A 72,089-nucleotide genomic window follows, 5' to 3' on the forward strand; every position below is an offset into this window, starting at 1 on the left:
CATATCGCATGTGCGACGGGGGCGGGTGCTATTGAGCTCGACATCGCTAGCAATTGCTAGCGATGTCGCAGCGTGTAAAGCCCGCCTTAGAGTCTAAGAGGTAATATTTCTCCTTGTGGAAAGTGACATGCCTGCATGCCAGTATAAGGAGACATATAAACCATGCAATGCTTCTCTGGGGTATTACAGTAAATATGCAAATTGCCTCTCCAGAGAGGAAGAAGACTTGAACTCCAGTGCCACCAATTGGAAGAAGCAATCCTAAAAGTCAATATCGACCCTTTAACGAGCCTTGCCATATGACTTATAATAAAAGCCAAACCAGAATTTAAATTTGCAGACACATGATTTTGGGCTGTATGTGGACGGAGACCTGAACTGCTAATCAGTGACTACCATTGGGGTTCGTGTCAAGACCAAACCAATGGAGGTTCGGTTCAGCTGCACCCGCCGAACTTCCATGGGTTTGCTTATCTCTGCTTACAAATTTCATGGACATTTTCCCCCTCACGTCACCACACTGCTGCAAGGCAACAATGCTAACCACCGGGATACTCTGCTGCTTATAATACACTAGAAGGTGGCCCAATTCTACGCATCGGGTATTCTAGAATTTACGTATTGTGTAGTTCATGTATGATTTTTGTTATATATATATATATATATATATATATATATATATATATATATATATATATATATATATATATATATATATATATATATATATATATATATATATATATATAGATGTTGTTGTGTGTAGTTACCAAGTGTTTGTGTAGGGCGCTGTACATGTTCTGGGTGTTGTCTGGGTGTGACGGGGGGTGAGAGCGGTGTTGTATGTGTGTTGCGTGAGTTGCGTTGTTTGTGGAGCACTGTGTGTCTGTAGCGTTGTGTGTGTGTGTGTTGCGCGGTTTGTGTGTGTGTGGTGTGTTTTGGGGGGAGGTATGTTTTGTGCCATGTGTGTGTTGTGCGGTATGTGCGTATATTTGTGTGTGCCGCGGTGTTTGTGTGTTGGGTGTTGTGTGTGACAGATAGACAGACAGACAGACAGACAGACAGAATAAGGCAATTATATATATAGATACCTGAGTTAGGTAATATGTCATATTCTGATACAGTATATGGAGAGTTTCTGCTTTTCATATATTCCCCTTACATAGTCACTGGTGTGCATACCTTCTCTCCATATAGTGTAGATTTTTTAGGTTTTTGCACCCAGTTCAGACTCAGAATGGAGTTCCAGACGTTATTTCTTGATTGATTTGTAGTTTTTCGTTTGTGAACCCGGCCCCACTCACACCTGTTGCCAGTCAACATTATACGCATATATAGCCTGGGTCTCAGCTTCCCATACACGGTAAGTTTTTTAACTGCATGAGAGGACACACACTAGCTAGGGACCCCAACGTAGAGAAATACTTTGGCGTAGTGTTGGGGCTCTATTGCATTGATCAATTCAATAGCTAAATTTCTCTTTATTCATATGTTCATGGCAGTAATGCAGATTCCATTTTTCATTCTTACATATAGCTATTGGATTTTTCATGTCAGTATTCACACAGGAGTTTCTGATTTTCATATATTCCCCTTACATAGTCACTGGTGTGCATACCTTATCTCCATATAGTGTAGATTTTTTAGGTTTTTGCACCCAGTTCAGACTCAGAATGGAGTTCCAGACATTATTTCTTGATTGATTTTCTGATACAGCACTGTCTTTCAGACCCGCAACACACATCCGTTTAATTTGTACGTGTGCGGTACGTATTTGCACGTACCGGAGACATGTGCACACGGAGACCCATGTTATTCAATGGTAGATGGCACACACACACATAAAATCACACGGAACGTGTGACCGTGTGGTAAGTACGTGTGTGCGCTTTTCTACACGAACGACATGTCCGTTTATGGCCGGCAGCACGGACCCGCTTTAGTCTATGGGTCTGTGCCTGCACGTACCGCACATGGAGTATGTCCGTGTTCAGCACGTTTCGTGCGTGTGCGTTTTTACACTCTAGCGATCTTTTCTTTTGTTTTTTTTAAATTAAAGTCAGTATATTTACCTTTTTTTCTGCTGTTCTCAGTCATACTTACATTGGCGCTCGGTTTTTTTCTTCCCCCGGCTCATACCGCTCCCCGATCACCAGCGCGGCGAGGAACAGCTGTGCAGAGAATACGCGGCAACAATTACTTTGAATATGCCAGCCGCTCATTAATCAATCTCGTATTCCCTGCTTTCCCCACCCACAGACGCCTGTGATTGTTTGCAGTCAGACACGCCCCCCACACTAAGTGACAGCTGTCTCACTGCACCCAATCACAGCAGCTGGTGGGCGTGTCTATACTGTGCAGTAAAATAAATAAATAAATAATTAAAAAAAACGGCGTGCGGTCCCCCCCAATTTTAATACCAGCCAGATAAAGCCATACGGCTGAAGGCTGGTATTCTCAGGATGGGGAGCCCCACATTATGGGGAGCCCCCCAGCCTAACAATATCAGTCAGCAGCCGCCCAGAATTGCCACATACATTATATGCGACAGTTCTGGGACTGTACCCGGCTCTTCCCGATTTGCCCTGGTGCGTTGGCAAATCGGGGTAATAAGGAGTTTTTGGCAGCCCATAGCTGCCAATAAGTCCTAGATTAATCATGTCAGGCGTCTCCCTGAGATACCTTCCATGATTAATCTGTAAATTACAGTAAATAAACACACACAGCTGAACAATCGTTTATTAGAAAAAAAAACACTAACAAATTGCCTTGTTCACCAATTTAATAATGGCGAGGAACAGCTGTGCAGAGAATACGCAGCAACAATTACTTTAAATATGCCGGCTGCTCATTAATCAATCTCGTATTCCCTGCTTTCCCCACCCACAGACGCCTGTGATTGATTGCAGTCAGACACGCCCCCCATGCTGAGTGACAGCTGTCTCACTGCACCCAATCACAGTTACCAGCTGCTGTGATTGGGTGCAGTGAGACAGCTGTCACTCAGCATGGGGGGCGTGTCTGACTGCAACCAATCACAGGCGTCTGTGGGTGGGGAAAGCAGGGAATACGAGATTGATTAATGAGCGGCCGGCATATTTAAAGTAATTGTTGCCGCGTATTCTCTGCACAGCTGTTCCTCGCCGCGCTGGTGATCGGGGAGCGGTAAGTATGAGGGAGGGCTGCTCACTTCAGTCACTCTGGGGATTAGAGGTCACTGGTGAATCCTTCACAGGTGACCGCTAATCAGTACGCGGCACACAGACAGAGCCGCGGCATGACAATGAAGTCGGGTGAAGTTCACCCGAGTTCATTCTCATCGCGCAACTCTGTCTGCTGTCAGCAGACATGTGTCAACGACATTGTGCAACACACAAACGGACATTCTACACGGGCATTCCACGTACACATACACGGGCATTTTACACACAAACACGGACATTTTACATGTACATACGGCTCGCATACGCCATCACACGGATGTCATACGTACCGGAGAAACGCCCCAAAAAACCGGAACACGGACCCGTAAAACGGACCGTGTCACACGGACGTTTTTTTTGCGGAAGTGTGTTTTAGGCCTCAATAGGTATTCCTATCTTAGAATGCATAGCACGGTGGTCACAGGGGGTACAATTTCAGATGCAATCTCTTCCCGTAGTGGTAAACCTTTGAGTCCAAGTGTGTATTACTAAAAGTAGTCATACTATTCCTTTATTATTGGCTTCAATAAATAGACAGAAAATATTTTCAGTTTAGAAGCCAACATTTTTCCTGTATTTTCTGACCCTACATGCCCCGTTATTCTATTTCTACTACATAGCTACTGATCACAAACACAAACAAAAGTTCTTTCCCTGGAAACCAAGTCTAAAGAATATAATATTTCAAGTGGGTGATTGCAATTTACTGCTTGTGGTGGATAAACTCTTTCAGCGATGTTCTTTAAGGTTCCACCAAACAGCCAAGTTCAATAGTAATTTTGGAATTACAGCTATTCAGAATTTCCGTGAATAAATATTCCATTTATTTATCAATAGTAGCTCCATGCTGTCTTAATGCTGTGTCTATGTTCTTTGCTTAGCTTTTTGGGAAATTATGTGCAGCTTCCTTACAGCTATTTTAGGAATCAGAATGGTACCAGACATCTACAAAACGGAAAATGGACCAGTGGTTTGGCACATGGTAGTACCAAGACCAACCCTCACAGATCCTCCGTTGTGATTAAGTCATTAATGTATTGCTTTTGCAGAGAACAAGACAGAGAGCTAATTATAATTTATTATTTCAGAAGTTGACATATACTGTAGAGGCATATTTGAAGTTTTGATTGGTAGGATCCAGGTGAAGGATGGTATGGATGCCAAGTCGTGGGGGCTACACAATCCTTCACCAGAGAGAGTCAGTGTGTATGTATTTCTTCGGGTGGGGTGTGTGACACTTACTATTTTTTTGGGTTGGTGTCCATCACCCCACAGCCGGTCATTGTTGTAGACACAGTGGACAAACATGTGACACTAGACTTCTCTTGGCAAACCAAACTTGAACAGTTTATTTTCCTTTTCCCGGCTATGACAGACATGACCTCGCTCCTACGGTTCTGCTGCTGTTTTCTCTTGGGTACTCTCTTATGTCCTATCCCCTCTGCATTGGAACTAGTCCAAAAGCTGCCAGGCACCTGTACCTCCATTCCTCAACTCTTATTCTCACTGCTGTCCGCTCCTGGGCCCCAACAGCTGACTAGTCACACGACTTCCCTGGGCCCATTGTGGTGAGCCGTAGGCCATCTGTCACTCCTCCTCCTACCTTACCTAACATCAAATCTAACGCTGCTCTTACCCGGCCAATGGGTGGCGCTGGCTGCTACCTGGTCCCTGCTCCGCTACAATGGGGACCCGTACTTCACTAGTAGCAGTAGTAATTTTATTTCATTCATTAACAACATGATTGTTATTATTATTATTATTTTTTATTGTAGTGCCATTTATTCCATGGCGCTTTACATGTGAAAGGGGTATACAAAATAGGGACAAGTACAATAATCATAAACAATACAAGGCACAGACAGGAAGATAGAGGACCCTGCCCGCGAGGGCTCACAGTCTACAGGGGATGGATGAGGATACAGTAGGTGAGGGTAGAGCTGGTCATGCGGCGCTGTATCAGACATAAAACTCATTACTTTTACAACACAGGCAATTGACATACAGCAGACCTAGGCAATTAGCACAAACAGTGGGGGATGGGGAGGCGCAACCAGCTCCTACACAAGTGCTAACACCCCACTGATTGCTAAAATGAAGGAACGGAACTGCCTACCCAAGGGTGGCTCTACTCTGAGACTGAAAATGAGTCCAGTAGAAAATCTACGGAATCTATTTTCAAGGTTGAAGGAGATCTTCTACTCTATCCTTTTATTTACCAGTGGAGGTCTTTGAATTTGGACTCCAACAAAAATATCATGAAATGTCTCTATACTTTGAATTAAATACAGTTAGGTCCAGAAATATTTGGACAGTGACACAATTTTCGCGAGTTGGGCTCTGCATGCCACCACATTGGATTTGAAATGAAACCTCTACAACAGAATTCAAGTGCAGATTGTAACGTTTAATTTGAAGGTTTGAACAAAAATATCTGATAGAAATTGTAGGAATTGTACACATTTCTTTACAAACACTCCACATTTTAGGAGGTCAAAAGTAATTGGACAAATAAACCAAACCCAAACAAAATATTTTTATTTTCAATATTTTGTTGCGAATCCTTTGTAGGCAATCACTGCCTTAAGTCTGGAACCCATGGACATCACCAAACGCTGGGTTTCCTCCTTCTTAATGTTTTGCCAGGCCTTTACAGCCGCAGCCTTCAGGTCTTGCTTGTTTGTGGGTCTTTCCGTCTTAAGTCTGGATTTGAGCAAGTGAAATACATGCTCAATTGGGTTAAGATCTGGTGATTGACTTGGCCATTGCAGAATGTTCCACTTTTTTGCACTCATGAACTCCTGGGTAGCTTTGGCTGTATGCTTGGGGTCATTGTCCATCTGTACTATGAAGCGCCGTCCGATCAACTTTGCGGCATTTGGCTGAATCTGGGCTGAAAGTCATCCGGCTACTCTTGTCTGCTGTTATGTCATCAATAAACACAAGTGACCCAGTGCCATTGAAATCCATGCATGCCCATGCCATCACGTTGCCTCCACCATGTTTTACAGAGGATGTGGTGTGCCTTGGATCATGTGCCGTTCCCTTTCTTCTCCAAACTTTTTTCTTCCCATCATTCTGGTACAGGTTGATCTTGGTCTCATCTGTCCATAGAATACTTTTCCAGAACTGAGCTGGCTTCATGAGGTGTTTTTCAGCAAATTTAACTCTGGCCTGTCTATTTTTGGAATTGATGAATGGTTTGAATCTAGATGTGAACCCTTTGTATTTACTTTCATGGAGTCTTCTCTTTACTGTTGACTTAGAGACAGATACACCTACTTCACTGAGAGTGTTCTGGACTTCAGTTGATGTTGTGAACGGGTTCTTCTTCACCAAAGAAAGTATGCGGCGATCATCCACCACTGTTGTCATCCGTGGACGCCCAGGCCTTTTTGAGTTCCCAAGCTCACCAGTCAATTCCTTTTTTCTCAGAATGTACCCGGCTGTTGATTTTGCTACTCCAAGCATGTCTGCTATCTCTCTGATGGATTTTTTCTTTTTTTTCAGCCTCAGGATGTTCTGCTTCACCTCAATTGAGAGTTCCTTAGACCGCATGTTGTCTGGTCACAGCAACAGCTTCCAAATGCAAAACCACACACCTGTAATCAACCCCAGACCTTTTAACTACTTCATTGATTACAGGTTAACGAGGGAGACGCCTTCAGAGTTAATTGCAGCCCTTAGAGTCCCTTGTCCAATTACTTTTGGTCCCTTGAAAAAGAGGAGGCTATGCATTAGCATATGAGAGCTATGATTCCTAAACCCTTTCTCCGATTTGGATGTGAAAACTCTCATATTGCAGATGGGAGTGTGCACTTTCAGCCCATATTATATATATATAATTGTATTTCTGAACATGTTTTTGTAAACAGCTAAAATAACAAAACTTGTGTCACTGTCCAAATATTTCTGGACCTAACTGTATGTTATAAATATCTGAAAAATAGAACACAATCCTCATCAAGTCCAACCATATGATGCAGGCCTGCAGTTTGGATTTTAAAGTCTGTAGCATGTTATGGTGCAGTATATCTCATTTTAAAGTATAGGTGTAAAATACCTGTTACACTTGTGGGTTTTGCAGCGGATTACCCCAGATTTGAAGCGAAATCTGCACATTGATTTTCCAGTCCTATGTAGATATATCATGTTCTAAGACTATATGCTGTGAGCAGATAGAAGAGTTTGTGCATTTGGCAATCACAAAAAAGAAAGGGGAGCCAGCACGATCTGAGAGTGGCATGCATCATATAAAAAGTCCAAATTCACAGATTTATTCCAACTGTACTATAATACAAAATGAGATTTTTAGCAAATAATTGATCAATTCTTTGAGCCACCCCTGCCACGTCACGGCAAATCTCAATAGGGGGGTCCTACTCTATGTTATGTATTTCATGTGCCATGCAGCCTCCTAGATAAATAAGTTAAAAGCAAAACCATATTGAAGCACACATACCTGTAACCTATATATTGCTGCTTCCATGTCACAAAAAGAGGCAACTGCGGATAAGAGGCAGCCCAGGTCCCAGCATATGCAGCAGATGCCACACATGGCAGGACAATGTTAGAATGATCTTTACAGTGCCAGACCAGCAACCATAAAAAAAGGTGGATCAGATACAAGTATGGTGCTTAATTAGCATTGTCTGTGGAAAAAGGATGAGGCAGCTCCATAATCCATGAATTTGCACTTTCTATATGATGCATGCCACTCTCAGATTGTATTGGCTCCCCTTTCTCTGTTATGGTTGTAGTTATGCTACATTGGTCTGGTGGCTGACCACCACCATGCGATGCACGCCTGACTTTGGTTTGCAATATATTCCTCATGTGATACATGCCACTCTCAAATCGTGCTAGCTTTGCTTTGTCAATCACAAAAAAGGCAGCACAATGGCTCAGTGGTTAGCACTGTAGCCTTGCAGTGCTGAGGTTCTCGTTTCATACTCCACCAAGATAACATCTACAAGGAGTTGAATGTTTTCCCACTGTTTGTGTGGGTTTCCTCCATAGTCTCTGGTTTTCTCCCACACTCCAAAGACATACCGATAAGGAATTTAGATTGTCAGCTCCAATTGGGACAAAGCACTCTAAAAATTAATGGCGCTAAGTAAGTAAAATTAATACATTAAAAGTCTCATAATGAGTTAGCATCTTGTCCAAATCTTCTGTTAGGTGTATTTATAGATATCCCTGTTCTACAGGCAAATTGGTTCAGAGACGAAAACAGTTGAACACAACTAATTTTGTAGTGCTGAAAATGAATATTTATTTATTTTCCTCACATATAGTGCTGTTAATTACACAGATTAACAGATGTGACTATCACTGCCTCCATTGGGACTCACAATCTAAATTCCCTATCATTGTGATGCCAAACACCCAGGTAAAATGAGACACTACACCACTAGGTGTCGCCAGACACACTAGTGGAGGATATCTGCAGGGGCTGTACACTAGGTGTTGCTAGACACACTAGTGAGGGATAGTTGAACAAGTCAGGAGTCAGAGGCTGGGAGGTAACGACAGTGACGGAGGGAGAAAGACAAGCCGAACTTAAAGTGAGGTCCGGGAGTCTGTAAACCAGAAAGTCACGTCAAGAACCAGGAAGAAAGTGGAGCTGGAGTCAGGGAATGAGCCAAGGTTGGTAAGCCAAGAGGACAAGAGTACACAGGAGCGAGAGGAGCCAGGGTCAGGAAACTAGCCAAAGGTCAGGGAGACAGGGAGTCAGGTCAAAGTAGGGCATGAGGTATGAGGAACTAGGTAGCGGGACATGATCAGGTCAGTCACTTACGTGAACCAGAGACATACACTGCCGAACAGGAACTATCACTGGCAGCGTTCCGGATGAAACAACTCCCAAATAAAGCAGAGTAATCACCCGGAACGAGGCTCCAACGAATGGGCCCCTCCTACACAACACAGGACTAGACCGGGAATCGGAGGAAAATATGAGGCCCAGCATAGGTTCTGCAGAATAACAGAGTACTGCTAACCAGAATTCATATTGCTATATGTTTGTTTCAGATATGCCGCTTTCTTGCATTAACAAACCAGATAGTTTTGCTACATGTGCAGAGAAGTCCCTTTTGAGTCACAAAGGTGAAACTTGACTTTCATTATTGAATTTAGAAGATCAAAATCATTAAAAAATGGCTCGTTTCATAATTTGACCTGAAAACTTTTGAACATGTATAGAACTATGTATTCAGTCACATATAATGCCCCTTACCCAGCCACGTTTAAATCCACTTTATGGCTGGAGTCACATGAGGGTAAAAAAAAATCAGTCTCATTCTCAGCCAGAGACGTGACCCGATTTTTTTTTTTCACTTGTCATTTACTTTTATTGTTATTATTTATTATTATAGCGCCATTTATTCCATGGTGCTTTACATGTGAAAAGGGGGTACACATAGTAGGGACAAGTACAATAATCATAAACAATACAAGGCACAGACTGGTACAAGAGGAAAGAGGACCCTGCCCGCGAGGGCTCACAGTCTACAAGGGATGGGTGAGGATACAGTAGGTGAGGGTAGAGATGGTCGTGTGGCGCTATATCAGAGGGTTATGGCAGGTTGTAAGCTTGTCGGATAGAATTTGGTCTTCAGGTTTCTTTTGAAGCTTGTCAAAGTAGGGGAGAGTCTGATATGTTGTGGCAGAGCATTCCAGAGTATGGGGGATGCACGGGAGAAATCTTGGATGCGATGGTGGGAAGAGGAGATGAGAGGGGAGTAAAGAAGGAGATCTTGTGAGGATCGAAGGTTACGTGCAGGTAAGTACCAGGAGACTAGGTCACAGATGTAGGGGGGAGTCAGGTTGTGGATGGCTTTGTATGTCATGGTTAGTGTTTTGAACTGGAGTCGTTGTGCAATGGGAAGCCAGTGAAGGGATTGGCAGAGAGGAGAGGTTGGGGAATAGTGGGGTGACAGGTGGATTAGTGGGGCAGCATAGTTTAGAATAGATTGTAGGGGTGCCAGACTGTTAGTAGGGAGGCCACAGAGCAGGAGGTTCCAATAGTCCAGTCCATTTAGTTGTACATGTACTGTCCGTATGCAATCTATTTATTCAGCAGCTATTAATCTTTTACAGGATCATTTACATTTTCCGATCTTACAGAATTGTAACGTATCTGTAAATATTGGATATTATACTGATGGTCTGTATGGCATCCTATTTTTTTTTTTTCACACAGATTTATTAGTCGAATAGCAGCAGCCAGCAATTTTTTTCCCATGCTGAATATAGCTGAGAAAAAAGTGCAGATCTGCTCTACATCATTGAATATCATTGTTCTGATTGCAAACCCTATTTTTGTTGGATTGTACTTGTCCGATTTATACACTCATGTAGGCGAGTCCTATAGGAAAGGACATTCTGGTAGGAGTTCCAGAAATTACAAGCAAACGGTATGTCAACATATACCGGCTAGAGTTGGTGTGAAGTGATACTCATATCCATTTCCATTGGCTATAACTTTGGTCTGTAGTCGCTGGATGGGAAATTGAGTACAGCTTCTTACCTGCCAACACCCACAGTTCTTTTTTTGACTTGTCAGCCTGGTGAAGCACCCTTGTAATAATGCGCCAGGTCAGCTAATCAAAATAAAAGCCACTAATACCACTAGGTAAGAGGTGGCGCTCCCTTTAGGGTTCAGCAGCCACAGAAAACTGTCGAGGCGAATGGAATGGGTTGTGCAAATAAATTCATACCAACCCTAATAGCAGCCTGACAGATTTCAAAAGTACACTGTTTTGGACTTTGTAGATACATTTGGCCTATTGGGAATTTAAATTCATTTTTTCAACTAGTAATCCTTTTTTTTATTCCATTATATGGTATGGCAGATACATTGATGACTTCATTTGGGGGACCTCCTCATTTGGGGGGGCGATGTATATGCCATACCAAGTTTCATGAAATACATGAATACATGAACAGTAATAATTTCAATTTGTTATTCACACATGTAATTGACCCCGTTCAAATTTCATTTTTGGATCCTTCACTTAGGGGTTTTGAGAATGAATATATCATGACATTTAACATACTCGGTTTTAACATAAAACCAAGATCAGGGAATACAATACTGTATGCCCGAAGTAGTCATCCGAAGCATGCTATACAGGTTATTTCTGTAGGTGAATATGCATGAATAAAGCACAATTGCAGCACAACACAGAATTTTGCGGCTGAAATTGAGAGATCCAGAAGCAAATTACATCATAGGGGATTTTCCCAGGGAACCCTTAGCAGAGCTGCTTATATTGTTGCAAATAAAAACCAGACAGATCTAATCAATGTGAATGACAAAGTGGAAAAAAGTCATAGAAATCCTAAACCAATCATTACTTTGCAATATAGTCCACAATTTAGAAAGACCAGGTGACTAATATATAAATCATTACCTATTTTATATGATTATGAAATTCTTTTCAAGATCCTTGATTCAGTCTCTTCTGTGATGCCAAAAAGAGCAAAAACCATAGGTAATTTTGTCTTTCCTAGTTTTTATTCAGCTCGAGCTTCCAAATAGACCTGGCAATCCAATAAAGGATTTTTAAGTGTGGAACCAGTAAATGTAAAACTTGCAAATACGGATGTAACGGATGTATAACTACACTATATCAGATTATAACAATAGTATTGAACACAATATCGGACAATACATTAATTGTAACACCAAAAACGTAGTCTATCTTATCGATTGCACCTAATGTAACCTTAAATACGTGAGATCTTCTATACAATCTGTAAAAAAATTCTGTTGCTCATGGCCATCAAAGAAAAATTTAGCCTCAGGGGACCACATAATGTTTTATATTTTGGATTTTAGCCTAAGTTGTTTTCAATAAAGTCATTGATTTTATTCCCAATTTTGGAGCTGGAACTTCTTTTTCTTTGTTGGATTGAATACAACACCGATCAGGGTGCTGGTCCATGCTCCATACAAGGGAATAGCCCAAACACAGGTGAGCTGGCTTGTTTTTGTCGTTTTGTGAAAACATATCACTGAAGGCAAGGGTCGTTCTGGACTTGTGGGTGATTTGTGCTTTCCATGCGACCAATGTACCTTCTCCTCCCTAATGTTTACAAATTAATCTATGTAAAGTTCCAAAAAATGTTGCATGGGAAAAAAAAAGCAGACTTTCCGATCAAAGTCATTTTAAAGCAAATATTCATCTGATCAATGACAATCTCATAAACCAAGTCTTAAAGAAAATCAAACGCGGCGATGGTATGCGAGGTGAAATTAGGACAAACAGAAACTTTCCTGAAACCTCTCTCATCACCTTATATGTGTAATGGTATGTCGTATTTATAGACATTGCTAAACAGAGAAACCATCAGATATTCTGTGCTACATTCATGTCAAAAGTCAGAAACTTAACAAGCCGACAGGAAGACTAGAGGTTAAGACTGGGGAACGGGGAAAGGGAAATGTAATGACAAGTGACACATGACGTTTCCTGTGTCTGTGCTACAAGTGCAATAGAAAAAAGAACAAAAATATTCTGGAAACACTGTGCAGAATTTCCATTGATAGTATCTGGTTTTGTTTTTGTATGTGAGATTTTTTTGGGGGGGAGGAGGGGGGATGGTGGAGATTGTTTATATTGTAAAATAGTGGTGATACAGTTAAATCTGTGTAATATCAGTTGTTGGTAAAAGAGCTAATCCATTACAGTATACTCTCCATACAGAAGCGGAATTGTGCTAAGGCTCTGTTCAAACAGGCCATTGCAAGACGAAATAGCATCGGATGCAGTCCTATTCTTGCTGTTAGGCTGGAATCACACTTGTGAGAGACTCGCGCGAGTCTTGCATCGCATCACCCGACACGGCCGCACACTCTCCTGACAGGAGCGGGTTGTTTGCTTGTATTTCTATGCAGCTGAGATGCTCCTGTCTAGAGAGTGTGTGGGCGTGCTGGGTGATGCGATGCAAGGCAGTGTGCTGTCAGTGTGCTGTTCATGTGCAATCCGTTTTTTTCTCAGAATCTATTACTCATTTACAGTCATTTACAGAAGCATTTACAGTGTTCTGTGCTACATGATAGTAATGTAACGTCAATAGGATGGTCCGTGTGCTCTCCATTTTTTCCTCGCACCAGTGACTTGTATTGGCGAGTCTCGCATGATTTCGGGAGCAAATTGCAGCATGTTGCGACTTTTCTCTCATCCAGAATCAAGAAGAGAAAAAAGCTGACCAACTGCTCTCCCTCATTGACTAACATTGGTGCGAGTGCAATGAGAGATTTTCTCGCATTGCTCTCATCCGATTCATACACTTGTGTAAGCATACCCTTAAAGGGACTATCCAGAACATTGGTTATTTTTTTGTGTAGGGTAAAGAACATACAGGCAGGTTGTTGCTAACTACCTGACTGCTCTGCCCAGTGACGATTTCTGCCAGCTCAGGCAGATATTCTCCCGCTTCTATTGACCTGACAGTTCTTCCTCTTCCAGTCTGCTCTGACTGTGTCACTGCAGACATCATGACGATTGAATGCCAGCTCCCTGCATTTAGTCGGTGGGTAGCTGGCTTTGAAACATGCACTTTTTGGTCCCAAAAAACCGCACCCTTGGCATGCATTTTTTGCCGCGTTTTACTACTTTTTTTTAAGTAAAAGGTATTGACTAGAAGGGCTCAAAAACGCTGGCAAAAACGCAGAAAGAATTAACATGCCACATGTTTGTGGTCACCACAAAGACACAGCCAAACAAAAGCAAAACTGAAATCCCATAGACTTTGCTGAGGAAGGAAATGTATACAGTTCTGGGACCAAAACTGCACCCAAAACACACACAAAAACGCAGCAAAAAGGCAGCGTGTGCACAAGGCCTAATACTCCTTAAAGTCGTACTACTACTGGACAAGCTCCTCTAAATAGTTCTGCAACACAAAACAAAATAAAAAAGGAAAAAAGCAATACCCTAGTGATTAGTACACGTGAATAAACAAACAATGCAAATTTTATTAGTAACCAAAAAGCACACTTAAAAAAATAAAATAAAACTATGCAATGTAATAATTGATTCACCTGTATACAAGCAATAAGAAAGGGTAATGCTAAATACATAGTACAAATATGCCCAGCAGAGTCACGTGCCGGCTCACATAAATAAGGTGCCGGCATGTTCCTACACACATGTAATGCAAGTGAGTCAGAGAGCAGGTGCTAAATACCCATATATACTGATGTAAATTCGTAGTGCTGGTGGAAAAAGAAAAACTCAGACCTGTATCTGGAAATCATATGAATACAGATATAAGCTATCCTGATGATATCATCACATAAGAAAACTCTTAAGTACGTGTCAGGCAAGTAAAAAAGTGATAGGAAGAAGTGTAGCCCAGAATAGCAGGGAATGTCAGGGGAAGAAACACCCCACACGTTTTGCTGTGGAACACGGCTTCATCAGGGGACGTGTACCCTAGAACTGACAAGTAAACTTAAATAGAACATACAATAAAAGAAAACAGTTACGGGGGTTGCGGAGTTGGCAAGGAGGCGGAAGGATGTAGTGATGGTTGCAGAGTGATATCCGGTCTTGCATTGCACACATGTGTATTCACTCAAGGGCAAACCACTTGCCAGTACATTTCAAAGTGCATGCGGGGGTGGGTGCTCACATAGGCTGAACAAAGAAGATGGGGAGAATGTAAAAAGTGCGTGGCGAATATACATAATGCAGGGGCAGTGAATATACAGTGGGCGGCAAATATGCAGAATCGTGGAACATGGATTATGGAACATGCATAGGAATAAAAATAAGGGGGGATATTTGAATTGAGAGTGTGGCGTCAAATATGTGTGCTTTTGATCATAGCTGTCCATAACCCATGATGTAGCATCCTTTATCCTACTTTCTTAGTTGTGTACCCCATTTCTCAATTCTGACAAAACATTGACAACGTCTACATACCTCTTGCACCTGGTCAAAGTCAAGGAAGTTCCCCTGTGGGCCACGTGGCATTCTTATTTCGTGGACACTCACACACAGCTTTAGGGTATGTGCGCACGTTGCTTTTTACCTGCTTTTTACCTGCTTTTTTGCTGCTTTTTCTTCTGCGCTGTTTAATGCCAAAATGGATGTGTTCTTCTATTCAAGCAAAGTCTATGGGAATTTGGGTTTCTTGTTCACACTATGTTGTTCAAAATGCTGCCTTTTTGTGGCAGAACTTTGGTCAAAAACTCAGCTTTGCAGTGCAAATCCCAAATGGCAAAAACAATTGACATGTTGCTTCTTTGAAAAGCTGAGTTTTTGACCAAAGTTCTGCCACAAAAAGGCAGCATTTTGAACAACATAGTGCGCACAAGAAACCCAAATTCCCATAGACTTTGCTTGAATAGAAGAACACATCCATTTTGGCATTAAACAGCGCAGAAGAAAAAGCAGCAAAAAAGCAGGTAAAAAGCAGGTAAAAAGCAACGTGCGCACATACCCTTAAAGCGGCATTACAATTTCAGATAGTAAGGGCTGCATTTTTGCTCCTTTTTCCCCCGTATGATTTAGCAGAAAACAAACAGCGTTTTATAGTACCGGAATTCTGTCCCATTCATGTGACGATCACACTGGTGCTTGGTTGAATACTGATATCAGACATGGCTTCTGTTGGGCTGAAAACCTGTGTGGTCATAAAGGAGATCAATAAAAGGTGTGGACAGGGAGGAACTTAGAGGATACTAAAAATTTTAAGACTTTTCATTCTAATTCATTCTATTCTAAAAGAAATGAATATCTGCTGCACCCAAACTACCTCTACACCAATATTTAGGACTGCGTGCATGTATGGATGGGTAGATAAAGTGTATGATAGAAAAGCTCAGCCCGGACCAAATCTTCAGACAAAGCAAATTCCTTACGTCCTTTGTACAAATAATAGCTAGTTTTAGTTCACTTCACCAGTTTCTTCTAATAATGAACTCTTTTGCCTCACAGGAAGGGTAAAAACAAATCATGGGAAAACACATGGGCAATTTAAGTTAAGTAATATAAAATAATCCATCTTATTACGGAGCACATACAAATATTACAAACATGGAATATAGGAAACCCGGCATTTATTTGGCTCCAAAACGAACTCCCAAATTTTATAGAAATCACTTTTTATCATCCAATAATGCATAAAAAACTATTAAAAGACAACATAGCCATCTATGCATTTTTTTTTCCATTGTGTTTTTGAGTGCGTTTTTATCATGCTTTTTCTGCTGCGGTTTTTCTTTCTTCTTTCGCTTGATACTTTCTGCCACTTAGTTTTGATAAAACTTTTATTATATGATTTTAGTGTGTTTCAAGACAATGGGGAAAATCTGCAAATCAAACGCACATATGTCATTTTTGACTGTGGTTTTAGTTTCTTTTTGGTATGTCATTTTTTAATTAAAGCTTTATTGTTTTTAATGCTTCCTTGTATTTGGCTTTGACAAAATGTAATGCGTGTTTTTCTAGTGCACTAAAAACGCATGTCATTTTTTTACCTGTGGATTTTCCGCATCTGATGCAATTCTTTGGGAAAATCTTCACATAAAACTCTGTGTAAGGCCTGAGTTGCACTTGCGAGTGACTCGTGCGAGTTTCGCATCGGCACACGGCACGGACGCACACTCTCCGGACAGGAGCGTCTCAGCTGCATAGAAATACATGCAGCCGACCTGCTCCTATGAAGAGAGTCTGTGGCTGTGCCGGGTGATACCGATGCGAGCCTCGTACGAGTCCCTTGTAAGTGTGACTCCAGCCTAACCGGAATAGAAATACATGCAGCCGACCTGCTCCTACCAAGAGAGTGTGCGGCCGTGCTGAGTGATACCGATGCGAGACTCGTACGAGTCACTTGCAAGTGTGACTCCGGCCTAACCGGAATAGAAATACATGCAGCCGACCTGCTCCTACCAAGAGAGTGTGCGGCCGTGCCGAGTGATACCGATGCGAGACTCGTACAAGTCACTTGCAAGTGTGACTCCGGCCTAACCGGAATAGAAATACATGCAGCCGACCTGCTCCTACCAAGAGAGTGTGCGGCCGTGCCGAGTGATACCGATGCGAGACTCGTACGAGTCACTTGCAAGTGTGACTCCGGCCTAACCGGAATAGAAATACATGCAGCCGACCTGCTCCTACCAAGAGAGTGTGCGGCCGTGCCGAGTGATACCGATGCGAGACTCGTACGAGTCACTTGCAAGTGTGACTCCGGCCTAACCGGAATAGAAATACATGCAGACGACCTGCCCTTACCAAGAGAGTGTGCGGCCGTGCCGAGTGATACCGATGCGAGACTCGTACGAGTCACTTGCAAGTGTGACTCCGGCCTAACCGGAATAGAAATACATGCAGCCGACCTGCCCTTACCAAGAGAGTGTGCGGCCGTGCCGAGTGATACCGATGCGAGACTCGTACGAGTCACTTGCAAGTGTGACTCCGGCCTAACCGGAATAGAAATACATGCAGCCGACCTGCCCTTACCAAGAGAGTGTGCGGCCGTGCTGGGTGATGCGATGCAAGATTTGTGTGAGTCGCTCGCCAATATGACTCCGGCCTAACCGGAATAGAAATTTACATTTTGCCATTTGAAATATGCACCGCAGATCATTTTACGCTGAGTAAAAAAAAAACAACCTTTCTATAAATCCCATGCGCTTTTTTTCTGTAACTATAAGACGCTTCGGATTTTTGTGCAGAAAACAGATATACGCAGCCTCCATAACACACCAAATACTCCTCGCAGGACCTTAACATTCCGAATACCTTGGGTAGAGCGGAGTTTAAGGAAATAGTTGTCAAGTTTCAAGCTTCTTCAATGGATGAGGACATGAATCTGATAAGACGGATTTCATTTGTGGCTGGATTTTCTCTTTCATGTTCAGAATGGCACTGGTCATGTGCTCTCATATCTCCAGGCACTTTCTCTCAGGGTTTGTCTCGTTCTCTTCTTTTTTTTTCCACATTTCCTGATGAGAACATCAGTGTCTGTTTACAAGTAGTGTCTGCACATTCTGAATAGGCGCTGTCCTCAGCATGAACCCTATCAAAGCAGCCTCCTTCCTTCACCCTAATGATCACCTTTTGTTTCTGCTCCCTAAAACAATTTTTCAGCGCCTTTTAAATGTGCCATATGTACTGATCTTGTAACTTAACGTTTCACCAATGGAGACATATGTTCCAATTCAGCTTTGATCACAAATGAAGTGAGCTAACAACTGTAATTAAACATGTGAATGGAGTTGGGTGGTCTGCCCCGGCTCTTCTCCCATGGGCTCTTTCCCACATTTCTCAGATACATTAATGTGTAATTGTCTTTGTGCGTTACGCCTTTGACAACCAAAGAAGTGGATTGCTTTTTTTCTTCCACTCTCAAGGAAAAGGTTCAGCAGACAACTGAAAACAACAGAAACCAGACAGGCTAGTTTATCATTATTTGGATATTAAAATGTCAGAATTTTGTTTCTACAAAGCCATAGTACCACAGTAATCGCGCCTGCTGGCTTCCTGTCTGCTCCGGCTGCAACCTCAAGACGCTCGCCATTATTTGTCTAGGATGTTTCGCTTGTTGGTTGTAGTATTGCGAATTAACTTTTTTTATGTATTTTTTTATTTGTAATTTCAATATAATTTATATTATTATTTACGCTATTATTTTTTATCAATAAAAGTATAAGCATTAAATGAATCTGACTCTATACTTGTCACGCTCCCAGTGTCCCAGCACCACTCCTTACCCACTGATCCACTCCATGTGTCCACCAGTCATGGCTGCCGCTCCCGCTCCTGCTCCCCTGACTCCTGCTCCTGGTCTCAGGAGTCTGACTTTGAGTATTGGCCTCATGGTTCTGTATAGGACCAGGCCGCGCCCACTCTCCTGGTCTTATGGGCCCAGCACACCTGATGCAGGTAATGACATGGGGCTGTGCTGGGTATATAAGACTTGCCTTTCCATGTGGGCGGGGCCTGATCAACGTGTCCTTTTGCTTGTCTTTAGAGCTAGGTGCTCAGGTTCCCTTGTGCTGTGTCCTGTGTCCTGTTACTGTTTGTCCTTTGCTACCGGGTACCTGTGCCTGTTTCCTGCAGTATCCTATAGAACTCTGTGACCCTAGTGACCCGGTTATAACCGTCCCGGCCACGCCAGTGCTCCGGCTGCCGTGTACTCTGCCCCCCGGTGGGGTACTCGGTCCAGTGGATCCACCTCCTGGGCCCACCAGTCCTCCCGGCCCTGACAATACTGTGCAGCATAGAGCGCAGATGTGTAGATTCTGGACACGATCACAGATATTTAGGATCATTTATTAGACATTTTAGAGACATTCGCAGATTATATAGAATCTAATGCTGCCTATTCCTTTTAAAACAATAAAATATTTAAAACATACAGTTACATTACTAGTAAATTTCAGTTTCTGTTGTTTTTTTCCTTTTAATACCTGCATTTTAGAATACTAAATATATACAACTGCATGGATAATTTCTATAGGAAGCATATGTATAGCAAGGCAATACTGCCACCTAGTGGACATGGTAAATATAAAAATATTGCTCAAATTAATCCGCTATTGTTGCCCCCAAACTGCAAATTAAGCTATGTAAACATGTCTATAGCAGGCTATAGAAACAATAACATAACATTTAGTAGTATGTGCCCACAAAGTATTTTTTACATGGGTATGCGCCATAAACTGTCTGAAAAAGTGCTAAATAAATGCTAAAAAAGAATGAACTTGTGCATTGCAATATAAAAGACTTGCTGTGCCTATGTTAAAGGGAACCTGTCATCAGAAATTTAGCTATAAAGCTAAAAGTTCCCCCCTCTGCAGCTCCTGGGCTGCATTCTAGGAAGCTTCCTATAGTTTTTGTGGCACCTTTTATTCCAAAATAAACACTTTGTAAACTGGTACCTTTTCTTATGCAAATTTCTTAAATCTTCCATGGGGGCGGGCTGCCTGGGGTCCGTTGCTGTTCCTCCTGCAGATTTACGCCGCCCCCGAACGCTGAATTTCAAAGATCAGGACGCCGCCCCTGGGTGCCCGTGGTCCCGCGCATGCGCTGTTCCACTGTAGCGGTGCCGTGCACTGTGTGCACGTGTGACCGCTGGTGACACTTTGCGCGGGCACGAGGTTATGGGCGGCGCTGTGAGTGTCATCAGTAAGTGCCGCCCATAACCTCGTGACCGCACTTTCCCCTATTACTCCAGCGTTATGCGCAAGCGCTCGCTGGCCTGATGACCGGACGTCACCTCCTTCCCATCCTGCTCAGCAGCAGGAAATGGATGGGAAGGAGGTGACGTCCGGTCATCAGGCCAGCGAGCACTTGCGCATAACGCTGGAGTAATAGGGGAAAGTGCGGTCACGAGGTTATGGGCGGCACTTACTGATGACACTCACAGCGCCGCCCATAACCTCGTGCCCACGCAAAGCGTCACCAGCGGTCACACGTGCACACAGTGCACGGCACCGCTACAGTGGAACAGCGCATGCGCGGGACCACGGGCACCCAGGGGTGGCGTCCTGATCTTTGAAATTCAGCGTTCGGGGGCGGCGTAAATCTGTAGGAGGAACAGCAACGGACCTCAGGCAGCCCGCCCCCATGGAAGATTTAAGAAATTTGCATAAGAAAAGGTACAAGTTTACAAAGTGTTTATTTTGGTATAAAAGGTGCCACAAAAACTATAGGAAGCTTCCTAGAATGCAGCCCAGGAGCTGCAGAGGGGGGAACTTTTAGCTTTTTAGCTAAATTTCTGATGACAGGTTCCCTTTAAAGGGTGCTTTACACGCTGTGACATCGCTAACGATATATCGTCGGGGTCACGTCATTAGTGACGCACATCTAGCGCAGTTAGCGACATCGCAGCGTGTGACACCAAGGAGCAACGATCAACAATCGCAAAAGCGTCAAAAATCGTTGATCGTTGACACATCGCTCCTTTTCATAATATCATTGGTGGTGCATGCCGCTGGTTGTTTGTCGTTCCTGCGGCATCACACATCACTATGTGTGACACCGCAGGAACGACGAACATCTCCTTACCTGCGTCCACCGGCAATGAGGAAGGAAGGAGGTGGGCGTCATGTTCCGGCCGCTCATCTCCGCCCCTCCTCTTCTATTGGGAGGCTGCTTAGTGACGCCGCAGTGACGTCGCTATGACGCCGAACGCACCTCTCCCTTGAAGTAGGGATTGTTCGGCGGTCACAGCGACGTCGCTGACAAGGTATGTGCGTGTGATGCTGCCGTAGCGATAATGTTCACTACGATCACCAAATGTCGCACGAATGACGGGGGCGGGTGCTATCGTGCACGACATCGCTAGCTATCGCTATCGCTAGCGATGTCGTAGCGTATAAAGCACCCTTTAGTCTTTCGAGCCTGTTTTAATTGTTTTAGGTTTCCAAAGTAGTTAAAAGAAAGTGTGAATACGATTCTTCAGCCGTCTTCCACTTTGAAGCCGATCACAAGTTTATTCATTTTTTATTTTTTTTTTAAAGTTATCAGCCAAAGACATTGCAAAAAAACAACCAAAAATACATGAAAAAGACATATGACATCGTCGCTGGGTTCCCACCAGTCTAATAGACATTGTGGCAGATGGTTGGGGGTACCTTTACACCCTCTAATTGGCACATCTAACACCATCACCTAAGGTTCTGATCTCCAGAGATCCAGAGAGGATCTGGAGAGCAGGGGGGCCCACAATGACCATGTGAGCGCGTCGCTGGGCTCCTCTAGTGCCAGTGTGCAGGTGCAGTAACAGGGACTGAGTGTAGGGAGCGCTCACTGTGGTAAGATCAGCACTGTCAATCAGGTGCTTGGATAGTGCTGGTCAAATTGGAGGGTGTAACGATGCGCTGAATCATTGGTTTATACCCCCATTAATATATGGATTACGGCGGGCTTTGCACGCTGCGACATCGGTAACAATGTGTTACCGATGCTGCAGCGATAGTCCCGCCCCCGTCGCACGTGCAATATCTAGTGAAAGCTGCCGTAGCGATTATTATCGCTACGGCAATTTCACACGCACATACCTGCCGTGCGACGTCCCTCTGGCCGGCGACCCACCTCCTTCCTAAGGGGGCGGGTCGTGTGGCGTCACAGCGACGTTACACGGCAGGCGGCCAATTGAAGTGGAGGGGCGGAGATGAGCAGGATGTAAACATCCCGCCCACCTCCGTCCTTCTCATTGCAGCCGGCGGCAGGTAAGGAGATGTTCCTCAGTCCTGCGGCTTCACACACAGCGATGTGTGCTGCCGCAGGAGCGAGGAACAACATCGCACCTGTCGCTGCACCGGCATTATGGAAATGTCGGAGGCTGCAGCGATGATACGATAACGATGCTTTTGCGCTCGTTCATCGTATCAAAAAGGATTTGCACGTTGCGATATCAACTGCGACGCCGGATGTGCATCACTTTCGATTTGACCCCATCGACATCGCACGTGCAATGTCGCAACGTGCAAAGCTGCCCTACAACTTAACTTTTCTGCAACCACACCGCTAAAATATATGATATTAGTATGGTTTCTATAGAAGCTAAGTCTCTTATATAGATGGCTAAGCAGCTGAATTTGAGGTTTGGAGGTGACAGATTCCTTTTAAACTGACTCTGTCAGAAGGTTTTTGTAACCTAAACTGAGAGCAGCGTAATGTACATACAGAGACCCTGATTCCAGCCATGTGTCTGTACCGCCCCCGTGGATGCAGCCGAGCTGATCGGATCCGGACTCACTGTGGCTCGAAGGTCTCTGGACTCGGGGGTCGTGCGGCCACTCGAATGAAAAGGGGGGAGTATTTGCAGGGGGTTTATAGTTCATGACGCCACCTGTGGTGTGTGGTATTTAGGAGTACCACCACTGCTGCTGGGAGTACCCGGGGAAGATGGAACAGGACAGCAAGGTGTTGGAACCCTCCACGGGTAGGGGATGCCCCGGGACTCGGTGATAGGTGGGAAGTGCCGTGGGGATGAAGGGGTCACTCAGTCCATAATCAGACCCCGACAACCGGGTAAACCAAGTCTCTGGGTACCGCTGCCGCTGAGGGGAGCTCGTCCGGGTCCCGTCCCTAAGTGGTGCTGCTTGATAGTCTGTGACCTGCCTCCTGGCACTTAGTTTAGACTTCAACTTGATGGCTCGGTAGCATGGAACTAGCCGGGCCCCGCTCCCCACTATGGCTAAGTGAGGGAGCTTGCTGTCAGGGATTTTCTGGACCGTTTTTGGTTGGAAAGTCCTATCCCCCTCGTTGCGCTGATGCCGCGATTTTGGAGTGGGTGGGAACGGATCGTGAAGGCTCCGTTCTCCTGAGGTGAATTGTTGGGTTGCCTGAAGCTACTCCCCGACCTAGGGTCCGTGTACCCCATCGTGCCTTTGGTTCCGGACCGGTGATAGGGCCAGGCTGCCGGCCATCCTCCTCGACGAGCCTGAGCACCTTCCCACGACCCCCTGCGACCGGGCGTCCAACTCCTTCTAGGTCCAGACCATCGTCTGCAACCTAGGCCAGTACTCCGGGAGTCCCACTCCCTACTTTCTCTGAGCTCCTCTCAGCTTGAAGGCTACTCTCTTCTCTACTCCACTTCATTGACTCACTACACTACCTCACCTCCCCGACCTCCCAGGTGGGCAGCTCTATTCCTATCAAGCCGTCCACTGGTGTGTTAGGTGGGTGTGGTGCAGCGTGTCTCTAGGGTTTTGATTCGCTGATGGAGGCAACACCACTTAAGTAGGGACCCAGAACCAAGAGGGAGGCGGAATACTGCATGGGAGGGCAGCTTGTGCAGTACCCTGTGACGACTTGATAGTCCAGGGGCGTCACATGTCACTTACTGGGTCGGTTGCTGTAGTTTTGATAAAAAGACTGTTTATCAACAGGAGATTATCACCAGAGGACTAGTAAACCTGCTCTCATGTAGTCCTCCATATTTATGAGCAAAGAAAGCGGCCAATCAATGGTGTGAGCGGGGTTATAGAGAGCTCAGCATTCAGAGAACTGGTAGATCAGCAGTTGATAACACCAATAAGTGATATATCCCTGGAATCAGGGTCGCACATTCAGTAAGGGGTACTTCACACACAGCGAGATCGCTACTGAGATCGCTGCTGAGTCACGTTTTTTGTGACCTCATTAGCGATCTCGCTGTGTGTGACACCGAGCAGCGATCTGGCCCCTGCTGTGAGATCGCTGCTCGTTACACACAGCCCTGGTTCGTTTTTTTATTGTTGCTCTCCCGCTGACAATCACACATCGCTGTGTGTGACAGCGAGAGCGCAACAATCCTGAATGTGCAGGGAGCAGGAGCCGGCGTCTGACAGCCTGCGGTAAGCTGTAACTAAGGTAAACATCGGGTAACCAAGGTGGTTACCCGATATTTACCTTTGTTACCAGCCTCCGCAGCTCTCACGCTGCCAGTGCCGGCTCCTGCTCCCTGCACACGCTAAGTTAAGCGGTGTGAGCTGGTAACTAAGGTAAACATCGGGTAACCATACCCGATGTTTACCTTAGTTACCAGTGTCCGCAGCTTCCAGACGCCGGCTCCGTGCAAGCGCAGCGTCGCTTGCACGTCGTTGCTGGCTGGGGGCTGGTCACTGGTCGCTGGTGAGATGTGCCTGTTTGACAGCTCACCAGCGACCATGTAGCGATGCAGCAGCGATCCTGACCAGGTCAGATCGCTGGTCGGATCGCTGCTGCATCGCTAAAGTGTGAAGGTACCCTAACAAAAAACCCGGTGATAGATTCCTTTTATGCGTTTTCAGCTTTCATTATCTGGTCATAAAATACATTGCACATTGTTTACTATATTGTTAGTTACAATCTAAAAAGTCCTTACAGTCCTGATGAATTTGGTGGGTTCCTCTAAAGATTTGGAAGAGAAATATGTGCCAGTTACTAGACACTTAAAGGAAGGGTGTTGCGTTTTTTTATTTTTGTATTAATAATAGTGAATATGAAATCAAGTATTTTTAATACAAAATTAAACTCACAGTTTATTTAGTTTTTATTTAATTCTAGTTTTACTGAAGCACTGGTGGCTGCCATCTTCGATTTGGTGTTTGTAACGACAGTTAGGTCCTTTAAAAGCCACAGGTCACAGAGGACAGTGGTCTGAATCCGACCCCATCTAGTTACATACAGAAGGCATCTGCCGTGAAATGGATGTGCCCCCACACTATGCCGCGAACCCCACTCCCCGCATGTGCTAACCTCGGGCCTCCGCTGCTCGTACTGGGATGTCTGACAGGACAGGCTGCCGAGACGCAGGTCTGAGGTGAGTGCATGCAATACAGTCAGCGAGCTGAGCGGGTCATTGGGAAACAGTCAGTAGGCAGTGTGGGGGCATTGGGAAACAGTCAGTAGGCAGTGTGGGGGCATAGGGAAACAGTTAGTAGGCAGTGTGGGGGCACTGGAAAACAGTCAGTAGGCAGTGTGGGGCACTGGGAAACAGTCAGCAGGCAGTGTGGGGGCACTGGAAAAGTCAGCAGGCAGTGTGGGGGGCATTGGGAAACACTCACCAGGCAGTGTAGGGGCATTGGGAAACAGTTAGTAGGCAGTGTGGGGGCAATGGGATACAATGCGGTGTGGGATATAGTGGAGCACTATGCAGCTGGCCTTAGTGACACTTTAGACATAAAAGGGTCACTCTGTGGTCACAAACAAAATTGCTTCGCACTGTGATCCTAAACTTCATGCTCTTATCCTCTCGGAAACACCTAGATTGGGAGGGGGAGGTGTGACATCACACACAGGCAAGCAGATTCCACTTTTACTGCAGCTGTAATCTGAGCTAGTTCTACAGTATTTCTACAGTCGGATTTCAGCAGCTGCTCCCCCTAGTGTTTAAGAGTGCAATATATCAAGCTTTAAATTTTATTTATATTTTTCTCAATTAAAAACAAATAATTTTATTTAAACAAATCATTAAAACATTAACACGTTACATTTTTCAGTTATTGAAATTTTTTTTTTTACAACACCTTCCCTTTAATACATTTAAAGTTTAATTTTTTATTAAATAATTTACCCTTTAAAGTGGAATATATTCCAGCATTTACTCATGAATGCCACAGATGGCTCTTCTACTACTGATACTAAAATTGCAAGGAGGATTAACAAAAGGAGTCCTAGCATCCATGTCTTTAGTTTAAAGGGAATCTGTGAGCAAGGTTTACAATCCTTGCTGTTTATATGCTCACATAGGTAATTGAAAGATAAAGAAATTGATACCATTCTATTTGCTGTCATTGTGTTAGGGTACTGTCTCATTAAACGACGCAACAGCGATTCCGACCACGATACGACCTGGTCAGGATCACTGGTACATCGCTACAGGGTCGATAGTGAGCTGTCAAACAGGCAGTTCTCACCAGCAACCAGCCACCAGCGACTCGTGTAACGATGCTGCGCTTGGTAACCAGGGTAAATATCAGGTAACTAAGCAAAGTGCTTACCCGATATTTACCCTGGTTACCAACGTACACCGCTTACAGGCTGCCAGCGCTGGCTACTTGTATACGTAGCTAAGGTACACATCGGGTTACTAAGCAAAGGGCATTGCTTAGTTACCCGATATTTACCCTGGCTACGTGTGCAGGGAGCCAGCGCTGGCAGCCTGTAGAAAGAAAATGAAAGTGATCCGTTATTTCCATAGGCAATTAGTTGAGAGGAGATTGAGCACGTCCTCTTCTGGTCCATTCAAGACTGGTCTGTTTTTGGGATTGCTAGAAGTCCCAATGATCAGAACCTCGGTGTTATGCTCTCTAAGGAGCGGCAAGCGTCCTGGGGTGGACCCACTGGGCCGTACACTGGACTCCCCGAGAAGGAGCGATCAGTGCACAACTGGCAGGAACAAGTGGTAGTCAGCTCTTACGGACAGGCGAAGTCTTTAATGTCCAATGTTGGAGTACACAGTTGCAGCAGCATGGAGATGGCGGCAGAGAGGTGATGACTCAGATGTATCAGCAGAGTCGTGATGGCTCAGATGTGGCGGCATAGCAGTCATGGTCCAGATGTGGTGGCTTAGCGGTGATAGCGCAAGCATGTCAGCACTGGGGTAATGGCATAGATGTGGCGGCACAGTGGTGATGGCTCAGGCGTGTCGGCACAGAGATGGTGGTATAGAGCAGGCTCTAAGACGAGACAGAGGTTAGGAACACAAGACTGGTACTAGGACAATAGCAAGACTAGACACAGTAACGTACAGGGACCTGAGAACTAGGAACGCACTATATGCAATGTTACTCAGGCGCCTCCTGTTAGGGGCGGAGGACTTAACAGGTGACCTCAGGAATAGGTTCCGGGTAATGGAATGACGGCCCTTTAAGAAAGTGGACATGGCCGCACGCGCACCATATGGGCTCTCACAGAAGCAATGCGTGTGGCATGTGGCCTGGAGGCAGGAGGAGGCCACAGCAGACCTAGGGGCAGGAGGAGAATGACTGGAGCTGCCAGGCAGGAGAGAAGGAGGATGCCCCCACCGAGGCCTCGGAGCGGGGACGTGTGGGGAAACCATGCTGGAACCAGGACCTACACGGTTATCCCCTATCCTTTGGATGGGGGACAATTACTATTATGCATTGAACCGTCTTAAAAATAGTAATTAAATTAAGCAAAAAAAAAAATTTTGCAATCATTCGTTTGATTTTTTACCTCTTATAAAACCCTAAACCTCTGATTTTTATGTATTTAATCTAAAAGTCACCTACCCTAACAACAGCATAAACATAATAACAATATACTAAAAAATACATAACCTATATAACTGAAAAAAAAATATGGATTTGATAGCATGACTTTAAACCGTTTTCTTGAATATTCTATATTACTGAAAGTAAAACTTGACATCAGTTCATAGCACTGAGCCGAAACATGGTCACATATGTTCAAATAAGCTATTTTATCATTATCATTGTTTTTAAAAGTCTTATTCCCCCAGAATTTATATTAGGTTGAAAAGTATGAGACTTGTTCTCAGCAAAACTTCACATTTCACAACCTCATAGAGAAGGTCTAATTGGCCGGGGAACATCAAGGTGTCCGTTCTATGGAGAGCTACCAAAAAAAAGATCTTGATTGAAAGCATCCTGCATGAATTGAAGTGAAATACAAAGCATCTGGAACCCCAGCAAATAAACATTAACAGTAACACACTATCTCTAGAACAGATCGATAAAATGTCATAACCATGCTGAGAAAAGTAATGAAATTTCAAGACGGTGAAATCAAAACATCTGAAGTGCATTAACATATTTTCTCATTTGTTCTACTTCAATACAAATGACTATTTAAGAAAGAATCTGTTTCTTCCAAAACTTGTGTTTTGTGTGTTTCATTAAATGCCCGAGTGGTAATGTAGACCAGTAAAGCATTACATTCCTGCCTGCACAGGTCAGGGTTTGTGTTTTTACATTACTTTTTATAAGATACAAAATCCATCTTGGAGCAGGACTTTACTATCGTAAAAGATACAAGATTAGGGAGATACAAAACTGCTCACTGCTTTATTACTCCGATGCTGGATCATAAGCATTTTGGGCATTGATTAGCCATATAGGAAATCACCAAAATAACCTTGTAACATTTATTGGGGAAGAAACAAAATCGTAAATTGCAACTATTAATAAGAAAACAATATCTTAAAGGGAAGCTTTCAATAAGATCAATCCTCCTAAGTTGTCTATATGGGCATGTTAGTCATAAGGCCGCTTTACACGCTGCAATCTCGCTAGCGAGATCGCTAGCATGCGTACCCACCCCCATCGTTTGTGCGTCACGGGCATATCGCTGCCCGTGGCGCAAAAAATCGCGCCAACCCATCACACATACTTGCCTGCCTAGCAACGTCGCTGTGGCCGGCGATCCGTCTCCTTTCTAAGGGGACGGTTCGTTCGGCGTCACAGCACTAAGCGGCCGCCTAATCAAAACAGAGGGGCGGAGATGAGCGGGATGAATATCCCGCCCACCTCCTTCCTTCCTCATTGCTGGCGGGATGCAGGTAAGGTGAGGTTCCTCGTTCCTGCGGTGTCACACATAGCGATGTGTGCTGCCTCAGGAACGACAAACAACATCGTACCTGCAGCAGCAACGATTATTGAGATAAGGGGGAGATGTCACAATTAGCGATTTTGAACGTTTTTGCAACGATTCAAAATCGCTAATAGGTGTCACACGCAACGACATAGCTAACAAATTCCGGGACCCTGAGCTTTAGCGATGTCTTAGCGTGTAAAGCGGCCTTTAGGAAGTTGAAAAAAATAGTACCTTATAACTGCAATCCGATATCTCAGTGGTGTCAAACTCAAGGCCTGAGGGTCATATCTGGCCTGCCACACCATGTTATGTTGCCCGTGAAATGGGTTACCAGTAAAACCCAGGTACTTTTCTCTGCTGTCCATAGCGGCTGACAGAAAAAGGCACCGTTTGTGAGTTTTAAAAATTTCTCGCCAGTTTTTACTGCGCATGCGCTAAAGAGTCTGCCATGAACCATACAAACGGTAGATGCTAGAATGTAAAGGCTCCTGGTAGGTGTGACGTTATTTCCCTCACGCATTGTCTGCATCATTTTCCTTGTGGAGCGCAGCGTGCCATTCGACGGAGTGCAGGAGAGATGTAATGCAGGATCCCTTGTTCATTGCATTAATTAGCTACAGGTGAAAAAGGACAAGGGTGGTGGGAATTGAGGGGGTCTGTTCTGCTGTGGGTATGCCTGTGGTGGGATTTGGGGGGGGCTATATTAAAGTGGGATGCTTTTGGTGGGACTTGTGGGATCTAGAATGTAGGGGGACACATGTGATGGGATTTGAGGGTATATAATGCTGGCAGGACTCCTGTGGAGGGATTCTTTGGGGGAAGCGATGTAGTAGGGTTGTCTGTCAAGTGATTTTGGAGGGGTGCGATGCTGGGGGATGCCCACCGACATGGTGGAATTTTGTTGTAGGTCTACAATGCTGTGGGTATGCTTGTGGTGGAGTTTTGGGAGTCTATGATGCCTGTGGTGGGATTTTAGGTATATGCAATGCGGCGGAAGGTGCTGATGATGGGATTATAGGAGTGCGCGATTTTGGTAGGATGCCTGTGGTGGGATTTCGGGGTGTGTGTGAAGCTGGAAAATAACTGTGATAGGATTTTTTGGGGTGTATAATGCTGTAGGTATGCCTATGGTGGGATGCATAGGGTGTATAGTGCTGAGGGATGCATGCAGCGAGATTTTGGGGGTCTATAATTCCATTGGAATGCAAGTGGTGTGAGTTTGGGGGGTGCAATGCTGGGGAAAAACCTGTGGTGGGAGTTTTGGGAGTGTGATATTCTGGGGGGGCTTGTGGTGGTACTTGAGAGTCTATAATGCTGAGATATGTGATGCTGGGGGATGACTGTTTAGGGGTGAACAATGCTGAGGGGATGCCTATGGTGGGATTTTGGGGGTCTATAATGCTGTGCAGATAACTGTGATGAGATATGGGATGTGTACAATGCTAGGGAGGAGCTTGAGCTGGGATTTACACCCAAGGTACTGTGTCCTTAACCCTGAAATCCAGGGACAATGACCTTAGCCCTACAACCCAGGGGCAGCGCCATTAGCCCTACAACCCTGGGATAGCACTCATAGCGCTACAAACCAGGGACAGGAGCCATAACTCTACAATCCAGGTACAGTGCCATTAGCCCTACAGCCAGGGATGTATTTGGCCTTCGTGCTGCCCTAGGCACTTTAAGTGGTCACGCATGACATATATTTAAGGCCAATCTACTCTGTAGCACACTTGAAAAAGTGTTAACACTATAACAATGATGATCTGTACTTGCTGTGCACATGTTCAGTTTTATTTAGCTTATTTTAACAGCTTTAGGTTTTCAAAGACACTACGTGGTTAAAACAGGTAACTTGTCATGCTGTTGCCACCAAGAAGTTGCTGACTAGCACTTAATACAATTTTTAAGTTAAAAAAGATGCCAGTGTTTCCTAACCTGTCCTCTGCCTGAAAAACTCAATAGATTCACAGATGTGTAAAAGCCATGGTGTGCACATAGCCTAACCGTTCACATACCCTGTACACAGACTACAATTGGCAGAACCCAGAGATAGACAGGCTCGGCCGACAGTCTGATTGTCAGAGGAGTGAGGACCCTGCAGGTCCAATTTTGGACTGTCGATCCTTTTTTCTCTAAGAGGTAAGCCACCGCCAGAGATGTCTAGTAGTGTCTGTCTCATAGAGAACACAAGAGCAGTCAACAAAGTGAGCGCTCCTGTGTATGGGACAGCTGTCTATACTATATGGGAGAGTCAGGGAGACAGCTGCCAGACGAATGATGGGACACCTGTCTATAGTGTATGGGAGAGTCAGGGAAATAGCTGCCAGCCGAATGATGGGACACCTGTCTATAGTGTATGGGTGAGTCAGGGAGACAGCTGCCAGCCAAATGATGGGACACCTGTCTATAGTGTTTGGGAGAGTCAGGGAGACAGCTGCCAGCCGAATGACGGGACACCTGTCTAGATTGTATGGGAGAGTAAAGGAGATAGCTGTCAGCCGAATGACGGGAAACCTGTCTATAGTGTATGGGGGAGTCAGGGAGACAGCTGCCAGTCTAAAGATGGGACACCTGTCTATAGTGTGTGGGGGAGTCAGCGAGACAGCTTCCAGCCGAAAGATGGGACACCTTTGGGGGACAGCTGCTAGCCGAAAGATGGGACAGTTGTCTATAGTGTATGGGAGAGTCAGGGAGACAGCTTCCTGCTGAATGACGGGACACCTGTCTATAGTGTATAGGGAGTCAGGCAGGATAACTGCCAGCCGAATGGTGGGACAGCTGTCTCTAGGATATGGGGGCTTTAGTCAAATACTTGTTTGGCAGACGTATGGCCCCATTAAGACAGATATTTATTTAGCCTGGCACACTGACCCTATAATGACCTACTATCAAATCTAATAAATTAAATATTGCTACATCTACACGAACACATTCCTAGAACCAACCTTAAATCACGATAACATTACCAGAACCAATCTTAAATCACGATAATATTACCAGAACCACCATCTGTACACGACAACATCTCCAGAACCAACCTCAAACCACTACTACATCACCAGAACCACCATCTGCACAATGCTAAATCACCATAACCACCATCTGCACACTGCTACATAACCAGAACCACCATCTGCACAGTGGTAAATTACCAGAACCACCATATGCACATTGCTACATCACCAGAACCACGATCTGCACAATGCTACATCACCAGAACCACCATTGGTACATGACTGCATCACCAGAACCAAGCTCAAATCACAACTACAGAAATAAAGCCAGCCCAACATAAAATTGTCTGGCATGAAACTGCAGCTCCTACTATGTCTGTAACAATGGTAAGGAGATACACAACATAGAAGATAGGAGTTGTCACCAGCCATCATCAGATTGTGAACCATACAGGAACCACAGTACTGATAGTGCAGGCAGTAGCACTATTAAACATTTAAAAAATACCTTAATTTTTTGGAGTTATCTTCTATGTTTTAGGTCCATTAATTCTGAGCACATTGATGTGGGTCTAGGTCCTTAAGGCCCTGTCACACACAGAGATAAATCTGCGGCAGATCTGTGGTTGCAGTGAAATTGTGGACAATCAGTGCCAGGTTTGTGGCTGTGTACAAATGGAACAATATGTCCATGATTTCACTGCAACCACTGATCTGCCAAAGATTTATCTTTGTGTGTGACGGGGCCTTTAGACCTCCGTAAATTGCTCAAAAGACTTCTTAGAAGTGCACAGCTTGGCGACAGGACTATGACTTTCTACAGCATCTGCTTTGCGCTGTATGCGCTTTTCTAAAAGACTTTTCAGCTGTGGTTGGGGGTCTCCGGACCAGATTCCCCACCAATCTGCTCAGAATTATTGGGCTAAAACAAAAAATTCTCCTTAAAGTTTAGTTATTCTTTGAGGTGCATTTACAATACTGACAATAGTCGGAAACCGATTAATGATCTATCTAAACTGGCTGTCAGATCACCCGACGCACAAGCAAAATGTTTGTTTGTCGGGTGAAGTGATTTTTCCATTTACATGAATAAACATTTATATAAGGGACGATTCCTCTACAAAAATCACAAACAGTTTAGCTTAAAAGGGGTTGTCCCGTCTAGAATGACAAGTCTGCAGTATTTATGTGTCACTCTATGACTGCAGGCCTGTGAATTATCCCAGCACACTCATGATGGTCAAGTATGCGATATACAGACTCCGGGTCAGAACTCGTCTAGTGGGTACGGTCTCACTTAATGCTCTTGTATTGACCGAGGTGGCGTTCACTAGACGGGTTCTAGCTTGGACTCTGCATATCGCATACTTGACCGCCGTTCCCAGCGCAGACACCAGAGAATCCTCGCAGCACACAGTAAGTGCACTGGGAGGATTCACAAATCTGCAGTCACACAGAGTGACACACAGAGTGACTGCAGACTTGTCATTCTAGACTGGACAGCCTCTTTAATATTTGCTTAAAAATCTGTTTTTTAAAATGCAAATGAGGGGGCTTCGTTGCACCCTTGGCGTGACCTATGCCTTGGTGCACTCTTATATTTGCATATAAAAGACAGTCTCTTGTGTTGATTGACAGCGCTCACTTAGTAAGAGCAGTAAAAATCAGACATACAAGCTGATATTAGATAGCACTCACTTTTACAACCGGAGTGTTGTCAATAAAAACAAAAGACTTTATAAAAATACAAATATAAGAGCGTAACAGTGCACCGACACAAAGACCACACCAATGGTGCACCAAAGCAAAGACAACACCAACGGTGCACCAAAGCAAAGACCACACCAACGGTGCACCAAAGCAAAGACCACACCAATGGTACACCGACACAAAGACCACACCAATGGTGCACAACACAAAGACCACACCAATGGTGCACCGACACAAAGACCACACCAATGGTACACCAAAGCAAAGACCACACCGACGGTGCACCGACACATAGACCACACTAATGGTGCACCGACACAAAGACCACACTAATGGTGCACCAAAGCAAAGACCACACCAATGGTGCACCAAAGCAAAGACCACACTAACGGTGCACTGACACAAAGACAACACTAATGGTGCACCAAAGAAAAGACCACACCAATGATACACCGACACAAAGACCACACCAACGGTGCACCAAAGCAAATAGAACACTAATGGTGCACCAAAGCAAAGACCACATCAATGGGGCACCAAAGCGCTCTCATTTGCATATTAAATAAAAGTAGATTTTTCTGCAAATATTAAAGGCAACCTGTCACCAGATATGTCCCCTATAAGCTGCGGCCACCACAAGTGGGCTGTTATATACAGCATTCTAACATGCTAAATACAAGAGCCCAGTTCGCTGTGTAGAACATAAAAATCACTTTATAATACTTATCTAAAGGGCAGTGCGGTGCAGAGTGGTCGGATAGGTGTCTCCGTTCTGCGGTACCAGCGCCTCCTCTTTCGGCCATCTTTGCATCCTTCTTCTGAAGCCTGGATGCATGACACGTCCTATGTCATCCACACTAGTCGGCATTGTGGTCCTGCGCAGGTGCACTTTGCCCTGCCCTGAGTAGGGCAGATCAAAGTATTGTAGTGCGCCTGCGCAGGACCTCAATGTTGGCTAATGTGGATGACGTAGGACGCGCCATGCACCCAGGCTTCAGAAGAAGGAGGACAAAGATGGCCGAAAGAGGATGCGCTGGTACTGGAGAACGGAGACACCCATTCGACCAATCTGCACCACACCGCCCTTTAGGTGAGTATTATAAAGGGATTTTTATTTTCTACACAGCGGCCTGGGCTCTTATATACAGCATGTTAGAATCCTGTATATAAGAGCCCATTTGTGGTAGCCGTAGCTTATAGTCACCAAATCTTGTGACAGGTTCCCTTTAAAGAAGCATTTCGGTCATTTTTCCCCCTAAACTTGTGTAAATGTTAGTGTAGTGTAAGGTCTGTGATAATTTACTCACCGATCGCTGTTTTCTCACGTACCCGACTCCATGATGACTTCACATCCACAGCTCGTCTCTGTAGATTTCCCTGTTCTCCGGTCTTCTGCAGCACATCTCACCATGGTGCTCTGAAAAATAACAATGTCATTATAATGTTCCCGAATAACAATAACCTCCACACTATCCTCTCCTATAAAATATTCCCACCACACCGTCCCCACTTATATACTATGACCGCCACACTGCCCCCTCATAAACTAAAACGCCACACTGTCCTCCCTTATAAATTATACCCGCCACACCTTCCTCAATTATAAAATATGATCTGCTGCCCCCTCCTCACAATGTCCCATGCATGCTGCCCCTCTCCATATGGGGCTCTCACACTGCCCTTCTCCATACTGAGCCTCCCATGCTGCCCCTTCTTAATGCGCTCCAAATGCTGCTTGCCCCTTTTCCATAATGACACCTCCATGCTGCCTCACTCATCAAACAGAGACCACCATTCTACCTCATGCCTCATGCTAAGACCCCACCCACACACTATGACACGTTTCATACTGAGTCCCCTACATTGCTCCACTCCATACTGAGCCTACCCATGCTGCCCCCATTCCATACTGAACCCTCACACTGCCCCTGTTCATATTGAACCCCCATGCTACCCTTTTTCCATAATGAGCTGTCAATGCTTCCCCCAACTGCATACTTAGTGAGTTGATACATGGCATTTCTGGGGTGGTGCACAAGTAGGGTCCAAAACAGTCTCAAGTGTAGGGACTCAGTATGCTGGGGGTCTCAGTATGGAGAGCGTTCCATGTAGAAACCTGGCACTCAAGATCAATGTGAATAGGGGTTTCTATTGTGAAGAACTTGTAGGACCAGCACAAGCAAATCATTGCCACATAGACAGTGGGGGACACCACGTCATACTGGGCTACGCCGCTCGCCACGCTACTATACTTTCTGAGGACCCTCTGCACGCACACTGATAAAGGTCTTTTGACCAAAACATCTGCGCTTGTGCTGGTCCTACAAGTTCTTCACAACAAAAGCCACTGTTCACATTGATCTTGAGTGCCAAGTTTCTACATGTACCCTTCTCCATACTGAGACCCCGAGCATACTGAGTCCGTACACTTTTCCCCATCAATTTTGGCTTTTGCACTATCCCTCACTCTGTAAGCCCCTCTAAACCAAACCCCCATCTACAGCATTAAGCCCCCTAAACCCTCTCTACAGCAATAAACCCCACTCTCCAGCAATAGGCTCTCTACCCCCCCCATCTACAGCAATAGGCCCCCTAAACCCCCCCATCTACAACAATAGGCTCCCTAAACCCCCAATCTGTAGCAATAGACTCCCTAAACCCCCCCTCTACAGCAATAGGCTCCCTAAACCCCCCACTACAGCAATAGGCCCCCCCCAAACCCCCCTCTACAGCAATAGGCCCCCTATACCCCCTCCTACAGCAATAGGCTAATTAACCCCCCTCCTACATCAATAGGCCCCCTAAACCCACTGCCTACAGCAATAGGTCCCCTATACCCACCGCCTACAGCAAAAGGCCCCCTAAACCCCCCTCCTACAGCAATAGGCCCCCTAATCCCCCCTCCTACAGTAATAGGCCCCCTAAACCACCTTTTATAGCAATAGGCCCCCTAAATCCCCCTCCTACAGCAATAGGCTCCTTAAACACCCCTCCTACAGCAATAGGCCCCCTAACTCTAAGACTATATTTATAGCCCCAGCCCCCCTAAACACTATCTAGAGTCATAGGCCCCCTAATCCCCAGACTACAATAATAGGCCTCCTAATCCTCAGTCTATAGCCTCTGCCGCCCCTTCCCCTGCAATCTCCAGACTATAGCCTCTGCCTGCCCCTTCCCCGCAATCCCCAGACTATAGCCTCTGCCTGCCCTCCCCCAAAATCCCCAGACAATAGCATCTGCCTGCCACTCCCCCACAATCCCCCAGACTATATCCTCTGCCTGCTCCTCCCCCGCAATCCCCAGACTATAACCTCTGCCTGTCCCTCCCCCACAATGCTCACATTATAGCCTCTGCCTGCTTCTCCCCCACAATATTAACCAAAAAGAAGGACCAAAGATCCATATCTGTTTACACATTAAACAACGCAGATTCCACCATGTAACTCATATATGAAACCAAAAAGGGTGTTTCTGCACACAAAAATTTCATCCAATAACCATCATGTTTTTAGAAAAAATATCAAATTTTATTCCATCATAATTGAAGTATAACATTATATTACTTTATTAATTGCTGGTATACACAGAGTTAAAAAACCCTACCCCATAAAAACAACCAATGAAAACAACTGGTGCATTGTGGAACAGGGCATAATATCAAAAAATTCATGCATCATGCACACATATGAGTTCCTGGGTATAAATGGGCACGGGCACATCCAGTGATTGCCCACTACTGTGTTAAAGTGCCAAAAAAGGGGCTCAAAATATTTTAGATCTTAAACCTGCAATTTGCATTCCATATTGCGACCAAATCTATAACTATGTGGGTGAAATAAGGCTATTTCCTAGTTGACAGAGTTGATATATACATCATCTATAGGGGACATCATTCAAAACCAATATATATATATATGATGCAATCCCTCCTATTAAAGGGAAAAAGACCTTTTCAAATGTTGACAAAATTGTGTTATTGCATAGAGTATCTCCCAACATTTAAACATATTGCATATTTTATCAGATATTTGCCTTGGATTGTAAATGAGTTACCCCCATCAGAGTTGAAAATAATTCAGAGGGCCAAGGTTGATATCCCCGGCAGGTGAGTCACAACAACCAGCACCTCAATGTACACTGGTACATAAAGAAACAACCACGATGATAGTGCTTCCCATATCACATATATAATTGTGAGTTGCTAGATACAATTGTAAATAGGTGAAAACACCTCCGGAGATTTCCCACAAGATCTTAAGTTTAAAGGAAAAAACACCTCCATTGAGATTTGGTACAATTCAAAGAGCCATATTCATATACCCAGGTGACGGACCACAACGCCCAGCACCTCGACGCGCGTTTCGCCTCTCGCTTCGTCAGGAGGTGCTGGGGTAGCCGTGGGGTCACTCTTATATAATAGAGGCCCACCTGATGTCTTAATGCGGCGCACGCCGCACAGCGGAGATCGCATCGCCCACTTCCGCCGGCGTCCCGGAAGGTGCTCTGCGCATGTGCAGAGAGCAACCCACAATTGGGCGCCGGCAGAGGGGGCGAGGCAGTCTCCGATGCGCAGAGCGCGCTCTGACGTCAGTGTGGCCGAGTGGCCATATTAGATGGGGGCACAAGTACTGGCAACAGTCAAACCAAATCCACATGTATGTAGTAACTCTCAGGGCGGCGGTTTTGATTACCAATTGTATATAACATACAATCTAAACGCATGTTAGAAGGAGAAGCTTAAAAACCATTACAAATTCAATATGAGTTATTTGGAAAAGCTTAATCAGGCATGTTTATAAACATCTGACCTCTAGTGGGCAGACCCCCAAACAACATCAAAAAATGTTTCCAGTGATAAGTAAAAGGGGGGGTTTTGATGCACAAATACCAAAACCCATATATTAGTAGGTATTCACCCACCGCATTGACATATATAAAAACATTCACAATATAAATGTAATGAGGTAATGATTTCCGCTTCTAGATGTATACATCCTCAAGGTATAATTTTCATAATCCACGGAAACCTTCTCATGCTGTTCTAACTTCATTCCGTCCCTATACAACATACGGAACCTTCAACATAAAAGGAATAAACATATACAAAAAACATAATTAGAGTGACCACAAAAATTATATTAAAAAGCAAGATATAAAGTGACAAGCAATCCGGTAACAAAGTCAATAATCAGTGCCAAGTCAAAAATACATATTGTATGTATATATATGATCATGTCGAGGAGACCAGCAATTGTAACAAAAGTCAGCAAAACAGGGGATGAGGGCAGGGGGACCATGTGGCGGAGAGGGAACCCAGGGGATCTTATAAAAAAGGTTTAAAGGAGATGGAATCATTTAACCCCCTCGGTTTTTCCGTCTCCAAAACCGTGATCCACCTGACCTCCCTCTGCGCCAAAATTCTCTTAGGGTCACCCCCCCTGGGACTCAGATATATTCTCCCCCACAATGCTCACATTATAGCCTCTGCCTGCCCCTCCCCCACAATGCTCACGTTATAGCCTCTGCCTGCCCATCCCCAACAATACTCACGTTATAGTCTCTGCCTGCCCCTCCCCCACAATGCTCACGTTATAACCTCTGCCTGCCTCTCCCCCACAATGCTCACGTTATAGCCTCTGCCTGCCCATCCCCCACATTACTCACGTTATAGCCTCTGCCTCCACCTCCCCCACTATGCTCATGTTATAACCTCTGCCCGCCCCTCCCCCACAAATCTCACATTATAGCCTCTGCCTGCTCCTCCCCCACAATGCTAACGTTATAGCCTCTGCCTGCCCCTCCCCCACAAACCTCACATTATAGCCTCTGCCAGCCCCTCCCCCACAATACTCACGTTATAGCCTCTGCATGTCCCTTCCCCACAATGCTCACATTATAGCCTCTGCCTGCCCCTCACCCACAAAGCTCACATTATAGCCACTGCCTGCCCCTCACCCACAAATCTCATGTTATCGCCTCTGCCTGCCTCTCCCCCACAAAGCTCACATTATCACCTCTGTCGGCCCCTCCCCCACAAAGCTCACTTTACTGTATTAGGAACACCCGTACCTTCCCTATGAATCTTCAGCTCTGTGAGCAATTACCTGCTCCTGTGCCCGCCGCACTCCTCTTGCTGCTGCTTCTCCTCATGCTGCTGGCTCCGGTGAGTGTTCTCTCCTCCTGTGCGGCATCTGCAGCATTGGACTCCACAGCACGGAGCTGATTGGTGGGCCTCTGACCCCGGAAGTGCAGGCACCAGCACTTCCAGGGTCAATCAGCTCCCTGTGCCCGGTGCCTGCAGTTTATCTGTATTCGTGTCTTAAAGACGTAGATACAGATAAATGAAGATGCGCCTCTCCCCCTCCCCCTCCAAAAACAAAGTGGATTTAATTGACTGTCTAACGGAGGGGAGGATGTAAAAAAAATTATTATTTTTTTGCTGCCAGGAAGTGCTGCCCCCCGCAGTGCGCCGCCCCAGGCACCAGACCACAGGTGCCTAGTGGTAAATACGGCCCTGACTACAGTCCAGTGACAATACTCATAGTTCTACTACACAGGGACAGCTCTCTTATCATCCTACTACCCAGGGACAGCTGTCATATAACCCTAGTACCCAGGGATAGCTGTGGTACGGTCCTACTACCTGGTGATTGCACCACCCAGGCTGTTTAATCCTCTAAATGTTATGATCAATAGTGATCGCAGTATTTAGGCTATGTGCGCACGTTGCATTTTTTCCCACGTTTCCGCAGCGTTTTTAGGTGCAGCGTTTTTGCGCTAAAACGCATGCGTTTTTGTTTTCCAGCAAAGTCTATGGGAAAAGATGAAATCCTGTCTGCACTTTGCTTTCTTTCCTGCAGCGTTTAATTTGCAAATTTTGGGTCAAAAACCATGCTGAAAAAGAAGCAGCATGTCAGTTGTTTTTGCCATTTCTGCAGAGTTTCCTTAACATTGGAGTCAATGAGAAACGGCAAAATGCAAACAAAATCAACTTTCCTGCGCTTTTCATGCTTTTTACCTGCTTTTCCACTGCGTTTTTGGCTTCAAAAATGCATGCTTTTCTGGCATAAAATTAAAAGGTTATAATGTTCCTTTACACACACACAATAACCGAAAATTTAAATGCTAAAAAAATAATAAACTTTACCTATTTTTCTGTTAAAATGTGCATAACCGCTATTATTTCATTAAAATTGATATTTTCCATATAGTTTTATTAAAAGTTAATTTTATCCTTTTTTTTCTCTTTTTTCATTCTTTTTGACTATTCCAACTTTATTTCTCAGTGTCTTGATCTATAAAACGCATCTGCAGAAACGCAGGTGAAAACGCAGGTAAAAAGCGCTGAAAACGCACTAAAAACGCGGTAAATACGCATGCATTTTTAGCGCTGAAAAATGGTCAAAAGTCATTTGGTCAAAAACCAAGGGAAGGAAAACGTGCAGAATAAACTGCAGGTACTCCGACGCAACGTGCGCACATAGCCTTAGGAGGCTGGGATAAGGAGTGTGCTCTCTCTCCCACCCAATTGGGACCACCATGACAAGATCACGGGGTCCCAATAATTTCCATGACAACTGGAGGTCAAATAATGACCTCTGGGTTTGCTGGCTACGGTGGTCTGTTAGACTATGCCAGTAGTATGGTCTAAGGCCAGTTTCACACATCCTTCTTTTTGCCGGTTTCGCGGATCCGGCACGCTCCCGTACAGTGAATACAGTTCAATGACAGCGCAACAAGCGCCGGTCACGTGACCAGCGCATGTGACCCGGAAGTTACAGCGCTGTCATTGTACTGTATTCACTGTACGGGAGCCCGCCAGATCCGCGAAACCGGCAAAAAGAAGGATGTGTGAAACTGGCCTAAGAGGATTTCTGTCAGACTGTCACACTGACAGGTGTAATGCCCTGCTATGCATGTGAATGGCAATGCATTATACCAGCAAACAGACTAATAAAATTTAATGTCCCATAGAGGGATTAGGTAAAAAAGTAAAATAAGTTACAAAAAATATTTAAAAACATACTAAAGTAAATAAAACAAATGAAAAAAGATGCATATTTATTTAAAAACAAAAATAAACAAAATCAAAACTGCCACACTGGGAACAACATTTATAAAAAAAAAGTGGCAAAAAAATTCTCCTTTATACTGCCCAAATAAATTGGAATAAAGCATGATTAAAAAAATGTATGTAAATAAAAATAATATCACTTGTGCTGCTAAAAACAAGCTACTATATAGCTCTATCAGCCAAAAAAAATAAAAAAGCTATTGCTTTCAAATTAGAGCAATGCAAAAACATTTGATGTTGTCTATAAAATTATTTTTGTTGTCTAAAAGCTGCCAAACGTTAAAAAACCCTGTATAAATGTGGTATCGCTGTAATCGTACTGACCCGAAAAATAAGTCTGTGTTATCACTTTTGCCACACGGCCAAAGGTGTAAAAAACAAACAAAAAACAATTGCTGTTTTATGGTCATTCTGCTTCCCGAAAATCGGAATAAAAAACAATCTAAAAATGTTATGTGCCAGAAAATGGTACCAAAGAAGACATCAACTTATCCTGTGAAAAACAAGACCTCACGTGACTCTGATTGCAGAAATCTAGAAAAATGATAGCTCTGAAATTATGGTGATGATGTTTGATAACAGCCAAACATAAAAACTATATAAATCTGGTATAGCTGTAATCACACCAACACAAAGAATAAAGCTATCTAATCATTGTACTGTTCAGGGAATGAAGTAAAAAAAAAAATAAAACCAATTCTTGACCTGCTGCTGATTTGTTCATTCTTGCTCTCAAAGACAGCACTAAGGCGGGCTTTACACACAGCGACATCGCTAGCGATGTCGCTGGTGAAAGCACCCGCCCCTGTCGGTTGTGCGTCACGGGGAAATCGCTGTGAACAATATCGCTAGTACGCATCACACGCACATACCTTCCTAATGATGTCGCAGCGACGTCACACAGTAGGCCACCAATAGAAGCGGAGGGGCGGATAACAGCCACATTAACGTCACTCCAACCTCGTTGCCGGAGGACGCAGGAACGCTGTTGTTTGTCGTTCCCGGGGTGTCACACGTAGCGATGTGTGCTCCCTCAGGAACGACGAACAACCTGCGTCCAAAATGAGCAACGATATTTGGGAAAAGAACAACGTGTCAACAACCAATGATTTTTGACGTTTTTCGGATTGTTAGCGGTTGCTCGTAGGTGTCACACGCAACGACGTCGCTAACGAGGCTGGATGTGCGTCACGAATTCCGTGATCCCAGCGATATCTCGTTAGCGATGTCGTTGCGTGTAAAGCCCACTTTAGGCTTGGCTCACATTTATCCTGGGCTCTACGCTAAGTGCTTTCATGGATCAGACAGAAACCTTAAAGGAAAATTCACTATAATGAGGCAGACAGAGTCATGTTGGACTGTGTCTGTCCTATGATTCGGCTGTGTCTGTCTTTTTAAGCATTCATATACGGTCAATCAGTTCTGTACACTCCTGAAAAGGACAACGCTGAAAAGATGCCAGACGGAGTCCAGAATAACTCTGCTGCCTCATTATAGTGAATGGATCACTCGCAGGTGTGATCTGATTCACATAATTCGGAGATTTAGATGGAAACCACAATGTAAGTTCTTTACCAAATACCGTAGATCTAACTTGGTCTCACCTGTCCACAAGACGTTTTCCTAGAAGGATTTTGGCTTACTCATGTATATTTTGGCAAACTGCAGCATAGCTTTTTTTATGACTCTGTGTCAGAAGAGTGGTCCTTCTGAATCTCCTGCCATAGAGTTTCATTTCATTCAAATGTCAACAGATAGTTTGCACTGACACTGATGCACCCTGACCCTGCAGGACAGCTTGAATTTCTTTGGAACGTGATTGGAGCTGCTTATCCACTATCTGAACTATCCTGTGTTTGAACCTTTCATCAATTTTTCTCTGTCGTCCATGTCCAGTGACATTAGCTACAGTGCCGTAAGTTGTAAACTTTTTGATTATGTTGCACACCTTAGACAAAGGACCATCAAAATCTCTTGAGAAGGACGTATACCATGAGATTGTTGACATTTTTCAAGAATTTTGATTCTCAAGTCCTCAGACAATTTTGTTCTCCTCTTTCTGTTCTCCATGCTTAGTGTGACACAGACAAACAATGCAAGTCAACTTCTCCCTTTTTTGTCTGGTTTCGGATGTAATTTTCATATTGTCCACACCTGTTACTTGCCACAGCTGAGTTTAAATAACCATCACATGCTTGAAACAAAGTTGTTTACTCACAATTTTGGAAAGGAGCCAACAATTTTGTCTGGCCCATTTTTGGGGTTTTGTGAGAAATTATGTCCAATTTGTCTTTTTTTTCTTCTGTTCTTTTGTGTGTTGTTACAATTCACACAAAGGATATAAACATGTGTATGACAAGATGTGTAATTGCAATAATTTTCTGGGGTAAATACTATATTTTTCCGATTATAAGACGCACTTTTCCTCCCAAAAATTTGGGAGGAAAGTGCGGGGTGTGTCTTAAAATCTAAATGTAGCTTACCAGGGGTTGTGGAGAGGGGTAGCAGGAGGCAGGGGTGGGGTTTACGGCTGTGCATGGTCTGCGGCGGCTGTGGCTGTGCAGGGTCTGTAGCGACTGTGCACAGGCGATGGCGGCTGGGGGCAGTGAGGTCTTCAAATAATGGCGTTCAGAGACAGTGACTGTGCAGATTGAGTTCTCGGCTCAAGATCTCATCTGTGCACCCACTGCCTTTGGCCCATTATTCTCCCAGCTGAAGACTTAAGGAAAATGGTGCCCAGAGGTGGCGCGTGCGTAGATGAGATCTTGGCTTGTCATTGAGATAATATTTCAATCTGCGCATGCACCAACTCTGGACGCCATATCTTTGAAGCCCACACCGATGAAAGTTCCTGGATGTTTTTTGTACTCTACGACTGACCCTGTCTCCTGTGAGTCGACCTCCGCTCCATCACCGCTGCAGCACCGCCCAGCTCTACGGCCTCCCCTGTCTCCTGTGACCCCCGCTAACGCACCACCCTGCTCCACGACTGCCCCTGCCTTCTGTGACCCCCGCTATACCACCGCTACCGCCCTCCCCTGGTAAGACACCACCGGATTTGAAGTAGAACCCCATTTTTGTTTCCTTTTTTTTCTCTAAATTTGGTGTGCATCTTATAATCAGGTGAATCTTATAAAACAAAAAATATGGTACTTCATTTTCTAGAACAATTTGAAGGGTGCCAACATTTTCGGCCATGACTGTAGGCCCCTCAAAGTCACCTCAAATGTGGTGTGATCCCTAAAAAAATAGTTGGCTTCGTAAATTTTGTTGGAAAAATAATAAATTGCTGATAAACTTTTAACCCTTTTAACTTCTTAACAAAATAAAATGTTTCCAAAATGAAGCTGATGTAGAGTAGACATGTGCCAAATGTTATTAATGACAATTAAAATTTTGAAAATTGCTAAATTTTTTGTTAAATTTTCGATATTTTAAGAAATAAAAGCAACAAAATTTACTACTAACATGAAATACAAGACATCACAAATAAACAGTCTCAGAATCACTGGGATATGTTGAAGTATCAAAACGTTAAAGTGACACTGGTTAGAATTGTAAAATTTGGCCTGGTCAGGGAGGTGAAAACAGGCTAGGACATAAAGGGGTTAAAGGGTTTTTCTCATCTTTGTTTTTCCGAATTTCACTACTCTTCGACCAATCTGTGCCCTCTAGGATTCAGTAAGCAACTTTGGTTCTGCAGCATCGGAGGAGCACACCTATGTTTGGCCAGCTTCAAAGCAGTGCTTACAAACTCTACAGCAAAGAGCCTAGAAGTGTATGCTCCTTGCCTATGAAATAGGCCACCTCTGATAGACTCTAAAGGTGGTGGGTAACCTAGGCAATAAGAAGTACACAACAGATTTAATTATCCCTGTACCCTTGAGAACAGAGGATTTTTAATAAATGATAAATTTTAACCTTTTATGATCATCAGAAAACCCTATTAAGGGGTTGCTTCAGTATAGATATTGTTAGCAGATTGCTAAGAACCTCCAAAATTACAATCAGACAGGATATCATATTCTGTAATCTTCATGGAAAATCAGAACCAAGTGGCAGAACACTAGAAAAGCGCCATACTAATTAATCTCCTGTGGGATTTGCTCTACTATTCCACGTAGTCTAATGGTTGGCCGTAGTAACTAATGTATTGTCCGTATGGCCTGTAAAAATAATGAATACAGCTGACAGATGCAAAAGTGACAGAAATTCATTTTAGCGAGTAGAGGTCAGATTTATCGGACACTCTCCGATTCAACATTTGCTGGGTTAATTAGCAATATATCACTAATATACATGATCAGATAATCCCTCCATTACTTAAAGGGATAACTGATAACTTTGTCCTGTCCGCTCAATTCTTCGTCTTCATAATTTTTTTTTTCAATCACGCTTTTCTTTATCCTTTTTAGGTTCAGTATTGTGTCTCCAGTGCTACTCTGGTGATTGTGTATAAGCTGCATTTGTGACATTACATTGACAACACTGCAGTCAATTTCTGAAATAGCCCCCTATACTGATATCAAATACATATCAAGAGATTCCTATATTTTCTCCACCATAATATTTGTGATACCTTAACTCAAAAGAATATATAATAAAAAAAAACAGAAATTAAAGTATACTCTTGTATCAAATATTTATTTTTTATTTTGCAAAAATATTTTTTTAAACATTTATTTAATGTACATCATTAAAAACACCAAGAAAAAAATCCCTTGAAAAAACAAACATAGGGGGAATTTTTGACCATAGATTATTGATAAAAAAAATGGAGGGATATTGTACTCAAATTGTAAGATTATAAGATACGTATATCAAAAACTGTATAAACCGAGCAACACCCCAACACTCTCCCCAATAGTTAAATATATTGCACTGATGGAACCGATATATATATATATATATATATATATATATATATATATATATATATACATATATATATATATATATATATATATAAAACCACTGTATAGATTTATTAAGTCCCCAAAAATTCAATTGCTATATAAATCCTACTCAGTCCTTCAATAAATATTCAAAATAAATATCCAATTTCATAAGTATCAATATAAATATCTCTTTAGAACTATTCTAATATATGAAGGAATACATATTCAAATAGAAATTGATTACTATAAATTTATAAGAGACTCAGCCGTTTTAATATATATAGTGATATGCCTATTAAGGCTAGATGTACACTTATACAGTGCCTATTTCCAACATAAATCGACTCTCTACAAACAGAGGCTTTAATCACTCATGTATAAATCATCTGTGCAATGCTCACATAATACAAGGACAGAATAACCCACCAAACACCTCAACGCACGTTTCAAGGAAACCTTTTCATCAGGAGGCTTTTCTTTATCCTTTTCAGGTTCAGTATAGTGTCTCCAGTGCTACTCTGGTGATTGTGTATAAGCTGCATTTGTGACATTACATTGACAACACTGCAGTCAATTTCTGAAATAGCCCCCTATACTGATATTGTAGACTTTAGTAATTTTGTTGTATACAGTTAGGTCCAGAAATATTTGGATAGTGACAGAATCTTTGTGATTTGGACTCTACATGTCACTATTTTTGGTTTAAAATGACACAACTGAGATGCAATTGAAGTGTAGACCTTCAGGTTAAATTAAATGGGTTGAACAAAAATATCCTGTGAAGGGGGGCATGGCTTGACATGGCCGAGTGTGGACGTGCACCTTTCCAGCTCCACAGCACTTTCAGCACAATCCACCGACATCCGACCATTAAGATGGGCAAGACCGGCATCAAACGATCCAGGGCACGCTCCTCTACCCGTACGGGCCCACAGAGGAGCGACAACATCATTCCTTACCTGTCAGGAGCGAGGAGCTTGTCAGCCGAGGCTCCCATGCGGCCTGCTCAGGAGACAGAGCCAGGGGAGGCAGCTGATAACCACGCGGCGAGACAGGAACCTGCCACCATCCGGAGCCAGCTGAGGTCACCGTGGAGAGGGGTGAGTGCCGGGATACCCCGGGAGGAGCCCCAATCCCGGACCCTGGGGGACGCCATGCAGGGGAACTACCATCACAAGATGGCCGACGGAGCCAGCACAAGGCCGCACTGCCAGAGGGATCCCTGCAGGGAGAAGCATCAGGTGGCTCCTACAGGGGGGAGGGAGACCTACGTGAAGCGCTGCTTACCCGGGCAGCTCCTATGTGTGACTCTATCTATGCTGGATCACAGTGTGGGGGAAGCACTGGAGTGCTGAGCGAGGCCCATACAAGTACACAAGAGGGTGAACAAGCTGACAAAAGTCTCCCCTCCCCCCAGCCCATAGATGACACAGAGGCACCAGCGTGGGCAGTACTAAGGGGGACCCCCACCTCCAGCAATTCACCTCAGTGGTCGTCGGGATCTTTCTGGGCAGGCAGCCCCCCTCAGGGCCCACACATATTTCTAGAAATGCTGCTCCAGTTTGCTTCGGCGGGCCACAACCCGCACCTGCCTGCTCCACAGCAGACAGCGCTTGTTTCCCTGAGGGAGGGGCACCACATGTCCAGTACACCACAATGGACTCTCTGTGCAACTCCGTGTGGCCCTTACCATGTGGGACCCCCCCTGCCCCCTCCAATGACCCCGATGGGAGATGACAGGCCGGCCTCATTGGCAGATCTCCGCACGCTTCTTCAGGCGATACCTACTAAGAATGATATAATGGCCTTGGCAAACCAGGTTGTGGCGGAGTGCAAGCAGGAATTCGCACAATTCCTATCAGATCTTTCGTCTCTTACCTCCAGAGTAGATGATCTCTCTTCCACCCAAGATTCTAATACTGCTTCCATACAAGTGTTGCAAACTAAGCTACAAGATAAATCCAAGCAATTGTTTTCTCTACAACAAAATATTGATGACCTGGAAAATCGAAACAGGAGAAATAATCTCCGTGTAAGGGGCTTGCCCGAATCCATCGCTCCAGTGGACATTCCCTCAGTTTTGATCTCCATCTTCAACAATCTTCTCAAATGTCCACCTTGAACCAAGATCGAGCTTGATAGAGCTCACAGGGCGCTCCGTTCCATAGATCCAGAGAACCCAAGACCAAGGGACATTGTGTGCCGCGTCCACTTCTATGGACTTAAAGAAGCCATCCTGCAGGCGGCTAGAAAGAAATCCAGCCTTACCTATAATGGGAAGCCGATAAGGATCTTACCGGACTTGTCCAGACATACCCTGGCTCAGAGAGTAGCCTTTAAACCTCTGCTGGACTCCCTGAGAGAGAGGGGGATCCAGTTCCGGTGGGATTTTCCCTTCTCCCTGTCGGTCTGCAAAGGTTCTATAAATCATGTGCTGTGTTCCCCGGAGGACTTGCCAGCATTTTTGTCCGGTCTGGAAGTGCCAACTATGACTCTCCCCCTTTGGCCCGACACTCTGCTTCGTCCCTGGCACCCGGGGAGGAGCTCTGGGCCACCCAAAAATCCAATAGCCCGTGAGCAGATGATGGGCCTGCCGCAGAAGGTGGACCGGCCTGGAGAGAGGAGGCACCCGCGCTCGGGTCCCCAGAGGTCTCGAGACCAGACCTGAGCGGACTATTCGTGTCCAACAGAAGGATGACTGGTGGCCTGGATATCCTCCTAATGAACCCAACTGCCCCATACCTGGGAGGAGGATTATAGGAGGGAGAAGACCTGAGACCCCTATGTGGCCCTTGGACGATTAATGTTTTTTCTTTTTAGGTCACTTGCCCAGAAGTTCAAGTATCAATTGTTTACTCGGATGCCGGTGTTTCATATAGTATCATTTGTTTACTAGTGCTTGCTGGTTTTTTCTTTTACAGGAGCTGTTCTCATGTTATGCCTTGCCATTTTTACCCCCACATAGGTCGGGAACCTCTGCCCTGCCAGTTAGTGTTGGGCATGCTCCCATGGTGCGCAATTGAGCGCCTTGAGTTAAGCGCAGAAACTGTCCCTCTGCTTGTTTGTGTTTTCTTTGTTTTCTCATCTTCTGTTTCTTTTCCGCTTTTTCTTTCCTCTGCTCGCTCTAGCCATGGGCACCCTCTGCTGAGGCCATGACCCGGTCTATATGCGAGTACAGAACCCCGATTATATCACAAATGGCAAATTTGAACACCGCCTCTTTCAACGTGAAAGGTTTCAACAAGCCGGAGAAAAGGGCACAGATCCTGTATCACCTCCACAAATGTAAGATACATTTAGCTTGTTTTCAGGAGACCCACTTTAAGACCAATCATTCCCCTAAGATTAAAAACAAATATTACCCTACTTGGTTTTTCTCCAATAACCCAGTCACGTTCAAAGGGGGTGGCGATTGCAGTGCATAGATCGCTCCCCCATCAAATCCTGGATCTCAAAATAGATGTGGGGACCGTTACATTATCCTGTCATTGTCACTGGGTGACCATATTTTTACAGTTATCAATGCATATGCCCCTAACCAAAATCAGGATCTGTTTGTTGCCAGCCTGGTAGATACCGCCCTCCCCTTGGTGAGAGGTATGGTACTCCTATGTGGGGATTTAAATATGACACTGGACCTGGTGCTAGATAATTCTAAGGGTAAATCCAGTCTCTCCTATACATTTATCAAGAGGATTAGGAGGTCATTATAACATCTACAATTATTCGATGCGTGGCGAATACAACACCCCTCAGAGAGGGAGTATAGTTTTTATTCACACCCACAGGATTCCTACAGCAGCCTGGACTACATCTTGGTTCAGCATGTTGCTCTGTCCTGGCTCTCATTCACGGGGATCGGAAGCATCCTGTGGTCGGACCACGCCTCGGTGTTTTGCTCCATACGTGTTCCCTCCTTGACGAGGACGATGGGGTCGTGGCGGCTGAACGAATCCTTGCTCCTGGACGAGCCCTGTGCCTCGGATATACGTGCTTCTATTTCCAATTTTAGGGCGGATCACACGTCGGATGCCACGGCACCCACTCTCAAGTGGGAGGCCCTCAAGTGCGTCCTACGGGAGTATTAATGGTGTGAGGATTAAAAGAGTGAGAGCCCAGGCTATAAAAGATGCGCTACAGAAGGTCACAAACCTAGAACTCCTTCACAAGCGGGCACTGAGTGATCCCACTTTGAGGGTGCTTCTGGGGGCGCGACTGGAGGTTAAGAAACTGATGGACGCAGCATACAGCCATATTATCCAAATAGGTAAAAGTCGATTCTATGAATTCGGGGACAAACCAGGTAGAATGTTAGCCAATGCGATACGGGCCAAAAAGGCGACATCTCTTATATCTTGTGTCAAAAATTCCCTGGATAAGTTGGTCCACACTACACCCGATATCGCGGGCGCCTTCCATGACTATTATTCTAAGCTTTACAATCTGACCCCGCCTACTGTGGTCCCCAGGGATGAAAGGCATCCCCCCCCCCTCCCTGTTTAAAAAAAACTGTCTAGAACCATAATTGATGATTTGGAGGCCCCGTTTGGGTTGGAGGAACTCTTGCAAGTCATTCGGGACACACCTGCAAGTAAGAGCCCAGGCCCGGATGGCCTAACAGCTAAATTTTATAAAGCCTTTCCGGAACTTCTTGCCCCTCTAATGCTGGAATCCTTTAACTCTATTTTGGAGGTTGCATCCTTTCCGGCTGATTCCATGTTAGCACACATTATGGTCATCCCTAAGACAGGGAAGGATCCGAACACATGTGGGAACTACAGGCCGATTTCCCTACTTAATGTGGACCTCAAATTTTATGCCAAACTTATTGCTAACAGATTGAATCCCCTCCTACCGGACTTGATACACTCGGACCAGGTGGGCTTTGTCCCTGGAAGAGAAGCCAGGGACAACACCCTGAAAACCCTGGACATCATCCATTATGCTCATATTAAGGAAATGCCACTCATGATAATGTCACTGGACGCCGAAAAGGGCTTTGACAGAATATCATGGGATTCTCTCTCGCAAACCTTGCACCACCTGGAGTTGGGCCCCAACCTCACTTCTAAAATATTGGCACTTTATCGTTCCCTGTCAACACGTATAAAAATTAATGGTACTTTTTCCACCCCCTTTACTATACGCAATGGGACCCGACAGGGATGCCCCCTCTCCCCATTATTATACATTCTGGTGATGGAGCGTTTGATGGGGCCCTTCGGACTAAAGCCAGCTTTACACCTTACAATTAGGTGTGCGATCTCGTATGCGATGTGACACACCCAGGTCGCATATGCGATTGAATGAGATTGCACGTAGGTCGTTCATTTGCTGTTACACGTGCGTTAGTAGTCTATGTTAAATTGATCAATTTTGTGTGCAATCCTTTAGATCATGTGTTCTGTGACGTATGCATTGGGCACCCTTTTTTTTTTTTTTTATTTATTGACTTGCCAAGCGTGTGTAATGTGTAGGGATGCATTTTTACTATGTCATCTGCCATTCAGCTCTGCTACATGGCCGCTGACAGCAGACACAGACAGCCATGTAGCAGAGCTGAATGGCAGATGACAGCAGACACAGACAGAGCCGCACTGTCAGAATGAACTCGGGTGAACCTCACCCGACTTCATTGTCATGCTGCGGCTCTGTCTGTGTCGCGTCCTGATTAGCGGTCACCTGTGAAGGGCTCACCGGTGACCGCTAAACTCCTGAGTGACTGAATTGAGCAGCCCTCTCTCATACTCACCGATCCCCGATCCCCAGCTCTGCACGGCATTCACACTGCTCCGGCGGCTTTTACTGTTTTGAAAAAGCCGGCCGCCCATTAAACAATCTCGTATTCCCTGCTTTCCCCGCCCACCGGCGCCTATGATTGGTTACAGTGAGACACGCCCCCACGCTGAGTGACAGGTGTCACACTGCACCCAATCACAGCAGCCGGTGGGCGTGTCTATACTGTGCAGTGAAATAAATAATTAAATAATTAAAACAAACGGCGTGCGGTCCCCCCCAATTTTAAAACCAGCCAGATAAAGCCATACGGCTGAAGGCTGGTATTCTCAGGATGGGGAGCCCCACGTTATGGGGAGCCCCCCAGCCTAACAATATCAGTCAGCAGCCGCCCAGAATTGCCGCATACATTAGATGCGACAGTTCTGGGACTGTACCCGGCTCTTCCCGATTTGCCCTGGTGCGTTGGCAAATCGGGGTAATAAGGAGTTATTGGCAGCCCATAGCTGCCAATAAGTCCTAGATTAATCATGTCAGGCGTCTATGAGACACCTTCCATGATTAATCTGTAAATTACAGTAAATAAACACACACACACCCAAAAAAATCCTTTATTAGAAATAAAAAACACAAACATATACCCTGGTTCACCACTTTAATCAGCCCCAAAAAGCCCTCCTTGTCCGGCGTACTCCAGGATGATGCAGCGTCGCTTCCAGCGCTGCTGCATGGAGGTGACCGGAGCTGCAGAATACACCGCCGCTCCTCTCACCTCCACGCAGCAACTGAGGTGAGTAGCGCGATCAGCTGAGCTGTCACTGAGGTTACCCGCGGCCACCGCTGCATCCACCGCTGGATCCAGTGACAGCGGGTAACCTCAGTGACAGCTCAGCTGATCGCGCGGCTGTCTTCATTTGCTGTGTGGAGGTGACCGGAGCAGCTGTGTCTGCTGCAGCTCCGGTCACCTCCATGCAGCAGCGCTGGATGCGACGCTGGACCATCCTGGAGTACGCCGGACATGGAGGGCTTTTTGGGGCTGATTAAAGGGGTTAACCAGGGTATATGTTTGTGTTTTTTATTTATAATAAAGGATTTTTTCGGGCGTGTGTGTGTTTATTTACTGTAATTTACAGATTAATCATGGAAGGTGTCTCATAGACGCCTGACATGATTAATCTAGGACTTATTGGCAGCTATGGGCTGCCAATAACTCCTTATTACCCCGATTTGCCAATGCACCAGGGCAAATCGGGAAGAGCCGGGTACAGTCCCAGAACTGTCGCATCTAATGTATGCGGCAATTCTGGGCGGCTGTTGGCTGATATTGTTAGGCTGGGGGGCTCCCCAAAACGTGGAGCTCCCCATCCTGAGAATACCAGCCTTCAGCCGTATGGCTTTATCTGGCTGGTTTTAAAATTGGGGGGGACCGCACGCCGTTTTTTTAAATTATTTAATTATTTATTTCACTGCACAGTATAGACACGCCCACCGGCTGCTGTGATTGGGTGCAGTGTGACACCTGTCACTCAGCGTGGGGGCGTGTCTCACTGTAACCAATCATAGGCGCCGGTGGGCGGGGAAAGCAGGGAATACGAGATTGTTTAATGGGCGGCCGGCTTTTTCAAAACAGTAAAAGCCGCCGGAGCAGTGTGAATGCCGTGCAGAGCCGGGCCGGGGATCGGAGATCGGTGAGTATGAGAGAGGGGGTAAGAGGGATAGACTGACATGGACAGAGAGAGAGGGACAGAGATAGTGACGGACTGACAGAGATTAGTGAATGACAGACATTGTGAGGCGCTTCAGAACGCAGCTTTTCAGCTGCGCTCTGAAGCAGACCTTTTTTAAGCTGCGGTGCAGAGCGCACACCTGCGCACATAGCCTCAGACATCAAAATCGTATGAGGGATGTCACACGTTTCAATTGACTAGGTTCATACAACAAAACGTCCAATGTATGAGGAATAAACGACGTTTTTGCGATCACCGTATTTTCGTTCAATCTTGATTGCACGTAGGTGTCACACGCAAATACGTCACGAACGATGCAGGATGTGCGTCACTTACAACTTGACCCCGACGACGGATTGAAAGATTTATTGAAGCGTGTAAAGCAGGCATAACTCGGAGCATTCGGGGAATCAAAATAGCAAATAGTGAATATAAATGTTCGGCATTCGCCGATGACCTTCTGATCTATCTTTCCAACCCTTTGGTAGGCTCGCTGTGTTGATGTCCAAGCTGGAGCAATTTGGGAGGTGGTCCGGTTTCAAAATTAATCTTGACAAATCGGAGGCTCTAAACGTGACCCTGCCCCGGAGTCAGGTTTCCTCGTTGCGGTCCGATTTTCCCTTCAGATGGCCCTGTGGCAACAGTATTAGTTACCTGGGTATTACTATTCCATCTGACCTCTCCAGGCTGTTCTCCCTTAATTTCCAACAATTTCTTACTAGGCTGGAGAAGGATCTGGTGATGTGGCATCAGGGGGTCTTGTCCTGGTTTGGCAGGGTTGGTGCACTTAAGATCACTGTACTTCCTAGACTATTATATCTCCTGCAGACGGTGCCGGTTCATGTCCCCGTGTCATTTTGGCGCAAAATTCAGCAATTATTCATCCAATTTATATGGTCCAAGGGCCGTCCTAGAATTCGGGAAGCGGTTCTGACCTGCCTGAAGGACGCCGGTGGCCTGGGGCTACCGGACTGTAGGAGGTATCATCTAGTGGCATCCCATGTGAGGGTTCTTGACCTGTTGCATGGCAGAGGCTTCAAGTTATGGGTAAGCATTGCTCATGATGCATGCACCTTGTCGGTACCAACCCTGCCGTGGACCTGGCCCTTTCTGAACAAAAACAAACTCATGGTGGTTTATAGTGTGAGGCAGACCTTACGAACCCTGCATGCTCCCGGGGGGGAAAACACTTTGATTCAACCACTGGGCCCGCTGATGCCAATAACCGATAACCCGAGGTTTCCCCCTGGTGCGTCTAATGCCCTTTTCCTGGGCGGTACCAGACAGGCCCCTTTGCGTATGCTTCACGTGGCACCACAGGGGACAGTTCTCCCACTCACTCTGGTCTTGGGGGGCCGCTCGCTGAGGCCACGCTATCATTTTGAGTATGCACAGCTCCAGCACTTCCTTTCATGTGCTTGTCAGTCACACAAGCCCACACAATCTATGTCACCCTTCGAAAATCTATGTACCTCGGGTCCCAGCCCCAAACATGCTATTTCGAGCATCTATAAGTTACTGACTATCAACGATTCGGTCCACCTCCCTCCCTTTTGCAGAGCTTGGGAGAATGAGCTTGGACAGGTGTTCTCTAGAGAACAATGGGACCGCTGTTTCCATCTATCTCACAAGTCAGCGACCACCACCAGGTCCCAGGAGACGAGTTATAAAGTTGTCTCAAGATGGTATAGGGTCCCCTCCTTGCTCCACAGGTGGTGCCCGAGGGTCCCAGATGTGTGTTGGCGTTGCGAATGGCAGGAGGGTACTATGACTCATATATGGTGGTCATGTACGGTCTTGGCTGATTTCTGGGACAGTGTCTTGAGAGCGATTCAGAGATCTCGGGGGGTGGCGGTGTCCAAATGTACTGAGGCCGTTCTCCTATATATGTTCCCACTGCCAAAAAAGATATATAAACAATCGCTACTCAGGCATCTCCTTCAGGCGGCCAAGACTGTAATACCTCGCCACTGGAAGACCACCGAGTCGCCTTCTGTGGAGGAATGGATAAGTGAGGTGGACATAATTTACCGGATGGAAAGAATTCTGGCCCAATCTCGTAATGATGTAGAGAGACCACCGTTACGAAGTGGTTCCATTGGGAATCTTTCCTGACTAGTCCTGGTTTCTGTAACACGAGGTAGAATGTGACACGCACTCGTGAGAACAGAGTAATATTTTCCTGAGTGCTCTTTAATTATGGGTCTTGGACCGGACGGGTAGGGGTGTTCGTGGCATATCTCTCTCCTTCTCTATTATTCTTCTTCCTTCTTCACTCTTTTCTTCTCTCCTTTGTTCTTTTCTTAAGTGATTCCAGCCTCTGTGCTATTGATTGTTGTTATTGATGGTACCATGATGCTATTTCCTCTATTTTTGCACATCAATGTTTGGAATTGCTTTTACTATGAAAACCAATAAAAATGTTAAATTTAAAAAAAAAAAAAAAAAAAATAGTCTGTGAAACATTCAGGAATTACAACCATTTTTCTACAAATCGTTCTAATTTCAGGGGCTCAAAAGTAATTGGAAAAAATAACTTTACTATGAATAAAATGTTAATTTTTAATTCTCCATAGAGAATCCTTTGTATGTAATGAGTGCCTGAATTCTGGAAGCCATGGGCGTCACCTAACACTGGGTTTCATCCTTTGTGATGCTTTGCCAGGTCTACACTGCAGCTGACTTCAGTTGTTGCGTGTTTGTGGGTTTTTATGCCTTACGTTTTGTGTTAAGTATGTGAAATACATGCTCTATGGGGTTCAGATCTGGTGATTGACTCGGCCATTGAAGGATATTCCACTTCTCTTCTATGCCTTAAAAAACTCCTCGGTTGCTTTCGCAGTATATTTTGTGTAATTGTCCATCTGTTCTGTCAAGTGCCTCCCAAGCAACTTTGCTGCATTTGGTGGAATCTGAGCAGAAAGTATCATCCTGAAAACTTCAGAATTCATCCGACTGTTTCTATCTTCAGTCACATCATCAATAAACTCTATTGACTCAGTGCCATTTGAAGCCATGCATGCCCCTGCCGTCACACTGACACCACCATGTTTTACAGAGGATCTGGTGGGCTTTGGATCATGACCCATTCCAAGTCTTCTCTATAATTTCTTCTTCCCATCAATCTGGAACAGGTTGATCTTAGTTTCATATGTCCATAGAATGCTTTTCCTAAACTGGGCTGGCTTTTTTATATGCTTTTTGACAAAGTCTAATCTGGCCTTTCTAGTTGTACGGCTGATTAATGGTTTGCACTTTGTTGTGAACCCTATGTATTTGCTCTCATGAAGTATTTTCTTTATGGTAGACTTAGATACTGAAACACCCACTTCCTGGAGAGTGTTCTTCACTTGGGTGGATGTTGTGAAGGGGTTTTCCTTCACCAAGGAAAGGATTATGTGATCATCTACCACTATTAGCTTCCTTGGTCATTCAGGCCTCTTTGAGTTCCCAAGCTCTCTAGTGTGCTCAGTTTTTCAGAATATACCAAACTGTTGATTTGGCCACCCGTAACATTACTGCTATCTCTTTGATGGATTTCTTTTTTTTTCAGCTCAATGATGTTCCAAATCTCCTTCATTGAGTGCTTCTTTGACTGAATGATGAGGGTTTACAACAGCTTCCAATCACGCTGTACAAAGGGCTGGTGAGAAGTAGTACAGAGTATTCCCCACTAGGTGACAGCAGAGTAGTGAAGGAGAGTCAAAGTAACACTGTACCAGAAAAGAGGCTGAAGTACAGCAGAGTAACTTCAGCAGGCAGTTTACAGGAGAGCCACGAGGGGGCAATAGAGTAGTCAAGCAGTCAGGGTCTAGCCGGGAAGTCAATTCAGTGCAAAGGGAGGATCAAGATCAGGTCAGAAAATGGAACCGAGGTCAAATGCCTGGAGATCAAGTATGCAGATGGGAATACAAAGGGCACAGGGAACAGAAGACAAGACTGGAGGGTGAGAAAACACAAACATGGGAAGGAGTATGAACCAGGATGGGTAAACAAATGACAGGAGAGGGAAGTAAGGGACTAGGACAGACGGACAAATGAGGAGTGTACAGGTCAGGGCACAGTAACAAGGAGTCAGATCAAACAGGAAATCTCACTACAGCCAGTCACAGGCTGCAAAGCAAAATTATAACCAGCACAGGAATGCTGGTGCAGTGCCCAGATATAGTGTCTCCTGAAACTGGAATGAGACTGATGGGAATTAACCCCTGACATGACCAGGCCAGGTCTAGGAAACTCTGGAGCGGGGAATACCGGTCCTGGATCATGACACTTCCAAATGCAAATGCCGCATCTGGAATCACCTTCAGACCTTTTAATTGCCTAAATGATGATGGATTAATGAGAAAATAGCCCATACAGCCCATTATAAAGCACTTCACATAATTGTCCAATTACTTTTGGTCCCTTTAAAAAGAGGCAGCTACATATTAAAGAGCTGTAATTCCTAAACCCTTATTCCAATTTGGATGTGAATACTCTCAAATTAAAGCTGAGAATATGCATTTAAAACGTATATTGATTACATACGTGTATACTGAAAATGTTTTAGTAAACAGGTAAAATGCCAACATTTGTGTCACTGTTGAAATATTTCTGGACCTAATGTATATAAGTTTTATTAGATACTGTATATCAATGAGGGGGCTTCAGTGCACCCTTGGCATGCCCAAAGGCTTTACAATTTACAAGTGCAATGAACTGAGCCAGCAGCAAAAATGTTTTATGATCGGGGATAACCTCTTTAAATGGTATCATTCAAAGTACAATGTTTCCTATAAATCAATAGTCTAAATCAGGGGTACCAAACCTGATTCTCGAGAGCTTCATGTGGCTCACGGGCCTGTGATGTGTGACTTGTGGTTGTCTGCCAGCCTGGTACATTTGTATCAGGTCTAGCAAACAGCTATGAAGTGCTTTTCTACTGATGGTGACTGTGAGTAACCCCACACAGAGGAGCGGATCTGCATGGGAATAAGGTAGCAACCCCTGGATCTTGGTATACTGCCTCAGTTTGATTTCAGTGGAAAAGCTTTGGCTGTCATTGTACTGGTAATGGGAGCTCTGAGTGTCACTACGGTGAGGGTGCCATGAGCTGGATGTGGCTAGCAATCCTCTCTGAGTCGAATGTGGCTCTCAAGGTCAGAAAGGTTGGAGATTCACTGGTCTAAGTGAAGACAAAAACTTTTCACCTAGACAGAAATGCCTCTTTCCCTTTCTTAACCCACTTCTCTTCCAATATACAGTTGAACCAAAAATTTAATATACACCAGGGGTCTCAAACTCAGCTGGGCATATGGACCACGTATAGAAAAAAAAATAATTTGGGGGACGCATTCTTTGCAGGGTCAAGTGACGTTTTTAGTGCTACCATTTATTTTTCTTTACAAGATAAGATCACTGTTTTTGATCAGATTTTGCTTGTTTATTATAACAAACATGCACTTGTTTTGTTTATATATTAAAAGGCATTTTTAATGGTGAAAAAAAATCATGCTTTATTTTTAATTTTGTTTTTCATTTTATATTACAATTAGAACCATGTACTAATTTTGACCAACATCTTGTAGTAATTTTTCCATCCTGCTCCTCATCTTTTAGTAAAGTACCCCATCATGTACCCCTTCTTGTAGAAAAGTGCCCTATCCTGTAGTAATGTTCCCATCCTGGTCTCCATCCTGTAGTAATCTGCCCCAACTTGATCCCCATCCTGTAGTCATGTACCCCATCCTGTTGTAAAGTGCCCATACTTGCTCCCTAGTTGTAATGTGCTCATCCTGGTTCCCTGTAGTAATGTGCCCATCCTGGTTTCCTTGTAGTAATGTGCCCATCCTGGTCCCCTGATAATAATGTGCCCTTCCTGTTGTAAAGTGCCCATCCTTGTTCCCTAGTAATAATGTGCTCATCCTGGTCCCCTGTAGTAATGTGCCCATCCTGGTTTCCTTGTAGTAATGTACCCATCCTGATCCTCATCTTGTAGTAATGTGCCCGATCCTTGTCCCATAAAGGCAGCATTAGGGTTTGGGGGAAAGACAGATCTGGGGGTATACAGGCAGCACTTGGGTTGGGGGCAGTTCTGGGTGGAAACAGGGAGCTCTGGGATTGGGGGGACAGAGGTCTGGGGGTATACAGGTAGCGCTGGGGTTGGGAGGGACAGACCGTTCTAGATGGTATACAGACAGTTCTGGGGGTATACAGCAGCGCTGGCATTGAGAGGGACAGACAGTTCTGGGGGGTATACAAGCAGCATTGGGGTTAAGTGAACAGATAGTTCTTGGTGGTATACAGGCAGCACTGGGGTTGGGGGGCAGACAGTTCTAAGGGGTATACAGGCAGCACTGGGGTTGGGGGGACAGACAATTCTGGGGCATATACAAGCAAGGCTGGGGTTGAGGTGGACAGACAGTCCTGGGGGTGGCAGACAGTTCTGGGTGGGGGGATATACAGGCAGCACTGTGGTTGGGGGGGGACAGACAGTTCTGGGAGGGATATACAGGCAGCACTGGGGTTGGAGGAGACAGATACTTCTGGGGGTATAAAGGCAGCGCTGAGGTTGTGGGGACATACAGCTCGGCGGGATGTTGGTGCTTTGGCTCCTCTCTTCATCTGTGGGACGGGAGCTCCACACACTTGCACGCTAGCTTCGCCCACAGATGAACTTGCCCTGGATGCAGTGCTCAGCAGAGAACACTATGTGCAGGCGTGGATTTAACTGCTGGCAGCCAGGAAAGTGCGGCTGCCAGCCCGAGCACTGCGGTGCTGGAACTCGGCCCAGGGGGCCATAGGATACATCACCACCCTTCTCACCTGGCTGTCCTCTGTTCCCTTGTGTCCTCTCCTTACAGCCTCTCAGTCAGCACTTCAATTCAGATGCGCTGCGCAGAGTCAAGCTCTGTGCACAAGTATTCCACGGGCAGCCGCCGGCTGATCAGAGGCAGCAGGTAATGTCATACGCTTCAGCTACTGGCCTCTGATTGACCGGCAGCTGTGATAGCTGTGCACAAAGCTTGACTGCGCAGCGACGGCAATCATCTGAAATAAAGCGCTGACTACTGCGGCCTCTGCACCGGCCGTGATTGTGGCGCCCCTGACCTGGTCAGGCACCACTGAGTACTGCACCCATGCTGGGGCAGTGATTCCAGGTAATCTTAAAGGCTGGAATAGGGTGTGTACGCACAGACACATAGCAACCAGGTCTCCCCCACCTTGAGAGGGGACCCTTGGGCAGACCCAAGAGGGGGCTTGCCTCCACATCTCATCAAGGGGTGTAGTGGAGGGCCTGGAAGCTAAAGTTGCAGAGGCTGTCAGGAATGAAGGGGAGTGAGCCAGTCTGTTAGTGGAGCGCAGCGGTTGCTAGGTGATGCAGGCGCGCGCAGACGCTAGTCAGACCCTGCACGTGAAGTAGCTGTTAGCGGGGGAGAACGGTTACCAGTCAGTCAGAAAGACACTGAGGGAGTCAGTCAGTCGAGTATGAGGACTCTGGTGGCTAGGCACGTACGGGATACAGGTTCCCAGAGCAGGCTCAAGTTTAACTACCTGCTAAACCTGCCGGTGAGAGGAACCACAAGTCCCTCACCAACCATCTAGAGTCCGAGCCTCAGCAGCAACGAGGGGGCCCATAAGAGGGATTAAGCCTGGAGCCATCTACCAGATGTGTCTTTATAGAAAGTGTAAGTAAACGTCTGGTTTCAACTAGGCTACATGCGTTTTTGCCACGTTTTTGGGTGCAGGTTTGTTGTCAGAAAAGTTCTTACTTTTGACTTCCCTGCAAAGTCTAGGAGAATTCAGATTTGTTGTGCGCACGTTGCAGTTTTTTTTGTCTGCACTTTATTTGTCACAAACTTCTGATGAATAAACTGCAGGATGTTCATTCTTTTTGCATGTTATCCCTATGTTTCTCCCTAATGATGGGAGGACTCACAAATCAATGCCCCGCCAACTCGGGGTCGGAGGGGGATTGCTTCCTGGTACGTGGTTGGATGCCAGTCCCCATATAATCTATGGAGACCAGAATCCGGTGCAAAGGGCTAGGAAGGAGCAAGCACTCCATACTTCCCGATTCACTGGCGTGGCTCTACGATCCTATAGCCTCTCATTCTTCTTCCTGGGCCGCTCATTAGGCTCATGCATATTCACTGCTTCCCCAGCCCACTGGCATCTGTGATTCGTTGCAGTCAGAGGCGCCCCTACGCTGAGTGGCAGCATGTCTGACGCTTCTAGTCACAGACCTGGTCTGCGGGTCTATAGTGTACAGTAAAAAAAATAAAAAAATAAATTGGTGTAGGGGCCCCCCATATTATGATACCCAGCACAGATAAAGCCACAGCTACAGGCTGCAGCCCCCAGCGCTTATCTTAGATGTGTATCATAATAGGAGGAACCGTATGCAGCTTTTTTTTTTTTTAAGCCTAGAACGCGCAACCATCGAAATCTACCATAGAAAACAAGTGACCTAGCAGGCCTGAGAGGCCCCAGGTATGCGTTCTAGGGTTAATTAGTTAAATAAATAATTAATTAAAAAGAAACGGCGTACGGTCCCTCTTCCCCCCCAATTTTGATACCCAACCAAGATAAAGCCAGAGAGCTGGGGGTTGTTATTCTTAGGCTGGGGAGACCCATGCTTATTGCATCTCAGCCTAAAAATATCAGACTTCAGTCACCCAGGATTGTCACATCCGTTAGATGTGACAACCCCAGCACTTTACCCGACTCTTCCAGATTTCACTGGTGCCGTGGCAATTGGGGTAATAAGGGGTTATAGTCAGCTAACAGTTGACACTAAGCCTTAGATTAGTAATTGGAGGTATATAGGAGACTCCCCCATTACTAATCTGTACGTGAAAAGAAATAAAGGATTTGTTTTGTGTTTGTGTTTATTTGAAATAAAATACAAAAAACACCCTCTTTCACCACTTTATTAACCCCCAAAACATTCCTGCAGGTCTGACGTGATCCACATAATGTTCCCTGTTCTGCTATATCTGAATCCCTACGCGATCATGGTACATGACATCACGCTGTAAATTCAGGCAGAGACTGAGCAGCAATGAACGTTGCCGCCAATCTGGTTTGCCGCTGCCACAGATGGCAGTTCCCACGGTCCTACACCTGTGACTGCAGGCAACCTAACCTCAATGAACTCACCTGAGGTCAAATTACCTGCAGTCACAGGTGGAGGACCATTGGAACCTCCAGCTGTGGCGCTACAGCTAACCTGAGTGATGTCACCGCTGATCACTCTCTGCCTGAATGTACAGCATATGGTCGTGTACCATGGGTCATGTACCATGGTGCTGTAAATCACATGTAGAAAAGCTGGAATCATCGTGGGACCTTGTGTGTGAAAAACGGACGTGTGCGCAAACCTATTGAATTTAATGGGTTTACATGTGAAAATGGACATGTGAATGAGGCCTAAAGGGAATCTGTCAGCAGGCTTTCACCACGTATTCTGAGGACAGCATGAGATAGGGGTTGAGACCTTCTTTTTAGTAATGTGTCCCTTATTAGGCTGTGTGCTGTAATTTCAATTTGAGTGTTTTATCAGCAAGAGATTACCACTGCTGCACTAGCTGTCTGCAGGCCTCCTTGTCTAAAAAGTCTCCCAACACTGATTAGTAGCTTACTGTCGATGAAGATAGAAAGCTGTTAATCAGTGGTGTGGGCGGAGTTAGCTTTCTGAGCTCTGCTACATCTACACTAGAAAAACTCTGATTGGATCATAACTGCTGCACCCAGTAAACTAAGTAATATATCGCTAGACTCAGTGGTGTAACTAGAGATTGATGGGCCCTGGTGCAAAGTTCGGAAAAGGCCCCCTCCACTTGGGGTACGGAATGACACTGACACTCGGGGTAAATAATAATCACGCTGACACCTGGCTCTTAACCTCTGCACCCAGGTTTCCCCTGATCATCTAAAAACCCTCTATCAGCACCTAGCTTTCCTATGCTTTGATATGCATCTTGTCATCAGCACCCAGCTTCCCCATGCTCTGTTATAGATCTTTCCCTCAGCACTCAGCTTTCCCATATCAGAGCATGGGAAAGCTGGGTGCTAAGAGAAGATTATAGCAGAGCATGGGAAAGCTGGGTGCTGAGGGAAAGAGGCTTTTTCTCTCAGCACAAAACGTTTGAATCCCATGCTTGTATCTTTGTCCCCCCTTTTATATAGTTCTCCAAATACTGTAATGGCCCCCACATAGCCTTCCATATAGTATAAAGGGTCCCACATAACCCTTGATATAATAAAATGCACCCCCATAGTCCTCCATGTATTATAATACATTTCCCATAGTTCTCCATGTATTATAATTCACCCCATAGTACTCAATAGATTATACTGCAACACATAGACCTCCATGTTTTATAATGCACCCCCATAGTCCATGTATAAGGTAGCCTCCATAGTCCTCCATATATTATAATTTAGCCCCCATAGTCCTATATGTATTATAATGCAGCCCCATAAACCTTCATATTGTATTATGGAGCCCCAAACTCCCCTATAGTCCATGTATAAGGAGGTGTCCATCATTTTTTATAATGCAGCCCCCACCAGGCCTCCTTGTGTATAATGCAGCTCTCACCAGGCCCCCCTGTGTATGATGCAGAACCCAAAGGCCTCCCTGTGTATAATGCAGAACACCCAGGCCCCCATGTGTATAATGCAGCCCCCCCAGGACTCCCTGTGTATAATGCAGCATCCACAGGCCTCCCTGTGCACAATGCAGACACCCAGGCCTCCCTGTGTATAATGCAGAACCCCCAGGCCTCCCTGTGTATAATGCAGCATCCCCAGGCCTCCCTGTGCATAATGAAGAACTCCCCCAGGCCTCCCTGTGTATAAAGCAGAACCCCCAGGCCTCCCTGTGTATAATTCAGAATCGCCGATGACACCGGGCAGGGGGGCCCAGTATATATATTAAGGTAATAAGGGGAAAAAACAAATAAAGTAAAAATAATTGTATATATTTAAATCTCCTCAGCCAAGTAACCAAAATACCACCATCAGCACAAAAATAACTCCCAATATTACTTAATTATTATGGCTGCAATGTAAAAGTGCAGCAGCTGTTGTTATGATTCAGGGACCGAGGAGGATCAAAAAACACGGAATCCCAAAAAGGTAACAGAGTGGCTGGAAACTTAACAGACTGCAGACCTAATCCTGACACACAACTAACAGTAGCCGTGGGGCGTGCCTACGATGACCTGGACGCCTCGACAAAGCCGGAGACCTAAATAATCTCACAGATAGAAATATAAGAAAAAGTTAATCTGCCTCGGAGTAGTCCCCAAAGATAGATAGATAGCCTCCACATGTAAAGGCTACGGTGATATAGAAAAATACAATACAAAGCCAGAAAAGACAGATTCAGCAAAGGTGAGGCCCAAACTATCTTTATAGGAAAGATATAGGAAAGAGCAACTGTCTGCAGCCATAAAAACCCTAATATATACCAGCACTACTGATATGGAAAAATCCTGAGGTCACACAACCTCTCCCCCACTGTACCAGCACTCAGATGTTACTGGGATCCAAAAACACTAATACAGATGAGGGACTGAATTAATACCAAGCATGATAAACACAAACCTTGCAGACTCATGTAGCTAAGTATACAGACACTCCCAGCAGGGAATTATCCCATTCCACCACGAACTCCACAAAGACAAAATAGGAATCATGCATTAGTATCAAAGCAGAAAAAGCAACAAGAAAGTGGAAAACAAACAGCAGAGGTACAAAAACCACTTATCTGAGAGTAGTTCTGGAAGTGAGCAGAGCTTGTTACAGAATGTCCTTAACACACAGGAGCAATTGAACACCGGCAAGTAACAAGAGAAAGCTACTAAGTTAAATAGCCCAATCTGATCCTGATTGCCAGTCCTCTGCAGGTGTGTCGCTTTCATTCCACACATCAACTGCACCGTCAGCACTGACCACAATTGGGAGCCTTAAACTGGAAAACGTATTCACAACAGTACCCCCCTCCCTTAAGGAGGGGTCACCGAACCCTCACCAAAACCCCCAGGTTTGTCAGGATGGGCTCGATGAAAAGCATGGATCAAGCGATCAGCATGTATGTCGGAAGCAACCACCCAAGAATTATCCTCCTGACCGTAACCTTTCCACTTGACCAGATACTGGAGCTTCCATCTAGTAATACGGGAATCCAAAATGTTTTCCACTACATATTCCAGATCCCCTTCGACCAACACAGGATCAGGAGGCGCAGCCATGGGCACTACCGGTTCAATATATTTTTTCAACAAAGACTTATGAAAGACATTGTGAATTTTGAAAGTGTCTGGAAGAGCCAAACGGAAAGAAACAGGATTAATTATCCTCAAAATTGTATAAGATCCAATAAACGTTGGCTAAAATTTCGGGGAAGAAACTTTCATAGGAACATGTCTGGAAGACAACCAGACCAAGTCCCCTACCTTAAACCGGGGACCCACAGTCCTACGTCGGTTAGCAAACCGTTGGCCATTTTCCTGTTAGTGGAACAATTTATCCACCACTTGATCCCAAATATGCTGCATTTTCTCTACTGCCGAATCAACACCCGGGCAGGCGGAAGCCTCCAACTGCCCTGAAGAAAACCGAGGATGAAACCCGAAATTGCGAAAAAAAGGAGACATGAAAGTGGCCGAACTAGCTCTATTATTAAGAGCAAACTCAGCCAAGGACAAAAAAGAATCCCAGTCGTCCAGATCATCCAACACAAAACAGCGCAAATAGGTTTCCAAGGTCTGATTTGTCCTTTCCGTCTGTCCATTGGTCTGAGGATGAAACGCAGAGGAGAAGGACAACTCAACTCCCAGCCTAGAACAAAAAGCTCTCCAGAATCTAGACACAAACTGGACTCCCCTATCGGACCAAACTTATCTGAAAGGAGTTCTGGTAGACACAGAAGGGCTGGCTGGCTTCTGAATGTCCTTAGCACACAGGAAACAACATTGAGCACCGGCCAGAAACAAGAGAACACTACTCAGTTATATAGGCCCAGTCAGAACAACTTGATTGACAATCATCCCCAGCTGTCTGGTTTCTATTCAGCAAGCAAACTTCACTACCAGCACTGACCACAAGAGGGAGCCCCAAATTGGCACCTAGTCCAAATGTATTCACAACAGTGCCCCCCCCCTTCAGGAGAAGTCACCGAACCTTCACCAGAGCCCCCGTGTTTGTCAGGATGGGCCCAATGAAAAGCACGAACCAAGTGATCAGCTTGTATCTCAGAAGCAAACACCCAAGAATTATCCTCCTGACCATAACCTTTCCACTTGACCAGGTACTGGAGCTTCAGGATCAGCAGGTGCAGCCATGGGCACTACCGGTTCAACAATTGTTTTTCAACAAAGACTTCTGAAAAACATGGTGAATCTTGAAAGTTGCTGGATGAGCCAAACGGAAAGAAACAGGATTAATCATCTCCAAAATTTTATCAGGCCCAATAAACCTTGGCTTAAATTTTGGAGAAGAGACTTTCATAGGAACATGTCTGGAGGACAACCAGACTTTAAACCGGGGACCCAGAGTCCTATGCCGATTGGCAAACCATTGGGCATTTTCTTGGGAGTGGGACAATTTATCCACCACTTGATCCCAAATTTGCTGCATTTTATCTACTACAGAATCAACACCCATACAGGAAAAGGCTCCATCTGCCCCGAAGAAAACCGAGGATGAAACCCAAAATTGCAAAAAAAGGAGACATCAACGTGGCCGAACTAGCCCTATTATTAAGAGCAAACTCAGCCAAAGACGAAAAAAGAAACCCAGTTATCCTGATCAGAAGACACAAAACATCTCAAATAAGTTTTCAAAGTCTGGTTTCTCATCTCAGTCTGTCCATTGGTCTGAGGATGAAACGCAGAGGAGAAAGATAACTCAATTCCCAGCCTTGAACAAAAAGCTCTCCAAAATCTAGACACAAACTGGACTCCTCTGTCGGACACAATGTTCTCAGGAATACCATGCAAACGAACCACCTGACGAAGAAACAAAGGTACCAACTCCGAAGCTGATGGCAACTTAGGCAGTGAATGAACGGGAAAATCGTTTCTTGCGCTTAGGGCAGACAGAAATAGTATGAGAGGCGTCTCCACAGAAGAATCATAGCTTATTATGCCATCTAAAATCCTGCCGTTCTGCCCTAGAAAGGACCCTATCATACTGCATAGGCTCCGGAGACCGCTCTGAGCGCGACACCTCTGCACGCACTGTTTTACGTTCACGTAAACGTCTATCAATCTGAATGGCCAATGACATAGAGGCATCGAAACCAGAGGGGACAGGAAAGCCCACCATAACATCCTTTACAGGCTCTGCCAACCCCTTCCGTAAGAGAGCCGCATCATTCCACTCAGTAAGGACCGCCCACTTACGAAATTTCCGACAGTATATCTCTGCAGGTTCCTGACCCTGGATCAAATCCAATAAAGTTTTCTCGGCTTCATCAATAGCATTAGGTTCATCATATAACAACCCTAGAGCCCTTAAAAAAAAATCCACATCAGCAAGAAGAGGATCTTCAGGAGCTAGGTAAAAGGCCCAATCCTGGGGGTCACCAGAGAGATAACAATCTGAACTCGCTGCCTGGAAAACCCTGAGGACTTGGGTTTCAAGGCAAAAAATAACCTACAATTGTTCTTGAAGTTCATAAATTTAGACCGATCCCCGGAGAACAAATCCGGTAAAGGTATTTTAGGTTCTAACGCAGGTGTCTGGGCAAGATAATCAGATATATCCTTAACCTGAGAAGCAAGCTGATTGACTTGCCCAGCCAACTGTGTGACATCCATGACAGCAAGATCCTCCACAGCACCCAGAGATAAAAAGGAAAAAACACACACACACAAAAAAAAAATTCTGACACACATTTTTTTTCCTTCTTTTGAGTACCCTGGAATCCAGTTTAGGCCGGTGGTACTTTTATGATTCAGGGACCAAGGACGATCAAAAAACGCGGAATCCCAAAAAGGTAAAAGAGAGGCTGGAAACTTAACGGACTGCAGACCTAATACTGACACACAACTAACGGTAGCCTTGGGGCATGCCTACAATGACCTGGACGCCTTGACAAAGCCGGAGAACTAAATAATCTCACAGATAGAAATATAAGAAAGCTAATCTGCCTCGGAGTAGTCCCCAAAGATAGATAGATAGCCCCCCACATGTAAAGGCTACAGTGATATAGAAAAATACAATACAAAGCCAGAAAAGACAGATTCAGCAAAGGTGAGGCCCAAACTATCTTTATAGGAAAGGATAGGAAAGAGCACTGTCTGCAGCCGTAAAAACCCTAATATATACCAGCACTACTGATATGGAAAAATCCTGAGGTCACACAACCTCTCCCCCACTGTACCAGCACTCAGATGTTACTGGGATCCAAAAACACTAATACAGATGAGGGACTGAATTAATACCAAGCATGATAAACACAAACCTTGCAGACTCATGGAGCTAAGTATACAGACACTCCCAGCAGGGAATGATCCCATTCCACCACGAACTCCACAAAGATAAAATAGGAATCATGCATTAGTATCAAAGCAGAAAAAGCAACAAGAAAGTGGAAAATAAACAGCAGAGGTACAAAGACCACTTATCTGAGAGTAGTTCTGGAAGTGAGCAGAGCTGGTTACAGAATGTCCTTAACACACAGGAGCAATTGAACACCGGCAAGTAACAAGAGAAAGCTACTAAGTTAAATAGCCCAATCTGATCCTGATTGCCAGTCCTCTGCAGGTGTGTCGCTTTCATTCCACACATCAACTGCACCGCCAGCACTGACCACAAGAAGGAGCCCCAAACTGGAAAACGTATTCACAACAGGCTGTAAAAGGAGAATCCCTAATAGTTACCTGTTGTCATACTTAGAGCCAGAGTGTTATGCTGTTCCTCTGTCACACAGTCCAACACGCGTTTCACTAACTCTTCCTCAGGGAGTGCTTAAGAGTGACAGAAGATGGCCTGTGCAAGAACAAAATATGGGCCCTTTATAGTCCAATAGTTCATTAAAATGCATAATTCTATCTACTTTGGAGGTCCAAGTGGCTCCCTTACCTCTTGGGCCCCTTTGTGGCTGCACAGGTTGCTACAATGATATGTCCGCCCCTGCTTTCAGCTGAATTCATTATGTGCCCAGACATACTTTGTTGGGACACAGTTGAGGGGCCTCCACACACATTGGAACCCTCCTATTTCACAGACTTTTATCTAGTGTGTATTGGTACCTTAAACCGGTTTCTTGCAAAAAAAACCATAAGTATTCTGAAGTCAGGATCACAAAAGTCATTTTTTCGTATTAAAGAATTGACATTTTTCTGCTACTCTTTAGCAATTCACATTAGTAACTTATTGCTGCTTTGTAGTCCAGAAACCGAAAGAGCAGACTAGATGAGTCCTAGTGTACTCGCACTGATGCCATGCAGAAGAAAGATCTCATATGGTTCAAACAAAGCATAAAAGGTTTCAGGTGCTGCTCACATATGGATGCCATTTTCAAGGATTAAAGTCCAAACTGTGTAAGCAACAAACTGCAGACCTCTCTGGCAACTGAGCTAACAAATAAAAAAGTCAAATGGAAGATACAGACCATAAGTACGGAAGTGTTACAAGTAGGGGGCAAGCGCTAAAGATAAAGAGGCAAAACATGATCCGTTATTTAAAAAACACCTCCACCATCGAATCTTAATGAATATCTTGAGGAAATTCTTCTACAGAATTCCCGTCAGAAAAGAGCATATACGAGCGCCCTGCAGAATGCTACCATTACAGAATGCAATGTCAAATAAATAGCTTAAATACAAAGTGGTGAACTCATATTATTCAGGTTAATGTCATCTATGATATAGTGTACAAAGCCACACATTACACATATAAGGCTCTAAAAGGCTAAGTTGCTACAATGCATATTTGAACCATTTTTTTTTGCTATGTATTTTTGTGTGCACAAAGTATTACAGTGCCACCAAAATGATGGGATTCATGTAACTCTCACAGGCCTTATCTTGCTTTTTTTATGTAGCTAAAATTGATCTGCGGTACATTTTTTTAAAATCTGCAGCGTATTCATTTCTTGTTAAATTTGTGTTATGTGGTTTTTCCCCAAATACTTGAATTAGATGTGGAAAATCCAGAAATAAATCCAGAAAAATACGTTTTTACTGAGTTTCTGCAGCAAAAAGCTTGTAATTCGCACAAGTGTGCCGCCCCCGCGACAGCCGACGGGTTGCTCGGACCCGGATCCACAGTGGCTCGAGGGGTCTCCGGATCCGAGATGGGGTCGCGCGGCTACCCGGAATATAAAGGGGGAATGTTTTGGGTGGTGAATGGGATAATGTTCATGACGCCACCCACAGTGTGTGGTAACATGAGGGACCACCACTGCCGGTTGGGGGGGAGCCCGGGGAGGATGGCGTGGCAGCTCAAGATGTAAACCCCTCCGTGGGCAGGGGGAGTGGTGTCCCGGGACTCAGTGATGGATGGAGTGGGGAACCCGTCGGGGGTGAAGGGATATCGGGTACTCACACAGTCCAAAGTCACTGACAGCAGGTAAACCAAACTCTTGAATGCTCAGTCTCCGTTGGTCGAGCACGCTGGGTCCGTGACCCTTTGGTGTTGCTGGTTGGACTGAAGCCTTGTCCCTTGACACTGTGTGTCCTTCGTATGGATCCCTTTCGGTTAAAACTACTCGGGTCACGCTCACCTGCGTGGCTAGCAGGGTGAGCTTGCTCTTAGGGTTCACGCTTA

This window comes from Anomaloglossus baeobatrachus, chromosome 4, assembly GCF_048569485.1.
Source record: "Anomaloglossus baeobatrachus isolate aAnoBae1 chromosome 4, aAnoBae1.hap1, whole genome shotgun sequence".
Lineage (NCBI taxonomy): Eukaryota > Metazoa > Chordata > Amphibia > Anura > Aromobatidae > Anomaloglossus > Anomaloglossus baeobatrachus.